Source organism: Nicotiana sylvestris, chromosome 10 (genome assembly GCF_000393655.2).
Source record: "Nicotiana sylvestris chromosome 10, ASM39365v2, whole genome shotgun sequence".
Taxonomy (NCBI): domain Eukaryota; kingdom Viridiplantae; phylum Streptophyta; class Magnoliopsida; order Solanales; family Solanaceae; genus Nicotiana; species Nicotiana sylvestris.
Window position 1 is genome coordinate 113736775 of NC_091066.1, and position 72089 is coordinate 113808863.

The window sequence follows — 72089 nt, forward strand, 5'->3', positions numbered from 1 at the left end:
TCAGAAATCTCTAACTTCTGAAGCAAATCACCAGATCTCTGATGCTCGTACATAACTTGCTGACAATTTAGACACCGAGCTACATATGTAACTATATCCTTCTTCATCCTTCTCCACCAATAATGTTGCAGCAAGTCATGATACAACTTGGCGGCACCCGGATGAATAAAATACCGGGAACTGTGGGCCTCCTCAAGAATCAACTCTCGAAGTCCAGCCACATTCGGCACACAAATACGACCCTGCATCCTCAAAACCCCATCATACCAAACAGTAACTTGCTTGGCACCGCCATGCCGCACTGTGTCCCTAAGGACAATCAAATGAGGGTCATCATACTGCCGCTCTCTAATGCGCTAATACAAGGAAGACTGTGCGAATGTGCAAGCTAAAAAATGACTGGGCTCTGAAACATCTAACCTCACAAACTGATTGGCCAGATCTGAACATCTGATGTAAGCGGTCTCTCACCAACTAGAATGTATGCAAGGCTATCAATACTCACTGCCTTTCTACTCAAGGCATCAACCACCATATTGGCCTTCCCGGGATGATACAAAATGATGATATCATAATCTTTTAACGGCTCCAACCACCTCCTCTGCCTCAAATTGAGATTCTTTTGTTTGAAACAAATATTGTAGACTCCGATGATCCGTGAATACCTCACACGACACGCCGTAAAGATAGTGCCTCCAAATCTTCAGTGCATGAACAATGGCTATCAACTCTAACTCATAAACATGGTAATTCTTCTCATGAACATACAACTGCCGTGACGCATATGCTATCACCCTGCCATCCTGCATCAATATTGCACCGAGACCAATACAAGATGCATCACAGTACACCGTGTATGATCTTGAACCTGTGGGCAACACCAATACTGGCACCGTAGTCAAAACAGTCTTGAACTTCTAAAAGCTCGACTCACACTCGTCTGACCATCTGAACGGGGAAACCTCTGGGTCAATATAGTCAATGGGGATACTATGGATGAAAACCCCTCCACTAACTGACGGTAGTATCCCGCCAAACCCAGGAAACTCCAGATCTCCGTAGCTAAAGCGGGTTTAGTCCAATTCTGACTGCCTCAATCTTCTTAGGATCCACATATATGCCATCTACCGATACGACGTGCCCCAAGAAAGAGACTGAGTCCAACCAAAACTCGCACTTTGAAAACATGGCATATAACTGGTTGTCTCTCAAAGCCTGAAGTACAATCCAAAGATGTTGTCTGTGCTCCTTTCGACTACGGGAGTAGATCAAGATATCATTGATAAATACAATAATGAAGGAATCCAAGTAAGGCATGAATACTCAGTTCACCAAATGCATGAATGCTGCTGGGGCATTTGTCAGCCCAAATGACATCACTAGAAACTCATAATGCACATACCAATTCCGAAAAGCTGTCTTAGGGACATTGAATGCCCTAATCTTCAACTGATGGTAGCCAGACCTCAAATCAATCTTCGAAAACACCTTGGCACCCTTAAGCTGATCAAATAAGTCATCAATCCTCGACAATAGATACTTGTTCTTGATGGTGACTTTGTTCAACTGCCGATAATCTATGAACATCCTCATCGATCCATCTTCTTCTTCACGAACAACACAGGCGCACTAGGTCTAATAAAGCCCTTATCAAGAAAATTTTGCAACTGCTCCTTCAATTCTTTCAACTCTGGCGAGGCCATACAGTATGGCGGAATAGAAATGGGCAGAGTGCCCGAAGCTAAATCAATACAGAAGTCAATATATCTATCGGGTGGCAACCCCGGCAGATCTGCAGGAAACACCTTTGGAAACTCACGAACAACTGGCATTGAATCCATAGACGGAACCTCTGCACTAGAATCGTGGACATAAACCAAATAAGCTAGACACCTCTTCTCGACCATATGCCGAGCCTTCACATAAGAGATAACCCTACTGGTAGAATGGCCAAAGGTCCCTCTCTACTCTAATCGAGGCAACCCTGGCAAGGTTAAGGTCATCGTCTTGGCATGACAATCCAATATAGCATGATAGGGTGACAACCAATCCATACTCAAGATGACATCAAAATCAACTATATCAAGAAGTAGGAGATATATGCTAGTCTCGAGACTCCCAATGGTAACCACACATACACGATCTATAATAATAGAACCCACCATAGGTGTAGACACATATATAGGAGCACTCAAAGAATCCCAAGGCACAACCAGATATGAAGAAAAATAGGATAACACCCAGGAATAAGTAGAGCCCGGATCAAATAGAACTAAAGCATCTCTATGGAAAACTGGAACATTACCTGTAATGACAGCGTCAGATGACTCAACCTCAGGCCTAACTAGAAAAACATAGAATTGGGGCGGGGCCCCACCACTCTGAACTACATCTCTAGAACGGGCCCTAACTGACTGGCCTCCACCTTTGGCTACCTTACCCCTATCTCTAGTTGGCTGAGCAGGCAGTGAAACAACCGGCGCTGGAACCATGGCACGAGAACTCTGCTGCTATGAGTTGCCAGGTGCCCAAGGGAAAAATCTAGAAATGTGTCTTGGATAACCACAAGTATAATAGGACATCGGCTATTGTGGCTGCTGACCCTGAAACTCACCTTGTTGGCCTGAGTCACCACTCTAAAAACTCTGGAGTGGAGGTGCACTAATAGGAGGTGGTGGTGCACTATAAGCTAGCTGGTGGGGATGAGACATATAAGGACCGCAACCACCTAAAGCAGTGTTAAATGCTTGTAGTGCTGAGTGAAATGGCCTGGGAGGATAGTACCTACCAAAAGTACCCCTACCTCTAGACGAGAAGCCACTGAATCTACTGAAATGGCGAGGCCTCTTATCAGACCCTTGCCCTCGCTCCTGTGCAAGAACTACCTCAATCTACCTAGCAACATTAGCAGCCGTCTAAAAGGAAATCTCACCTCCGGTCTCCTCATTTGTCTCACCCTCTGGTGCGACCTCGGCCTTGACCTCTGCCCCTCGTAGGAGATGCCACTGGGGGCTCCGGTTGTTGTCCAGCTAAAGATGCAGTATGTGTTCTCGCCATCTGCGAGAGAACAAAAATAAGAGAGTTCAATCAACAATGATAGAATAAAATCACACGACAGAGAAAAATAGAAGTGACATTATTTCTATACTCTATAGCCTAGTAAGTAAAACCAATTAAACAGAAATTAAACTAAAACGAAGTACTAAGTGGTATAATAATCCATAATATCTAAGTACAACCTGGATCTGGAGTTATAAGTGCATGAGCTTATAGAAGTTTTACAAATAAAGTCTGAAATAAGTACAACTGTCTCGAATGAAATGAACAGTAGCGAAAGATAAAGGGGACTTCAAGGTCTACGGATGCCAGTAGATCTACCTCGAGTCTCCAAATAAGCTAATCTGAGCAGATACACCTCACGGACAGCTGGGACAAGTATCAAAATCTGCACAAGAAGTGAAAAGTATAGTATGAGTACAACTGATCCAATGTACTCCGTAAGTGTCAAGCCTAACCTCGACAAGGTAGTGACGAGATTATCACAGGACACCCACGTAAATAAACATGTATATTTACGGGACTTGTATATTTAAACATGTTGCAACAGATAGAGATTAAACACGTATTAGTGGGAGGGACATGAAAATGGGGGTACAAGATACAGTAACTACAACAGGAAATGACAACATGAAATAGTAAATAAACCTTCAACCAATGAAAACGAGTAAACATAATGAATAATTACTGCACGGCATTATCCATCATGTTTTTACTTTCAACCTCACTATGAAATAATAATAATGGCACGACGTCACCCTTTGTGTTTTTACTCTCATTATCCCCATAAAATGATAAATACGATGCAGCATCACCCTTCGTCTTTTACTCTCAATCTCATCATGAAATAGTAAATACGGCACGACATCACCCTTCGTACTTTAACACTCTCCCTTACCACGTAAGCAATGAATATATAATATTTAGGAGATAGAATAAGCAAGAATAAATCTTACGTCAACAACGGTTCCACAATACCAAACCTCAACTTTCAAAAATTCTCACATATCACAAATAGTTCATAAATGCAGAAAAACGATCAATCAAGTAATAAACTAGTCTAAGCATGGATATCTTAATCAAAGAAGGAAATAATTTACAAGAAACAAGTCCCACCCGCATGCTTTAACCCAGCAACAACGCATAAGTACTTGTCACCTTACATATACATTGTACCCAATATTTAAACATATGAAAAATCAGAAAATAGGTCTTAATCCCTCAAGTTAAGGTTAACTACGATACTTACCTCACTCTGCAATCAACTCAGAGCTCTATCAGGGCATTTCCTCTAGAATCCGCCTCCAAACCATTCGTATCTAACCACAATCGATTCGATAACGTCAAATAATAGTAAGAAAATCAATTACAATACATAAAGATAAGATTTTTATACTTTTCCCAAAAAGTCAAAAAAGTCAACCTTGGGCTCGCTTGGTCAAAACCCAAGGTTAACCAAAACTCATTTACATGTTCACCCTCGAGCTCGATTATGTAATTAGTTTCAGAATCCGACCTTAAATTGAGGTCTAAGTCCCTAATTTTCTAAAACCCCCATTTCTTCCTAAATCCCTAGTTTTCTACCATGGAAGAGAAAAATTAAAGCTAGAAAATGAGTTAAAGTGTACAAACCTATGAATTAGTATTGAGTTTCTCTTCAAAATCGCCTTTAGACCGAACTCTAATGGAAGGTTTATGAGAAATGGGAGAAATCTCGTTTTTGAAACATTTAAATCACGTGGCGTCAGATCTTCTTCGCGTTCGTGAAGGGCCTGACGCGATAACGAAGAACAACAACCCATTGGCCTACCCGTTCGCTAGTTATTCCATAGTGTTCGCTCAGTCTTACACCCACATGCTCCTGCATTCACGAGCCTAGAGCCGCGTTCGCAAAGAATAACGGTCAGATTCCCCCTTCCCAGGCCCATACCCTTACATGTTAGCGAGAAGTTGGTCGCGTTCGTGAAGGGTAAAACCCCCAACACTCCGCGTTTGCGAACTAGCTATCGCGTTCGCGATGAAGAGAATCCTCCCCTATCCCAGACTCCCCTTCGCGATCACGAGAAAGGCTTCATGATCGCGAAGCACATGACACCAAATACAACAGAAGCTCAAGAAACCAAATATTTTCTAAGTTCAAATGGTCTGTAGCCTATCCGAAACTCACCCCGAGCCCTCTGGGCTCCAAATCAAATACGCACACAAGTCCAAAAATATTATACGAACTTGCTCGCGCGATCAAAATAGTAAAATAACACCTAGAACTACCAATCGGACACCAAAACGAATGAAATTTTCAATAAAACTTAAGGACTTTTATTTTAACAACTGGATGACCGAATCACGTCAAATCACTTCCGTTTTGCACTAAATTTTGCATACAAGTCATAAATATCATAATGGACCTATACCAAGTTTCAGAACTAAAATCCGGACCCGGTATCAACAAAGTCAAACATTAGTCAAATTTATAAAGTCTTTAAACCTTTAAACTTTAACTTTTTGACAAAATGCGATAGCTCAGGCTAGGGATTTTCGAATTTGATTACGGGCATGCTCCCAAGTCCCAAATAACGATACGGACCCACCGAAATGGTAAAAATACGGATCCGGGTCCGTTTACTCAAAACATTGATCGAAGTCAACTCAAATGGGTTTTTAAGGAACGAATTTACATTTTAGTTAATTTTTCACATAAAAGCTTTCTGGAAAAAGGTAGAGACTACGCATGCAAACTGAAGAAGGCTAAAATGAGCTATTTAAGGTTTCGAAACATAAAATTAAGGGTTAAAGCCCTAGATGACCTATCAAGTCATCACAGTTACAACTTACATAACGACCTACACCACGATGACTATTATCTAGAACTCTCAATATGATTTACCTTAAAACAACAATATATAACCCATTAACGGTACATTGGGAACTATCAACATAATTCACCTTACATGGGATACTCTAACCTCATAACGGTGAGCTATATCTTATCGGTATCATTCTTCTTAGCTAGGGAGTATAATCCATCGACAAACACTTAAAGCTATTGATATAATTCATCTTAAGTAACCTACTATAACTCCATATCGTTAATCTGAAATTCGAGCTTAGGAATGAAACAACTGTATACAAGTAGGTGACTCACAACCTTTCATTCTTAGGAAAGCAGGTAGAGAAAGCGACATATGCCAGAACTTCATGTCGGAGGAGATGGATACGATACAAACATATACACTTACTGTTCTATAACTCTCCTTTGGTACTCTCGCTGAACTCGTGCTCTAGTCCTCTGATTTCCTCTTAATTACTCGGAAAAGACCATGGATGTTTATGTCAACCTGATTCGTCTTAAGTGACGCTCTACAATCCAACAGCGGTAATATGGGTTCTATTGACACGATTCACCTTAAGTAGGAACTACAACCCCTCAATGAACACCCGAATGCTACCCTACAATATTTACCTTACATAATGATCTATAACCCCTCCATAATACCTTGGCAGCAACTTCCATCATTCTTCTTAAGTCACGATCTTTAACTCTTTTAACAGTACGTTGGAAACTCGACGTATGAAGTGTTGACTCGTACTTACACGACATGGTTCTTATTTGACTCATGAAACCGATAACATGGAATTGACATACTTTCATGATTCTCAACTTCATGGCTCATACTGTGACGACTCGATAGGTCGTTTTGAGTATTAACCCTATTTTCATGCTTTGAGATCTCTATTATTTCCATTTGATGTTTCTTGATTTGCATGCGCAGTCCGAGTCCTTTTCCGAAAAGTTTTTACGTAAAAATTTGAAGAAAATATAATTTTTGGCTTTAAAATAACTTGAGTTGACTACGGTCAATATTTTGTGTAAACGATCTCGAATTGATATTTTGACAATCTCGAAAGGTCCGTATCATGATCTTGGACGTGAGCGTATGCCCGAAATTGAATTCGGGGGTCCCTAGATTGATTTGACTTGTTTTGCCGAAAGCTGGTAATTTGAAGGTTTGAAATTTCCTAATTTAGTTTAAAATCTTTCAAACCTTATACATTATTTTTGGACAATTTGTATATTGTTATCTTGCAATGTTGTTTAAATCTGATTTGATACTCACCCAGATGCATTAATTTTTTATCTAGAAATTTATTTCAAAACAGATTTGATAAAATATAATTACTTCCAAGTTTCACACTATTGGGCCCGTGTTTGCGCCGGCCATCTTCGCCTAGTTATAGCTATAATTGCAAGTTGATTTATTGATTAAAGACTAAGTAACAAAGAATATGTTGATATTATGTAACAAGTGGGGTAGAGGGACTAAGGTTGTGATTCCCAAGTGAAGGTAATGCCAATGGGTACATGGTTTAGCAAATTTAATGAAGCGATAGTTATGCACAATGATGTCGAAGCTTCCATTAAAGATCTCTTGACTCATCTAATAGATGTCACTCTTAGATTCTCCTGAAGCTAAACTGTGTAAATATGAGCAATCATACATCCAAGTTAAACTCTCCTTATCTCTAGGTTAATTTATTAGATGAGATTTGAAGTCCCAAATCCTTTTTATTTTACTCTTTCCAAACCCTATCAAGTAAAGTTAAAGATAAAATGGTACTATTCAATATTTGCAACCATCAAATAAACAACAAAGCATAAAGAGTAAATAGAAAATACCAACTTTAATAAGCCCATGCTTTAATATTCAATGCTAACTAAATAACAAATGTTCTACAATCCTAACTAAAGTACTTAGCTAGACATTAAATAACAATGAATAAATACAAAAGTTAAGTGAGACATTAAATCTTACTAGCAATGAAGAATATGGAGACAAAAGGATGGTCTAAAAAGCCAAGGTCGTGGATGGCCAAGAGGGTCGACTTGGAGATTTGGGATCTCAGCAGGAAATGCGAAGGTTAACAAGTCGGACGGCCAAAGAGAATCAACTAGTTTAATTTTGATCTGAGTAGGTTCATAATAGGGAATACTCTAACCCTGGGAATCGGGGCCTGGCCATCCTTCGTTTGCGGTCGATTTTTGTCTTAAAAATTCCAACAACTAGAGAAAATATTTAATATTTTGCCTTTCAATTGGTATTATATGCTTATGATAGGGCAATCTCATACTTCAATTGAGTTAGAACAACATTGATCACTCCCAACTACGCCTTATAAAAAGGACTAAGCGGTCACTGCAAATATAATCCGGTTCAAGTCCGGAGTCGAATCCCACAGTGAAACTAACCTATTTACTACAACTTTTAATACTGCTAATGATAAGCTTAAACAATTCCCGAATGCAAGATTTTTAATGGATAATAAGTAGAATTTAGTTAACTAAAAAAAATGACAATAAAACTAGCAATAATCAAGAATAGAGTAGAATTCAATGGTAAACTAGGGTTATTGATTTCCCCAATTGTTGGATTAATTCCTGACACGTTAGCTATAATCTCGCTGCAACACTCTATAAGGAATATGAGTTCTGGGCTACCGCAATTATCTCTCGATCAATTATGATAATTTACTAAAAGCATTCTCTCGAACTGCTCTAATTAACAATTTATGCAACTCAGAATTATCCCACCAAAGCTTCGTTATCTCTAACCCTACTTTTAAATTCAAGTAATTAATCTCTTAACTTACCCGAAAGTGGTGGTGTTCAACAACAATCTAACCAAGTGTTCTTTCTCAAGCAACACAAGATAACTAGACACGATTAATCAAGGGTCCTTTCAATTAATCACAAGACAACCCGTAGTTGAACAATCATAGAGTAGAAACGGCTCAATTATATCAAAATAGAGTCAAGATTTCATCCAATAATTGGTTCCATCAATCATAGATGACGGATTTAGCTACTCATACTAATAGATAACAATTCACTATAGAAAGTCATAATCAACAATAGAATTAAAAAGAAGAAGATGAAAACTCTAAAGGAATTCTCTGTCTTTTTTCCGTGTTCTTGCCTTCAAAATCTCTCTAAAAATATCTCTCCCTCTCTTTTGGACGAATTAGGCTTTATATAGATTTAGGTTAGTCGCCCTAAAAATTACATAATTGACCCTGGGTTATTGGCTTCCGTCAGCTCGTCCGCGGTCGTGGATTGGATCGCGGATTTCGCCCATGGTTATGTCCGCGGCCGCGAATTGGACCGCGGATCTAACACTTGATTTTCTTTCTCCTTTTCGACCATGATATTCTCCGATTGGTCTTCCACACTCCATATTGACTCCAAAATACTTTTTAGCTTCCTCCTAGATCGGAGTGGCTCCTGTAAAACGTAAAACTCTTAATTAGAACATTTTATTATCTTTTAACATTCAAACATTGATAAAGCGCGGCCAAATTAGAGTGTAAATAGAATCTAAATTGCATAATTATCGTGTACTATCAACACCCCACACTTAAACCTTTGCTCGTCCTCGAGCAATCAAACCACACTCTACAGAGGCCTAACTTTCCCGAGCGACTTCCCTAACTCGTCACACCAAGAATATTCCACATAGATGGAATACATTAGTGTAACATCCACACCTCAAGAGTTGACTGCCGCGAGCCACGCAATATTCCTAACCGACTTACTTACTCTAACTCAGAGGTCCAAACTTACCTCTCCTTCATGAATCAAGTGCCTGCTCACAACAAAAGAGACTCATTCCACAATCAATAAAGTGCACACATACTGAGGAACTTCAATATAAATATAACTCACTCACCCTCAGAAATGACATTCATATGCCACAAAAGATGCACCATAGGCTTGCCCGTAGTGTACTGCTCTACTAATCGTGCTCATTAAGTCTAGGATCAAGTAGGACTTTATTTGGTTGTAATGTAGGCTGCAGGACGGGTAGGATACATTTAGATATAATAGTGACTACACCTCCCTAAGAACTTTAATACATATACTTTAACATTCAAAACTCCACACTTGTGTCAAACCATAACTCCACCTTCACATCACTATATATTAACTCCCTTCTTCTTTAAGCACAATTACATCAAGAGCCACCACTTAGCAAGGAATATTTTTCACCACAATCCAACTATTTATTTATTTATTTATTTATTTTATTCAATTCAAATGGCTCTTACTTTATCAAATCAGTGCACCTTACTCCTTATTTCATTAATTCCACTCAAAAGCCAAACCCACCCCACACTTTAACTTTTACAAGGTTCATAACTATTTAAGTGCTCATGAGAGGTTAAAAGGTTCAAATAGATGGTTAATTCAAACAAATGGGTAAGGCTTATAGTGTGGTTGCCAAAGAAACATGATTACAGGCTCAACAGGGTTAACTAAGATACATAACAAATGGGTGGATGAAGTATATATATGGTTCAACAAAGAAATGCCTATATCACTTCCCAGACCAAACAAGACTACTATTTCGCTTTGCAGACACACGGGATAAGTTCTAGGCATCAAATCTCGTGCACAGAATACAACAAGCCTCTCACACACATGGCACATGTCTCACTATAGATTGGGTCATCAAACACTCTGATCAGGGAACTTAAGCCAAATTAACAAGATACAGTTTAAGGCATTCTTACAAGAGTCGACAACTCAGCTTAAGCGTCACACTAAAGTACCCGTTATATTCAAGGTATTACGACGTTAAGAGATCCTATTTCTATTCCCGCCCATAGCCCACAAGTTCCTACTAACAATAGAAAAAAAACTAACTACACCCGGTTCAAATGAAAACCTTGGAAAAGAACCGTGGCTTAAAGAAAACCCAAGGGGAAATTGATACACTACTACAAAAGAAAATCTTTTTATGTTTTTTTCTCTTCGACTTTAGTCCCTCAAGAAACCCGTCGAATGATATCCACCGTCGGGATAAGTCGAAAATGATTTATGTAAATAAACTACAAAGCTATTCTACATACTACATACCACAAAGTTTCCCCCACCCCACATTTAAAATGATGGGATGTCCCCATGTCATACAAAATAATGTAATGCGAGGTAAAGGAACTTCCCTAGAAGATCAGTCTTGATTGGATATAGTGCTGGGGTCAAGATGACATGCCCTCCCCCAGCGCACGCAGCCAGCCTATGATTTTATTCTCCGACTTTGTATTTTGGGTGGCCAAGGCATCAACTCTCATCCCCAATTCTGTGACGGAAGTGCGCAACCCTGCCATTTCCTGTTCTAAGGCTGTCATCCGCATACTCTGTCTGACTGCAAATGATCCTCTAACCGCGTCTACTTGTTCCCATGGGGGTGAGGATAGCCCAACTTGTTCCTATGGGGTTGAAGAAGGCCTAACTTCCTCCTGCTCTTCATCGCTCTCCTCTGACGCCTCAGAATCATCACTATCAGCTGTACCGAGTACCACTATTTCTTCCCAATGGTCATTTTGTCTGCCCGAAACTTTGCTTCTTTCTTCACCTTGCCATCCATATTATGGGTTCTCTAGCACCCCTACGGCCCGACACAATCTAGTGACTAGAGATGGGAAAAAGAACTCATACCTCCTTAGTGTTGAACGGATGAACATCTCAGATTGAATAACCTTGGCCATATCAAAATCTTGTCCATTCACGAAGCACCAGATCAAAGCGGCTCTCGGACCATGTACCTCAGTGGTGTTGTGGGACGGCATCAGTCGACTATTAATGAGGTACAACCAACACTTTCCTTCAAAGGTGAGTGAGGCTAAGTGCAACTTCGATCCCGGTACAACCCACACTACCTCTTTGTCTGGTACACATATAGTTATAAAAAATATTTGCCAATTTGTTGGTTCTCATCGGTAAGTATCATAGTAATCCACCTCCACAGTGAATACAGGCAAGCGATACACTCTCCTGATGGCTTCTATCGAGGCATTCACCCTCTTTTGTTGCACGGTGCATATGTGATCCTCATGTTCATAGTAGTTGGCATAGAATTCCCTAACAAGCATCAAGTTGTCGTCCTTCGGCTTTTCGAAGAAGATGTCTAGCCTGTTCCTAATCAACTCCCTATACATATTGGGGCACTCAGCCTGGAGGGATCCCCTGTCAACTCTCCTTTCCGGTATAGGCTTTCTAAGCCTTCCAACTGAAATGGTCTTCGGCAACTCTAGAGATAAACTTGGTGTGATCAAACTGAGCTAAACTGGCTGGTGCCTGTGCCCGGGACGAGCCTCCATGACCATTTGATGAGGCATTGTTAGTGCGTATCTTCTTTGAAGATATCATGGTACTTGAAAATCTTGTGAGTAATGGAGCTTGGGTAGTTGTTGAGTAGAGAAGAGGGATAAGGGGAAGAGATTTTGTTAAGTTAAAAAAATTGGGGAGAAGAAGGGGGAGGGGTTAGTTGTTTTGTGATTTGGGGGAGTGGGAAGGGTTTTAGATTTGTTTTGTTAAGGGGGGTGTAAAAGAAGTGGGGGAATGGGCGGATAAGGGGGAAGTAATAAGTAAAAAAAACTAATCAAAAGGGAGAAGAGAAAAGAAAAGAAAAATATTCTAATTGAACCTGAACGGCGCAAGCTCTGTGGTCGAATCCCAATCACGTCCGCAGCTGCGGATAGAACCATGTGCAAAATCCGCGATTCATCCGCGGTCGCGGATTAGGCATCCAAATTTTTGCTTTTTTGCACTTTTGCCGATCTTCGGGATAATTTTGTCATCCCGAGTCCTTCCGCTGCGCATACTTTCGTTCCTGTACCTTAGTAGATCGATCAATATTGTCACCATTCAAAAACATTAATTAGAAAAATAAGAACAAAGAAAAATAATGGTTGCCTCTCAAAAAGTGCCTAATTTAACGCCACGGCACGACGATTTACAACAAACCATGGATTGCCTCCCAGGAAGCGCCTGATTTAATGTCGCGGCACGATGCAGGCTTTCATTATTACTCTTCGCTCGTGTATTGGGGCTCTTCCAAAGATATCACCACTCTATCCCCATTTTTCTTCGACCATTCCAAGGTAATATTTCAACCTTTGCCCATTCACCATGAACTTATTTGTTCCATCTTCAGATTCAATTTCTACAGCTCCACTTGAGAACACTTGCACCACTCTGAAGGGTCCTGACCATTGGGACTTCAGTTTACCCGGAAACAATCTTAGTCTCGAGTTGTATAACAATACTAGATCTCCTAGTTTGAAGTTCCGATCTAGAATATGCTTATCGTGCATCATTTTCATCTTTTCTTTGTACAATCTTGCATTCTCAAATGCATGGAACCTGAATTCCTCGAGTTCCTGTAACTCAGTGACTTTACTAGTGCTTGTGGTCTCCATATCCAAATTCAATTGCCGTAGTGCCCAAAGGGCTTTATGCTCAAGTTCCTCCGGAAGGTGGCATGTTTTTCCAAACAACAACTTGTTTGGTGACATACCAATTGGAGTTTTAAATGTTGTGCGGTACGCCCATAATGCATCATCCAGCTTCCTTGCCCAATCAGTCCTTGTCGCATTCACTGTCTTGTTTATAACACTTTTGATTTCCCGATTTGACACTTCAACGTGCCCGCTCGACTGTGGGTGATAAGGTGTGGTCACCTTATGGCGAACTCCATACTTTTCCAACAGCTGTGCGAACGCTCTATTGCAAAAATGGGTTCCACCATCACTGATTATAGCTCTCGGGGTGCCAAAATGCGTGAAGATGTTTTCTTTAGAAAGCCTGTCACACCTTTTGCATCATTGGTTGGGATAGCCATAACTTCAACCCATTTGGAGACATAGTCAACTGCCACCAGTATGTATTTGTTACCATACGAGCTGACGAATGGCCCAATAAAGTCAATCCCATATATGTCAAATACATCTACCTCTTGAGTAGTAGTTATCGGCATCTCGTGACATCGAGATATGTTGCCTGTCCTTTGGCACTCATCGCAACTTTTCACCCAAGCATGGGCATCCTTGAACAAAGTTGGCCAATACACACCCGATTCCAACACCTTAGCCGTTGTCTGAATTCCTCCAAAGTGTCCACCATATGGTGAAGCATTGCAGGTCTGCAAAACAGAATGTTGATCTTTCTCGGGGATACACCTTCGGATCATGTTATCTACACATATTTTAAAAAGTAGAGCTTCATCCCAATAATAAGACCATCAATCGCAGAAGAACTTTTTCTTTTGAATTGAAGAGAGTTCATAAGGTACAATACTACTTACTAAATAATTAGCAATATCAGCATACCATGGCATCTCCTCCATTGTCACTGCTAGTAACTGTACATCCGGGAATGTCTCTGTTATATCTTTAACCTCTACCTTCTTTTCAGCTCCTTCAACCTTGAGAGGTGGTGTGCTACCTGGTTCTCTGTCTCTTTTCTGTCACGGATCTCCAGATCAAATTCTTGTAGCAAAAAGAACCCAGCGGATCAAGCGTGCCTTTGATTCATTCTTTTCTATCAAGTACCTAATTGTTGCATAGTCAATATAAACAATAACTTTTGAACCAATCAAGTACGACCTGAATTTGTCAAATGCAAAAACTACAGCCAACATCTCCTTTTTTCGTCATAGTGTAATTGAGCTGGGCACCGCTTAGCGTTCTGCTTGCATAGTAAATTGGGCACATAATCACTTGCATCGCACATGAGCTCGAATGGTTGCTCCCAGTTGGGTGCAACAATAATGGGTGCAGTCACCAATATCTTCTTCAGCTCCTTGTAATCATTAGAAAACACAAAGGGCCAATCTTTTTCAAGGAGTTCACATAAAGGGTTAGCAATCTTAGAGAAATCTTTTATGAATCGCATGTAGAACCCGGCGTGCCCAAGGAAACTTCTCACTGCCTTGACCGAAGTGGGCGGTGGCAAATTCTCAATCACATCAACCTTAGCATGGTCAACATCAATTTCTTTACTGGACACTCAATGCCTCAAGACTATCCCTTCTTGTGCCATAAAATGACACTTTTCTTTATTCAGCACTAAATTTGTCTCCACACATCTTCTGAGCACTCTTCTTAAATTGTGAAGATAGTCCTCGAATGAATCCCCCACCACAGAGAAATCATCCATAAATACCTCCATAATGTCTTCAACCATGTCCATGAAAAGGGCTAACATACACCGCTGGAATGTACCCGGTACATTGCAAAGTCCAAAAAGCATTCTCCGAAAGACAAAGATGCCATACGGACAGGTGAAGGATGTTTTCTCTCTATCTTCGGGGGCTATTGAGATCTGATTGTACCCCGAATATCCATCCAAGAAACAGAAGTGAGATTGCCTAGCATTTGGTCAATGAATGACAGTGGAAAATGGTCCTTCCGGGTGGCTGTGTTCAATTTCTGATAATTCATGCAAATTTGCCACCCCGTGACTGTACGAGTCGAGATCAACTCATTATTCTCATTTTATACGACCGTCATTCCTCCCTTCTTTGGTATACACTAAACAGGGTTGACCCCATTGCTGTCAGAGATGGGGAAGATGATACCTTCATCTAACCACTTGATCACTTCTTTCTTCACCACTCCTTTCATATTCGGGATCAGCCTTCGTTGATGTTCTATGGAAGGTTTGTGCCCTTCTTCCAAGAGAATCCTGTGCATACAAAACGTTGTGCTGATACCCTTTATGTCTGCCATGGTTCAACCAGTAGCAGTCTTACATTCCTGTAACACCTATAGGAGTTGCTTTACCTGCACACCTAGTAAACCGGATGATATAATAACAGGTAAAGTAGAATTAGGTCCTAAGAAAGCATACCTGAGGTGAGATGAAAGCGGCTTCAGGTCCAACTGTGGTGGCTCCTCTATCGATGGTTTTGGGGTTGGTAGTGTTCTTTCTTCTAAGTGTAGGGGCTCGAATTGGGGTTCCCTTTTCCAGAACCCTTGACCTTCGAGATCTATGACCCCATCTACCAACTCCTCACTATCTACATTTTCTAGATTCATCAAGCAGGCTTCTAACGGATCCCTGACATTAATAGTCTCATCCTCCTCTTGTAGTATTGCATCTACGGCCTCCATCAGCGAGCAATTTGCAAATTTGTTGGGTCTCCTCATAGATTGTTGAACATGGTTTCTTCATTGTTCAACCTCATTTTCAATTCTCTAGTCTCACAATTAATCAATGCTCTCCCAGTGGCTAAAAATGGTCTGCCTAGAATGATTGGTATCTCTTCATCCACTTGATAGTCAAGAATGACGAAGTCTGCAGGGAATACAAATTTCCCCACTTGAACAAGCACATCATCAAGAATTTCTGTCATTCTTTTGACTGTGCAATCAGCCAGTTGCAGCAACATTGAGGTAGGTCTACCTCTGCTAATGCTCAGTTTAGTATAGATTGCCAAGGGCATCAAGTTTATATTGGCTCCCAAGTCGCACAATGCTTTAGCAAAAGCATAACTCCTAATGGTGCATGGGATAGTGAAACTACCTGGATCAGACACCTTTTGAGCCATAGACCTTGTCACTACTACACTGCAGGTCTACGTCAAAGTTATAGTGGACATGTCCTAGAAGTTAAATTTTCGCGACATCAGGTCTTTCATCATTTTTGCATACCCTGGAATTTCCCTCAAAGCATCCATCAATGGAATATTCAATTGAATTTGTCTGAGCATTTCCATGAATTTCATTTATTGATCATCTTTCTTTTGCTTTGCCAACCTTTGAGGGAATGGTGCAGGAATCAACCTCTGCCCAATTCTTTGTGTCTTTTCTTTGCTTGAAGTTTTTTCTACCACCTGTTCGGGGAGTTGTTCACCTTCCTTCTCCTTACGCTTGTCAACTTGTGCCTGTTCAATTATAACCTCAGTGAGCTCTGTTGTCTCATCTGTCTCTAATGTAACTGGAGTAGTTGGCGTTGTCTCTCTCCTGGATTGAGCAACTTCTTGCTCCCTGTCTAAATCCCTTCCATTCCTAAGACTCACTACCATGAGCTGATTTGGGTTTGGATTAATGTTTGTGTCTGCAGGCAATGTTCCTTGTGGGCAATTGTTCAAGGCCATAGATAGCTATCCCAATTGAGTTTCAATGCCTTTGATTGTTGAATCATGTACAGCTAACTTCTCTTGTATCTTTCCATTTGTCCCAATGAGTTGTTGTAGTATGCCCCTGATTTCGATCATGTTACTGCCCTGCTGTTATAGTAGGCCAATTGTTGTTAGTGCTACTGATTATAGCCCTGTTGCCTTTGATAAGGCACAACTTGGCCTTGTGGTCGTGCTCGTCCTGGATTGGGGTTGTGTAGTGGATGGTTTGGTCTGTACTGCTGGTTTGATGTTGGTCCCCATTGTTGCCCACCTTGTCTCTGACCTCCGAAATTATTGACATAATTCATGTCTTCTCTGAAACCCTGGTTGTCATTCTCTCCACTCCACGAGCACATATAAGACTGGTTTATACAAGGAGTGCATATGCCTCCATTTGTTGTATCAACAATGTGTGCCTGTTTCGTGCCCATCTCATCGATTTTCTTTGTCAGCAAGCTCATCTGAGTCATGAGAGTGGCTATGTTTTCCGCATTTGTGTTGTTTGGGTCAAGAGCGACAGAATGCACTATTGGAGTAAGTGTTGTGTCTGTCATCATCCAGCCTGAATTTTGAGACATCTTGTCAAGAAGAATCTTACACTCTATGAATTTTTTGCTCAAGAATGTACCCCCGACAGAAGCATCTACATCGGCCTTCAGACTTTCAACCAAACCCATATAGAATCTTTGTCCCAACATCTGATCTAGAATGCCATGGTGCAGACACTCCACCAACATACTCTTAAACCTCTCCCATGTTTCTTGCAATGTCTCAGTCAGTTTCTGCCTGAATTGCAATATCTCATCAATTCTCCTCGCAGTTTTGTTGGGTGGATAAAACTTGTTTAAGAACTGCTTGACTAGCTCCTCCCAAGTAGCAATGGAGTTTACTGGGAGCGAATTCAGCCAAGTCTGAGCCTCCCCAGTGACTGAGAATGGGAACAATAATAATTTGATTGCCTCAAGAGTCACATTCGGTTGTCTTTGAGTGACACAAATTGATAGAAAGTTCTTCAGATGTTGTTATTGGTCTTCAATGTATGACCCGGAGAATAGCCCTTTATTCTGCAATAGGTGCAACATGTTGTTCGTAATCTAGAATGTCTTCGCTTGTATCTAAGGAACTGCAATTGATGTGGCCAAGTTATCAGTAGTTAGTTGCGCCCAATCATAGAGAGCAGCTTCCGGCACAAGAGGTGCTACTACTCTGACATTTGGGACATCTCGATCATTCTTATTGTTCCCGTTGACGTTGTCTAAATCACCCATTTCATTTTCGAATTATTCATTTTGTTTTAGCCATTTGCGCTTCTTGTTATCCCAGTTCAATGTCCGGAATGCTTTCTCGGGATCTGAGAGCCCTTCAAAGAGATCACCAATTCTCAAGGAGATTCTATGCATACACCTGAGTCACAGAAGAGTTCAAACGTGAGAATTTCAATGGAAATATTTTTAACACGATAGAAAATTGATCTAAACTAATAATCCTAGCATTTCTTATAAGTTGCAATAAATAACACTGTTAGTTTCTCGGCAACGGCGCCAAAATTTGATCACGCCCAACTATGCTTTATAAAAAGGACTAAGCGGTCGCTACAAATATAATCTGGTTCAAGTCCGGAGTCGAATCCCATAGGGAACTAACCTATTTACTACAACTTTTAACACTGCTAATGATAAGCTCAAACAATTTTCGGATGCAAGATTTTTAATGGATAATGAGTAGAATTTAGTAAACTAAGAAAAAATGACAATAAAACTAACAATAATCAAGAATAGAGTTGAATTCAATGGTAAAATAGTCTAGGGTTATTGATTTCCCCAATTGTTGGATTAATTCCTGACACGTTAGTTATAATCTCGCCGTAACACTCTATAAGGAATATGAGTTCTGGGCTACGGTAATTATCTCTCGATCAATTACGATAGTTACTAGAAGCATTCTCCCGAACTACTCTAGTTAACAATTTATGCAACTCAGAATTATTCCACCAAAGGTTCGTTATCTCTAACCCTGCTTTTAAATTTAAGTAATTAATCTCTTAACTTACCCGAAAGTGGTGGTATTCAATAACAATCTAACCAAGTATTCTTTCTCAAGCAACAAAAGATAACTAGACACGATTAATCAAGGGCCCTTTCAATTAATCACAAGAATACCCGTAGTTGAACAATCATAGAGTAAAAACGGCTCAATTATATCAAAACAGAGTCAAGATTCCATCCAACAATTGGTTCCATCAACCCTAGATGATGGGTTTAGCTACTCATACTAATAGATAACAATTCACTATAGAAAGTCATAATCAACAATGGAATTAAAAAGAAGAAGATGAAAACTCTAAAGGAATTCTCTGTCTTTTTTCCATGTTCTTGCCTTCAAAATCTCTCTAAAAACAGCTCTCCCTCTCTTTTGGGCGAATTAGGCTTCATATAGGTTTAGGTTAGTCGCTCTGAAAATTACACAATTGACCCTTTGGCTTCCGTCAGCTCGTCTGCGGCCGCGAATTGGACCGCGGATCTGACTGTGGATTTCGCCCATAGTTCTGTTTGCGACTGCGAATTTGAATGCGGATCTGACACTTGCTTTTCTTTCTCCTTTTCGACCGTGCTATCCTCCGATTGGCCTTCCACGCTCCATATTGACTCCAAAACACTCTTTAGCTTCCTCCTAGCTCGGGGTGGCTCCTGCAAAACGTAAAACTCTTAATTAGAGCATTTTGTTATCTTTTAACATTCAAACATTGATAAAGTGTGGCCAAATTAGAGTGTAAATAGTATCTAAATTACATAATTATCGTCTACTATCAAACATCCACATCATTAAACATCAACCTTCCACTAATAGGGCGAACCTCAACCTTCAACTAAGTTAAGATCTAAGACAAACTACACCATCAAGATAGGTGATGGACCAGAGCTCATATTTGTTTGCGAGAACCTCACATCTTTAAAATGATGGTGAGTCATACCTCAATGATGATATTTTGAGTTTCTAAAAAGGGTATATGTTACACTATTGGCAAATTTGTATAAAAAAGCGAGCTTTACAGCCTAATAATATAATTTAAAACCTTGTAAGTGTAGTCCCAAATAAACAATATTATCAGTATGTAGTGGTTTAAAAGGCGGGAATGTGAGGCCGAACACTTTATTAATACATGACGAGGCGTAAGTACTAAGACATGGGGCGTAAGACCCATGGTTTTTTAATTTTTTAAACTATAAATTAATAAAATAATATAATAACAAAAATAAAATAAAATTATAGTAAAAGTTTAAGAAATTTAAAAATAGATTAAAGAAACTCCTTAAAAACAAAATATCTAGTATGTTTTTACAGGTATAAACAACGTAATAGTGTTAAAATTATTATGAGATACCAATCGACTTAACGTCTTAACTTTTAAACTATTAAGAGATCACCATTTCTTAATTTTTTTTTATCAAATTATACATTTACCTTCCTAAAAATCAACTTAACGTCTTAAATTTTATCAGTACTATAATATAAAATATTAGTCCTTTATGAATAATAATAATAATAATAATAATAATAATAATAATAATAATAATAATGCAAAAATTGCTTTCAAATAGTAAAATAATAAAAGGCTGATAATTTTGAGACATAGAACTAAGATATAAAAACTAGTAGCAAGCCATAAATTTTGGCTATCTATTTTTAGAAGAAATATTCATATGATATTCACCCTCACGAGTTCTTATTAGTAATTAAATATATAATACTATGGCTCGTTATTGAGTTACTCTTAATCATTAATTCATATTCTATAGATGAATAGAACTTTTATCATTCATTTTGTGACGGAATTTTGGGGATTAATGGTGCTAATTGGGGAGTTTGATACATAATTTGTGTAGAATTTATTGGGACAATCATGAAAGCGTTTTTAGGGCGCATAGTCGAGCGCTTTTAGGGCGCATAGTCGAGCGCTTTTAGGGCGCATAGTAGAACGCTTAAGACATAAGCATCACAAATTAGGGCCCACTCGTGAGTCTAAGGGTATTTTGCAAGTGCCCCACCGAGGGGCAAGTTTCAAAAATACCATTTAAAATACTACTAGTAAGTTGAACTGATACATGTTTTTTTAATAATCCACTATGCTTGTATTTGAGTATATTCGAGAACGGGAGGTACGAAGTGGGACAAGTTGGAAGGTGGGTTACACTTTTGTCGTTTATGCTCGGGCGTCGTCTTTGACAAACAACTCCGCATACCTCAAAAAATAAAAAAAGCCAAAATGTTATGATATATTATAATATAAAAGTAAACTAAATAAAGTGTGACATGTTTTTGAAAATGATTCTTGGAAATATTTTTTTAAATGATTTTTTGAAAATAGTTTGAAAATCTTTTTTGGAAGCTCGGATTGTAAATGTGATTCTGCCTATTACTAATTGTTAACACGTCTAGGTTCCGTCTGGTACAGTTGTTAGAAAAAGATGCAATTGTCAACATGTCTAAGCTTTTTTCTTATATTTGATTTCATATTTTCATGAAAAGAAGTTTTAATACACGTAATTGGGAGGAATTCTGGTCGTAACTAGTACACTAAGAATTTGCTATTGAAGATGGACTCAAGAAATGGTTAACAATGTTTATCTCAAAAAACGTAAGTAACAATTAAAGATAATTTGTGGTTTTAAAGATATGTGATATATTCTAATACTAATGATTAAACAAATAATATTGAGCTTAAGTGAGAAGAAATCATGAACCAAATCAATGTTGCTGAAACATTAGGGGCCTCGAGTTCGTTTATCCTGGGACCTCGAGGTCAGCTAAGACCCAAAAAGTAATAAAGTATGAACAATAAAGTAAAGACAATAAAACTGAAGAATAGTTAGAGAGCACGTTAAGAAGAATAAGAATGTTCTATTGCAATGAATGAGTTGATGTTTACAAAATGATTGGGGTCCCCTTTATATAGGAGGGGAAAACCCCAATATAGTACCTTGCTCATAAAGATAAAGAATCCTATTGGTACAGGTATATGACGGTCTAGTACGGACCTGTACTATTTTGTACAACCCTTATCTTATAATTAATGCCTAGATCCACGTGTCTTTGAGAAATTCCCGCTCTTTCTTGATTGATTTCGAGATTATACTGTCCTCGACGCAGGCCGTGCCAGGCCTTTGATCAGCTTCCTCGAGGTGGATGTCCCTTAGCCGGATCTGCCCCACGCCTCGAGTCTCTCGAACTCGAGCCTATACCATGATTTAAGACTCCAAAATCATACTCCTCGATTTTGACCGTATACAGATAGTCCCCACGTTTCTTAGAATGAAATGATATGAAACGATTCGAGCCTCAATTTTCCCAATCCCCTACCGATGATGTCATGCTCATGACGTAGGCGTTTGCAGAGATCGAAGTATCCCATCGGTTTGTCTCCCCAAAAGCATTGAATATACCACCGGTCCATTTTCCCAAAAGCGTTGATTACGCCGTCGGTCCGTTTCCCCAAAAGCATTGATTGCACCGTCGGTTACGTCATTGTCTCTCTATAAATAAGGGATTGTTTGAACCAAAACCTTACTCATTCTTTCTTCAACAGCCTTTAGCCCTTTCCCTTATCTATATCCTCTTCTAACCTTCTATTTTTATGGTTCAGACCTGTGACCGCACAGTGATACGGCAGCAACTTTGTCAGTTATGCCATGGATCTTTTTCAAAGATTTTCCCACTAAGTGGGATTATACTAAGTTGTTGTTATTGTTGTTGTTGTTGGCCCGAAACAATGAGAGAAGGGCACCAAAGTCTTTCCGTATCCAAAGATATGTGGTCCTTATACCGCAGCTCATCTCTCTAAACTTCAACCTGGTGTGGTGGCACTATATACTAACTTTTGCATCCCACACCGGTACAATGTATCAAGAAGTGGCTTCACAATAGTAGTGCTAACGATACCCATACTCACCAAGTCTTTCAGCAGGCCACAATTTTCTTCGCTTGTTAAAAACTTTTGCTCTTTGATAGGCTACATCTCTTTCTTCATCTATTGTTGTTTCGAAGGAGGTTCCCGAAGGCGCTGTTCTAAAGATCGAAATGGAGTCCCCGAGAAAAATGGTTCTCGAAAATGTCTCTCTTGAGGATATACCCTCGAAAGTAGATTAGGCATTTGGCTGTTGTTTTTGCTTCTTTGTTTCTGTGTAGGGGCCTTGTGGGTTTTGTAAACATCTTTTGTTAATATAAGCATTTCTCCATTTTGCCTTTGATTCGTGTTGAATGCCATTCTGCCTTTATTTGTGAAAAATCCAAGTGTATAACTCTAAGGATTAGTCCGAATACTGGACCCGGAACCCAATAAACCCTTAGGTTTTTAATTGATTAATATAGTACTTCTTACAGTTTTTCATTAATCCTCGGACTAAGCTTGGATTGATTTGATGCGAGCTCAGGTCACCCGGACTCCTGAGTCCGAGTAGAGTGAGAGCAGGGTTTCGATTTTTGAAATAAAGCTAGCCTTTTCAAGCTTCGTTGATAGATCCCAAGTGAGAATTTTCTCGAACTTGGGTAGCCTTTGGGCTTAGTAATTGGGTGAGTGCTTGCTCGAACTTCAAAATAGAGATAGCCCTTAGACTTTATAGATAGTGCCCGAGTAAGAATTTTCTTGAACTCGGGTAGCCCTTGGGCTTAGTAATTGAGTGAAAATTTGCTCGGACTCGAAATAAAGATAGCCCTTAGGTTGCACAGACAGTCCTTGAGTGAGAATTCTCTCGAGCCCGGGTAGCCTTTGGGCTTAATAATCGAACGAGTATTTGCTTGAACTCGAAATAAAGATAGTCCTTTGGCTTTATAAATAAACCCCGAATGAGAATTTGCTCTAACTCGGGTGGCCCTTGGGCTTAGTAATCGAGTGAATATTTGCTCAAACTCGAAATAAAGATAGCCCTTAGGCTTTATAGATAAACCCTGAATGAGAATTTGCTCGAACTCGGGTAACCCTCGGGCTCAATAATCGAGTGAGTTTCCCCTCAAACTCAACTTGTAGACGGCCCTTAATGATTTCCGACAAACTAATTCCCAATGCCTAGGTCCTGATGCCAACATCATGACATAAGCGGTTGAAGTGACCGAAGGGTTGCTTTTTGTACGATTCCCAAAACTATTAATTGTAGGCAGCTGACGGTTGGCCTTTTGGCTTCCTTAGCACGTTTAAACGATCCTTATAAATCGACAAACCCCATAACCTTACAAACTTTATTCCCTTAGTGCTTCCAAAGTTTTATTTATCCTTTTTTAATTTCCTTGAACTCTCCCTTCTCTTTTCTAATAACATTTTCCATCTTCTCGGATTTTTCGCTTTAGAGATGGATAAAACTTCTAAATATGTTCCTCAAAAGGAAAAAGCTTCATCATCTTCTCGATCGACCAAAGATAAACCGGTAGTGCCTCCTAGTATTGAGGAGTGTATTCCCCCGCCATATGAAATAACAGATGATTTTAAAATTGAGAGACCTGTCTCAACACCAGGCTGATGTGAGCCCATGTCTCGATATGTTTGTCTGGGATAATAAGAATATAGTGATTCCTTTCTCTGAGGAGGATATTACTACTTTTAAGGCGGGATACTTAAGCGTATATACTTACCCGTTTATGATGGGCCCTGCAATCCCAACTCAGGGTCCGATAGACCTAGTTATCCTCAATTTTTGCTAAAGATACCGAGTGATGCTCGGCCATATCTACCCCTCCTTCTAGCAAATTGTTTACTTAATCAGATTCTTTTCGAACCAAATCGAGGGGATGTCCTTCACCCTCGATCATGTGATCAGAATGTACAGTCCCCGACTTTATCGTGGGGGCTTGATAAAATTGCAACGCCGATCCTTAAAATCTCTGTTCGTTAGTATCAATGAGGACAAAAAATGTGCAGGATGAGCTGGTTTGTCCGAGTCAAGACCTCCGATCTTATTCATGCTGATTCGATGTCGTTCCCCGAGGAGTGGAACATGAAGCGTGAGTATACCCTGCTACCTTTTCATTTCTTGACTTTATATTTTCCTTTGTCCTAAACTCTTTATGTTGATGTAGCCGCTGCTTGGTTTCTCGGTGGGGTATCAAACCTCGAGGGCTAGGTCCGAAAGCTAGCCTCCACCTCCCCTTACTCGGAGCGTTGCTGGCGAGACTTGGACAAGGGTCGATAGGAGGCGAAAAACCATGGTGAGTTCTTCGTTAGTTTTCCAACACTTTCATTATAGGATACTTACCTCAGTTTCATATAGGTCTAAGAGACATCGTTGAGTTGAGGTCGGCCCCGGCTGATGAAGCGGAGGTTCCGAAGCCTCCTAAAGAAAGAAAAAGGAGAAGAGAGGCATCTGGAAATCCTCCGAAGCCGAAGAAAAGTTTGGCTCAAAAGCCTAAGGCTAATGCATCGGCCTTATCTCCGGAAATGGCCTAACGTCTTCGAGAATAGGAGGAAGAAGAAGATGATGACTACTTGTTGGTAAACCGTAAAAGAAATAATGTCGATGCGTCGAAGCCTATCAAGCCGGTAGCGAGCGATGAGGCCAACTCTAGAGCTGAAGAGATCTCCGAAAGGAGTTCGAACAAAGTCCCCGAACCATTGTCCAGAAAGAAGGCGCATTGTTTAGAGGATAATTTCGAGGGGGAGAGAGGCTGAACGTCCTAACCCCGAGTCTCTCCAAATGAAATAAAATGCCCCGAGTGGATCACTCCGGGTGATCAACGTGGACGATTCTCTCCTTGGCCCCGAGTTCTCCGAAGCGCAAATCTAGGAGGTTGTGAATATGAAATCTTCTGGAGTGCAAGTAAACCATGAAGAGCACGACATATTTCAAGAATGCCTCGCAGGGCTTGACGACGGCCCTGACCCAGATGCTTTCTTTATTTTTAAACAAGTAAGTTTTCTGTTTTTTATGCCTATGTCATTGTTTTAGTTGCTTTGAATGTCCCTTTCCCCTCTCTTTATGAAGGTCGCGGTGCTCAATAAAATGGCGTTCTCCAAGTTTCGAGATGAGCTTGCTTGCTGCGAGGCCGAGCTTAAGAAGACTTCGGAGGAGAGGGACGCCATCAAAACCTTATATGCTAAAAAAGAGTTGGAGATTCACCATCTTCAAGCTGAGTTGATGCGGGTATGGTAAGATCGAGCCGAGTTTGTTGAGAAGGCAAGATAGTTTCCGAGAGTTTGTTAGGCACTCATTTTGTTTTAGTAGATGACATCCTTAAATTTGCAGTTCAGCCAGAAAGTCGATGTGGAGGCACATCTTTGGGAGGAGCTTAAGATAAAAGAAGCTGACACCCTGGGGTTAAGGCGAGGTATGGATGATATCGTTTCTGAGAAGGAAACTTTAAAAGAGCAGTTAGCTTCATTTGAACGCCAGCTTCGTGCGAAGGAGGAGAGCCTAGCTCGAGGCCTTGAAATCGAGGAGCTTAAAATCAGATCTGCTTCTGAGCTGGCCAAGGCCAAATACGATATTGCGGAAATTATGGCTTCATATCGAGCCGATACCGAGGTAGCTAATTCTCGGGAAAGGGATATCTCTTCTACGATGGAAGTCAAATTAGCAAATGCTCTCGACGATGCTAGACGACAGTCCTGGAGGATGACCCTCGAGGAAATACATGTCCGCGGCTTCGACCTTTCGACCGATATTGAAGCAGAGAAAGCCTTGGAAGAAGAGGTGACCGCTCTACTTACCGATAGGATGATTCAGCCAGTGCCTCCGAAGGTGAAGGAGACGGGGATGAAGCCTACAAGGATGGGGCTCGCCAAGATGCGACTCCTGAAGATGCAACTACCAAGGGCGTGGCCCCGAAGTAGTTTTTAGGTTACTTTATTTTGTTTCCTTGTAAGCCTTCCTTGTGTAAATATCATCTTTTGGAAATGTGAGGAGGACTTTTATCTTATTTTTGGCTAGTGCTGGTTTTAACATGGCTTGTATTCGACATCGCCTTTATTTATGGAAAACTTCATTTGAATGACCGGTTCGAGGGTTGGTTCAGGGTATTACAAACCCTTAGATCTTTATAATAATTTTTTAGCCTAGTTTAAATCAACTCGTTGTTGGCTTGGGACTTTGTGAACCTCGAGTCCGAATCGAAAAGAAAGCGAAGTCTTCGAACTATAAGTTTTAGGCCCTTTAGCGTTTCGAGGTTGGCCCTTAGGCTCTTATATATCGGCCCTTAGGCTCTTATATATATCGTCCCTTAGGCTCTTATTTATCGGCCCTTAGACTCTTTAAGTTCGACCGATTTGGCCTCTTAGAAAGGCTATATAATTTTTCCCTCATTTCGTCTTAAAAGACTTGGTGAAAATTGGATTATGCCTGAGCATGTGTTTTTTGCACCCCATAGGTTTTTCGAAAGTTCAACATATCGGAACTTTATTAATGATTTGTTTGTGTAAACATAATCGAACACCTCTTGAGGTGTTTCCAAAGGCCGATGTTATCGAAACCCTGGGAATTTTTGAGGGCTGAATTTATCGAAGCCCTTTGTATTTTGCTTTTGCCGAGGGTAGCCTGATTTAACCGGTTTTTACAAAGTGTTTGAAGGCCTTTTAATTTATAGCGGAAGTCGGACGTCTCCGAGCCGTATTATTTGGCCGTAGCCTTTATATGACCATAATCTTTTGTATGGTCGTAGCCTTTGGGTATGTCACTTGGACTTGTTCGCCGATAACTTCCCGAATTTGTTCAAGAAGTTAAAACCCCAAGAATATTGGCTTTGGCCTTTGTTTCGAAGGGGTGCCTCTATGAGGTCTTGTTAATTCGAATTTCGATGGCAATCCCCGAGTATTCAAGGTGCTTCTATATTTTGGGTTTTAAGCCATTTCCCTTGTAAGTATAGAGCTTGTATGAGACACAAAGTATTTTTGATATAACCTGAATGTTTCTTCAAATAGTTGATACATGCGTACATGTTTAGTTGCAGGGGCTCGACTATTCTATATGGACACGGCTCGTTTGACCGTTTAGCCCATTACAAAGTTTTCCTATCAAGGCACATTTAGGCGTGAAATATTTTTCCCAAACATGTGACCTCCGAGGGTGATGCCCCCCAGTATTCGAGGTTAATTGAAAAGAATCCTTGAATACTTGTTGGCCCTTCTTCGAGTAGCATATAGGTGTTGCATCGTTAAAAACCTTGATGGTAAAACCCATTTGAGACAAAATCTGAGCTAAGGGAAAAAGAGTGTAACGTATGCTCTATAACCTACAGCCTATCTTCTTCCCACAAGCATAGAAAGAAGATCATCAAAGGGGCAAAGGGAAAAATGCTGAACAAATATAGTCATTTTGTTTTTACATTTTTTGCAATATTTTTGGTCTTGCCCCTTAGTTTTTTCTCCAGTGTAAATGCCCATAAACCCTTGAGGCGACATATTTTGAGCCATGAATCAGAGAGTTATGCAGTTATATTTGATGCTGGAAGTACAGGCAGCAGAGTTCATGTCTTTCGTTTTAATGAGAATTTGGAACTTCTTCCCATTGGCAACGATATTGAGTTTTTTATGGCGACAAATCCAGGTCTAAGTTCATATGCAGATGATCCTAAGGCTACAACCAACTCTCTAGAGCCCTTCTAGAGGGAGCTGAAGGTGTTGTTCCTAAAGAGCTACAATCTGAAACTCCCCTCGAACTTGGGGCAACAGCAGGTTTGAGGATGTTAAAAGGGGATGCCACTGAAAAGATTTTACAAGCGGTGAGAGACTTAGTCAAGAATGAAAGCACCTTCCATACAAAAGATCAATGGGTCAGTATTCTTGATGGAACTTAAGAGGGCTCTTATATGTGGGTGGCAATAAATTATCTATTGGAAAATTTGGGTAAAAACTATAAAAGTATCACAGCAACAATTGACCTTGGAGGTGGATCAGTCCAAATTGCATATGCCATATCAAAAGAACAATTTGCAAATGCTCCTCAAAATGAGGATGGAGAACCCTATGTTCAAGAAAAACATCTTATGTCAAAATATTATGACCTCTATGTTCACAGTTATTTGAACTATGGACAACTAGCTGGTCGTGCTGAGATTTTCAAGGCTTCAAGAAACCATAGTAATCCTTGCGCTTTGGAAGGATATGATGGGTACTACTCATATGGAGGAGTGGACTACAAAGCAAAAGCTCCACCAAGTGGTACTAGCTTGAAGAAATGCAGAGCATTAACTAGGAAGGCACTTAAAATTAGAGCACCATGTAATTACAAGAACTGCACATTCAATGGAGTTTGGAATGGTGGAGGTGGTGCTGGAACCAAGACTGTGCATGCTTCATCATTTTTCTATGATATTGGTGCTCAGGTTGGCATTGTGGATAGCAAATTTCCATCAGCAATAGCAAAGCCAATTCAGTACCTAAATGCAGCTAAAGTTGCTTGCAAGACAAAAGCAGCAGATGTTAAATCAGTATTTCCAAACACTCAAGAAAGAAATATCCCATACTTATGCATTGACTTGGTATATGAGTATACTTTGCTTGTCGATGGATTCCGATTAAATCCGTACAAAGATATTACAGTGATGCATGATGTGAAATACAAAAATTATCTTGTTGGAGCAGCTTGGCCTTTGGGATGTGCCATTGATTTAGTTTCTTCATCTTCAAAGAAGACTAGAATATCATCACATTAGTTTTCTGCTAGTCAATTGCAATAATAATTATCTTGCACAATAATAGTATGTCATGCCCTTTTCTTTGTTTTTTTGTCTTGTACTTTTAGTTACCTTATATTAATGAGCATTACCTGACGGTTTTGATCTTCTTAAAAAAAACCTACAGCCTTCACATAGGAAGGGGCGTTCTCAAGAGCACGAGCCTTTGAGAGACTTCACTGTGTCGGGCTTGTAAGTTCCTTTACCAGCGACTCTGAGGTCTTGTTGTTATTGACCATGATATCTCCGTGGACCTTGACCTGATCAGGAATGACTTCGGTGCCTTGTTTTGACGCCACGAAGCTCAGTCACCCCAGCTCTGAGGGAACACCTTTCTAGAATGAGTTTTATGTCGTATTGCCCCCAAACGTTGATTGTTTCCTACAAATGAATTAGAGTGGTCCTCTGTGCACTGGGACTTAACTAGTCATATCATCAATATAAGATTTAATTATTTTACCTATTTATCCATCGAGCGGAATCCCTGTCATATCGAAGCGATGTGATCTATATCGTTAATCAAGAAACTAAATGAGTTTTTTCCTGAGAGCGGGGACTACTTCCCGTTCTCAAGTGTACGTTTCCTTTCAGCGGTTGGCTTGGTATCATCGGGCTTTCCAGGAACAATGATGGTTCGAGGATCTGGAGAATTCCTTTTTGGAATTGTGACTACTACTTTGCCACCTACTTACCTTTGGAGGCCGATGTCTTTGAAGTCAAGGGTTCCGGTATCGGCACCACTTCCTCGATTGCGAACATCTCTTTTGCAGCATGCTGTTCTCTGTGGACTGTTTTCACTCCTTCCTTTGTCAGGAACTTCATCATCTGATGGAGAGTCAAAGGCACTGCCCTCATATTGTGTATCCACAGCCTCCCGATGAGTGCGTTATACCTCATGTCACCTTAGATGAGATGGAATCTGGTGTATTGTATGGTCCCGGCTACGTTTATAGGCAAGATAATTTCTCCCTTCGTCGTTTCACTTGCCATATTGAAGCCATTCATCACCCGAGTGCAGGTACAATCTGATCTTGCAAACTGAGTTGTTTCACGACCCTCGATCTGATTATGTTCGCCGAGCTACCTGGATCCACTAAAACACATTTAACCTGAATTTTATTAAAAAGGATCGAAATTACCATGGCGTCGTTGTGAGGATGGGATATGTCTTCTGCTTCCTTATTGCAAAATGACAGGGCATCCTCGGGCACATAACTTTGAGTCCGTTTTTCCTTTGTGATGGACAATTTAGTGCGTTTGAATGTAGGTCCCTGTGGGACGTCGGTTCCTCCGATGATCATGTGAATAACATGCTGGGGTTTTTCAGGCTCATTTTTCCTATTTGCATCTCTTTCTCAGAAATGGTTTTTGGCCCGGTCACTGAGAAACGCATGAAGGTGCCCCTTGTTGAATAGTCGAGCTACCTCCTCTCTGAGCTATCTGCAATCCTCGGTCCTATGCCCGTGAGTTCCATGGTACTTACACATTAAGTTGGGGTTTCTCTGAGAAGGATCTGTCTGTATGGGCTTAGGCCATCTAGTATCTTTAATTTTGCCAATGGTTGAGACGATATTTGAGGCGCCGACACTTAAGTTGTATTCAGATAACTTGGGGGCCTCCACTGGCCCGGGCGCCTGTCGGACCCGATTTTGCCCACGAATCCCCAGGAGCTATGGCCTCGATCTATTCTACGATCATTCCGGGGTGCATTGTGCCTTGAAAAGTTCCTTATGTCTTCGACGTACGGTTGATATCTTTCCTTGTTGAATATTGATCCCTGGTCTGTGTCCCTTGGGGGTTGACTGCGAATTTGTTCGGGTGAACTAAGCCCCAGGGGGCTCCCAACTGGTCATCCTCGACACTAATTTTCGACTAATACCAATTGTGCACATCCGACCATGTCACAGCTAGATACTCGATCTAGTTCTATTTTAGCTATCGAGATGCTATCGAATTCCTTTCATTCAAACCTTGTATGAAGCCCTGAACCACCCAGTCATCGGAGATCGGGGTTAATTCCATCCTTTCCATCTGAAACTAGGACACGAACTCCCTTAGCATTTCGTCGTCCCTCTACCTTATCTTGAATACGTCTAATTATCTTGTGGCCACCTTTATGGCCCCAGCGTGTGCTTTTATGAAGGAATCCGACAACATAGCAAATAAATTAATAGAGTTAGAGATAAGTTGTGATACTAGACCATAGCTTCTTTTGATAATGTTTCCCCGAACTTCTTTAACAATATCGATTTGATTTCGGCGTCGTTCAAGTCATTTCCTTTGATTCCACAAGTGTACGACATAATATGCTCATTAGGGTCCGTTGTCCCATTGTACTTTGGTATATCGTGTATGCGAAACTTCTTGGGAATGGGCATCGAAGCCGCACTCGAGGGGAAAGGTTTCTATGTGAATTTTTTGGCATCTAGTCCCTTCAAAACTGGAGGTGCTCCCGGTATTTGGTCTACCCAGGAGTCGTAAGTTTCCACCTTTTTATCGTTGTCTTCTATCCTCTTTTCTCCTGACTCAATTCTTTTAGTCAGTTCCTCGAGCATTTTCATGATTATGGGGTCAGTCCCCGTGCCGCTTTCATCGAGCCTTTTGAGCACAGGTTCGTGTTGTGTGTTTATCGATTCGGCGATGTTAGGAGTCCTGTTCTGACTTTGAAGTTGAGTGATGCGACTTGTTGAGCTTGCATCATCTCGAGTATCACCTGGAGACTGACTCTTCCTTCTTCCAGTCCTCGTGTTTCCTGACCTCCAGCCTGGGCTTCCCTGCGTCCATTCCTTACGGGGTTTGCGCCTGCTTCCGGGTTTAGAGCGTTGTGGGAGCTGATATCAACTGGCTCCATGTTCGGCACTCCCTCAGGGTTTACAGGTGGTACATTGAGCCCTATTCCGCTGTTTTCTCCATCTCCTTCACCGTCATAAATAGGTGCATTTTGTGTGCTAGACATATTTTAACCTAAAATCAAAGAATCTTTGACAAGAAAAAGTGTAAAGAATAACGTGTGTTATCAGAAAACTAGTACTAAAATAATCACTATTATTTTTAGCCCCACAGTGGGCGCCAAACTTTTTACCTCAAAAAATGTGAGAAATAATTAAAGATAATTTGTGGCTTTAAAGATACGTGATATATTCCAATACTAATGATTAAACGAGTAATATTGAGCTTAAGTGAGAAGAAATCATGAACCAAATCGATGTTGCTGAAACAGTATGGGCCTCTAGTTCATTTATCCAAGGATCTCGAGGTCAGTTAAGACCCAAAAAGTAATAAAGTATGAACAATGAAGTAAAGGCAATAAAACTGAAGAATAGTTAGAGAGCATGTTAAGAAGAATAAGAATGTTCTATTGCAATGAATGAGTTGATGCTTACAAAATGATTGGGGTCCCCTTTATATAGGAGGGGAAAACCCCAATATAGTACCTTGCTCATAAAGATAAAGAATCCTATTGGTACAGGTGTATAACGGTCTAGTACGGACCTGTACTATTTTGTACAATCCTTATCCTATAATTAATGCCTAGATCCACGTGTCCTTGAGAAATTCCCGTTATTTCTTGATTGATTTCGAGATTATACTGTCCTTGACACAGGCCGTGTCAGGCCTTTGATCAGCTTCCTCAAAGTGGATGTCCGTTAGACGAATCTGCTCCATGCCTCGAGTCTCTCGGACTCGAGCCTATACCCCAATTTTAGACTCCAAAATCATACTCCTCGATTTTAACCATATACAAACAGAAAAGAGTAAGTTGGGTACAAATTTAGCTATTTTATGTCAAAATAGGATTAGCATCTTAAGTTATTTGAGAAAAGTTCACATTATTCTGAAAAGATAGTCAGTAGCAAACCGTAATATTTTTAATTTTCTCTCAAACTCTCATAAATAGGTTATTACTTCAAAATTAGGAATTTGTTGTGAAATATTATAATTATATTACTGGATGTCTATAACTCCTAAAGAAGTTACTCCCACTACTCTTTTCCATTATCTCTATAACTCCCACTACTCCAATACTTATGGTTGTAACTCCCATGCTTCCATAACATCCCCATGATCTTCCTCCAAGATCTCAAATTTTAATGTTATGTTTATGGCATTCTTTTGTATACCTCTATGTAATCCTATAAATAGAGGGTTTTGGCACCACATTGTACATACTTGGAACACATACAAGAAATAAGAAAGTTCCATCTTCCTCTCTACATCTTTTGTCTATTATATTATTTTATATTATTACTTTGAGCTTATTTTCTTAACACGTTATCAGCATGTGGTTCTTTTTCATCCCACGTTTTAAATTCATCTCATTACGAGAATCGAGAAAAAAAAATGACTGGTGGAACCAAGAAAAAAAGGTATAATCAGGTATGCTTCTGCTAGGATTTATTTATGTTGGAAATAAGTTTCAACCAATTTTCAACTAAACTATTTTGATTCACAAATACAAAATCAATTCATTCGTACTCTTTTTAGATTCTAAAGTAGTGTAATCTAACCACTACATAAGTTAGACATTACTGGGACGAAAGATTTTGCATGTAAGTCAAAATTTGAGAATCAAAAGGCTAATTAATTATTCTTTCGTAATAGCCTTTGTATATCCAAAGTAATTTTGTTTTATAAAGCCTATGAGGCGTTATTCCCTCTAATGGAATAAAACTTAATTAATTTTTAAGTTTACTACACGTACTCTTTATATAAGTGACCATTATTGAATATAATTTTTTTGGGAAGTAATTCTTTCTAGTCTCAAATTTGACTTTGAATGGGATTCAGAGGTATAAATTTATATCTAGAGAGTTTCACCTAACTGTTAGTTGTTATTTTAAATGTTCAAGGGTGAGCCTTAGCACTCTTAGCCTATTATGCCATTGGTTATGCGTAAGACCGTGGGTTCAAGTCCCAACGCACCATGAAGGTAAGACTTCGAATTTTGAGTCCTGATGCTCTATGATTATAAGTGTTGGGTTCGAGTCCCAACTCATTATGGCCAAACATGACTTCATATGGGTAAGGCATTGATTTTGAGTTCCAATGCATCATATTGATGATATAATAATGACTAAAAAATAATATATTTTTCATGAAAAAGTATGAAGCTTGTCCCACTTGATTTACTTCATTCTTGAAATGAATGTGATTGTCACGCCCCAAACTTGAAGAGGCGTGGCGGGCACCCGGTGCCGTACTCGGCCCAAGTGTACCACTCTATAACTGTGGAATATGGAGGGGTAACCCTGAACATAGGCCGATGAGGCCATATTCTGAATCATCTGAAAATAACGTCTCTCTCATCTATGAGGCAAACATACCCAAATATATATATATATATATATATATATATATATATATATAATTGTGGAGGCTGACGAGGCCGCCACGAATATCTACTGATATACAAACTATGCAGGACTCGTCTACAAGCCTCTAGAGATAACTGAACTGTACCATGGTCGGGATAGGGCCTCGACCTACCCATGAAATCTGTATATATAAAATAGACCCCAAGGTATAGACCTAGCAACTCCGAGGAAGTGGAGCTTACCAACCAAGCTGATGTTTGACTTTGTCTGCTGGGAGGGTCTGTCCAACTGTCAACGAGGACCTGCAGGCATGAAATGAAGCGTCTCCAGCAAAAGGGACGTCAATACAAAATAATGTACTGAGTATGTAAGGCAACAGGATAATTGAAAGCTGAAACTGAAATGATAATATAATAACCGAAAGTAACTGGTAGTCAAAAATACCTGCTGATACTGGCTCAACTCTCTCAATATAGTAATTAAAATAGATGGTCGGCCCTATAAGGCTCGGTATATATATATATATATATATATATATATATATATATATATATATATAACTGTTTTGCCGTAGTAGGCTCGCTCATAGGTGCTCGGCCATACTAGGCTCTGTATCTTGGCCATTCTAGGCTTGTTCATAGGTGCTCGACCACAGTAGGCTCGGTATATAACTCACCATTTAATCAGAGGTTGCCGAATAGGGACCTGCCCATCGATTATAGCTCGATGGTGGTAAAAATACTGTAATACTGTATATATATAAACTCTCTGCTCTCTTAGATAACAGAAGACAAAACTAAATTGAATATGAAGTCCTGATAAGGGAGAATGTTGTAAGTTATGAGACTAGGATAGTGTATATAAATTCGGGAGTATGAACTTCTCTTTATGTCTTGTTGTCAAACACATGTAGTTACTGAATCATGCCAAATAAAAGAAAGGTTTAGCGTTAACATACCGTATCACAATCTTTCAAATCACAAATTTGAACTCACCTCTTCGCACCTTAATCTACAACAATGACAATAATACTATCCTTAAGTTACGAAAGGTACAACTATCGCACAACGAACGATAAGTTTATTTTGTATAAAAATGGGCAGCATATCGCCTATAATCTTTACTTCCTCCAAATTCAATATAACACCAACGACACAAGAACACAACAATATCAATATATATACATTATTTTCCAATCTTATATAAACCACAAAATACTACAAAATAGCCCAACACACCCCAATTTCTTCATACACAAAGCGACCACCGTAGTAGTGTCAAATAACCCGAAAATCTTATAACGAATGACCAACCCTCCACCCTACATATATGTGGTATTTATCCACACCCTTCCTCCTCCAAAACTCTAGAAAACAGTAGTAAAACACGCAGCCCAATAGCAACACAAAATAGTCCACAAAACAGTTCGCTACAAGTTAATAACTCGAACTCACGGCTTCCGATCACCGTCCCGTGAGTTCTTACAACTATAGAACGACTAACCATGAATTTACATCAGAAAAATAGATGAAAAAGAGCAGTAAACATACCTTATTTGTTAGATAACTCAGCTTCTATCTTGGTTCTTCAAACTCTAGGTTTTACCCACAATTAGAAATTGAAAGGGAGAGAAAATCAATTAGGGTTTGTGGGTAATTTTTGGGAGCAAGTTTGCAGTGGCTTAGGTCTGGTTATTTGTGATATATAATGAGGTTTATATTGCAGGAGATAACCCCTTAAATAGTCTCTTTGGATGACCTGAAATTGCCTCTTTTTGGGCTCTCATTTAACCAAGTAGGTGACACACCTACTTGTCACCTAGCAGCTGCGCAGTCTCGCTAAAATACATATATCTCTCTACTTCGATGTCGTATTGATAAAAGGTTTAATGCGTTAGAAAATAGACTCATTGTTAAATTAGATAAGTGGAACACCCCATAAATCTAAGTATATTGGGAGAAAATCGCAGTTACATTTGACCTAAGTTTCAACACATTTATGAATGTAACTTGTGATGACCTTTTTCAACTTTTGTTCTACAATTCGCTTGACTTCAAATCATAATACACGTCTATCATACGACTAATATAACTCATAAGATCATCTCCTTATAATTTTAAACACCCTATTCTCTCCCCAAAAGTACATGTTACAACATTCCCAACATGTCGACTTTCGACGAAACTTATTTTCTTCAATTCATTTAGCTTCGAAGCCTTCAAACCCTCTTGGTACTTGGTATTCATGATCTTAAATATTTGTAACCTCCATTGTTTTATGATTAACTTACTTTATGTACTTTCAAAGTTAACCTTATTTCTGAGCTTACATCAACTGACTTACGAATACTCTCGTATACAAAAACATGGGGTGTAACATCATTCCCCCCTTTGGAACATTCATCCTCGAATGTTGATTGATGCGCCTATTAGTCTCATACCCCGTATCTCTTACAAATATTTTAATATTATCCTTGCCATCTAGGCAACTATTTTGTGTATAAATTCGAAGGTTAGGGCATTCCCCCCTTTAGGTCTCTTTCTCACACCATGACTTGTTGTCAGAATTCTTCAAATCTTGTAGCTATTGTGACCTTCTATCATGCAGCATGTATATGTGACTATGCGACTCTTCTCTCCTACTTCCTTTGGCTTTTAGCCAATCTCTAGGCCTCACTTTGTGAATATATACAGAACTATGGCAGGTTGTCCCTCTAGGCATCTATAGGTGTACTGAAGTCCTTCACTTGGTACTTTGTCAAACGTACGACTATTGTTATATCTTGTTTCATAGCCTTGTATATCTATCCTTATGGCTTTACTACATCTAGGTAGGTTATACTATACCATAACAGTTACTTCGGTTTATTATTACCGAGGCTTGCTACCCAGCTCTAGGTTACTCTCTAGCTGCTTATCCTATATAATAAATCTAAGACCTTTAGGGCTTTCTCATTACTATTCATCATAAGAATAACAAACAAATCTCATCTCGTACTTTGGAACTTGTACCCATCTATTGTTGATTCACCTTAACGTTGATCTATAATCTATCATTGATCACTTGAAACCTCTTTTGTAATACATGTCATTAGGGCTCATGTTGCATCGAGGAACATCTGAAGTTATTTGCCTGATCCACCTAGGGACGATACAATACTTCATTAACCGTATTTCATAGCATCCTAACGTGATTCAACTTATGAGGGTATTTTAATCCTGTACAATTCATGAAATCCCTTTTCTTTGAATCATTACCCAATCAAAGGTCTAAACATCATCCTCTTATCTATCACAATTACACCCTTATTCTACCATTAGGGTAGCATTCCATCTTTTCTAAATTCTCCTAGTCTTAAACTCATCTGAGTTCATTCATGCTATACTGAGCTTTTTATGACTTTATGGAAACCATCAGCTCCCTTGTTGTGATGGGTTTAATCCCGAGGACTTACCTATTCTCGTCACCTTCTCACTCACATTTTCTTATCCTTACTCCTGTCTAGCTAAAACCTTGTCACTATACCATAATTTAGCTTACGACCTACATATATCTATTTATACTACTCACAACCTTCCTTTAACTTGCTAGCACCATAGATTTTCTTATGTTATTCTAGAACCTCAAGAGAGACATCATATCGTCTCTAACTCTTCTTTACTCTCTTAACTAGTCCTCTCTTTATCTGGAAACCACATGCTGGAAAATATACCACTAACGGCATCACTATCATTTCTTGATATAGAATTACGATGCTTCCAACCCTCTATCTGATATCTAGATTATTCGTAACCTTATGTAGTTGGGCATCTCGTACCTTCTTCACATGTACCTTACTTATCTTTAAATCTTGCATCATATATTTTGTCTCTTTCATAACCTCCCTTCCACATAGGTGGAATTCACATCCACAATTTGAAGTTCTACTATAATACTTGCACCTCTAGTGCATACATGATCTGGTGGGAGCTTCGTATTGACTTCTTATCTGGCTGGAACACTCCTACCTGGCTTTATCATAAAGCCATTATAGAATATAGCTAATGTACTATCTCTTTTGTACCTCTGATATTTGGAGTGATTCTACAATGTTCTGAATCACAATTTCTATACGCATCGTGGTCTAATAATCAGACTCCTAATTTACTTAGCTGATGTAAATCTTTAGTTTCCTCTTCTATCTCAGCCTTTAAATAGGCTTACTTTATCTTCTGTTCTGTGGCTCATGGTATTAGTTATTACTTTAGCCCCTCGTGGACGCTATGGAATATCCACGATACAACCTTCTAGCAATTCAAGATTTTGTCTATAACGTGGACTCAATTCTTTCTTTTAACTTATACTGGAGTATCCTATGGCTGTATCATTGACAACATATATGTTGCATGGATAACACTCTAAAATTTTAAGCATATTCATAATGTAACTACCTTCGAGTCATAGATCGAACAATTTCTTTCGTGCCTTCTCAGCTTTTGTTAAAAGTAAGCAATTACTTTTATTGGTTGTTCTGCCACTTGTTGCATAAATACTTGGCTTATCTTAGTGCCCACATATATTGGAACTTTGTTCAGCTCATATGATCTCGAATATTACTTTGGATTTTTACTTCTCGTTCCTTAGTCACGATAGGTGCCACTTTCTTATGACGTGCATACAATATTGTAGTTAGACTGTTGTTACAAGATCATTTCTTCTTTAGGTCACTATGCTTATGTTGAAGCCTTCTTCTTTATTTCCTCAGCTAGTTTTTCGTTGCAGTGCTTAGGTAAGACCCTCTGACTCTTGTAAAGCTGCGAGCTTATTACATTGTATACCTGATGGAATTTTTGATGTACTTACTCGCCTATAATTATCCTTACTTACTTACCTCTGTGCCCTTATGCTCGTAGGGTTACTTCTGAACTAAAATTTTGACTATCTCCCTAGTGACACACTTTTTTATTTCTATAATACTTATATGGTATCTTTAACTACCTCAACTCGTATCTGAATATTCCTTAAGGATTACGATGTCATATCTGTGAGACTAAATTTCTTGTGCTGGGTTTCACTACGTTTATCTTGCATGATCTGTTGATTTATCTGAGACCTCTTGTCTAGCCATAATTAGGCTCTTCCTGAATCAACTACAAGTACTTGCCAATCCATGCTCATATCTATATTTTGTATACTCTCTCTCAAGTTATGTCCTTTGTCTTAACTTACCACTTGCACTAACTCGTTAATATCAAGTGTACATTCGTACTTATTTATCAATAACATCCTAGGAGGGAACCCTTACTGCATCTCCCCCGCATCATTCTTGCATAATGTTCTGGAGTCATAACATATCTGTAGGATCTAATAAATGCAATCTCATCCCTTTCGCCTTTTTACCGCATTCTTCCTTTACTATTCCATAGTTACCTCTTCATCTTTGGCATCTTTTCATATCTTCATTGACTCCTACTCGCCTTGCAGTAATCCTTCTATACCAAGGATAACTGAATTCCTTACGCACAAGGGTTACACCTAGTGTAACTGGCACACTTATTCCCTTAAGTTTAACTTTGCTCACAGTGCTCGCTTTAGGGAAGCGTCTTCCTAAATGTCCTTTAAAAGTTATTCTTTTGTTGTCCATTCCATTATTGCCGGAATTCAATCTCTGAAATTATCACGATGTCGACTATTATCAAATCCTTCGGTTCCTAACTCAAGTTCAATTATGTCTTGTTTACTAGCCCATAATAATTTCTATTACTTAGAGGGTCTAACTTAGCCTTCTAGTAATCATGTTGGAGTCACCGACTCATTTCTCAAAATAAGGATACAACTTTGTGGCATATGCTCTTTTATTGTCTCAAGGCTTATAACCTCTTGTCTTTTCCTTCATTTGACTATAGACTATGTCATCTTGTCATATTCTGATTTACCGTTATCACTCATTTATCATACCTTACTCATAATGCTTCATTTACTCTCTTCTTATTCTCCTACTAATATTTCTGTCTATCACATTATTCTGAAAACCTCAACAAAATATTGTTTCACTTTTAGCTCCCCTGGCTTAATCTACTATTTTGGGTTACTCTAACCCAAGTTGGATCCTGATATTCTATCCTCCTTTTAAACTATATATTATAGCTCTCATAGGGCATAACTGAGATGGGTGTGACCAATTGTACGTACCTTTATTACGTTTGAAAGTAAACTCAGAGTACATGTATTTCTCTGCCTGAATTGTAAATCTTGATAATCTCCACTAACTGGGTACCTCGTACCCTCCTTCACCTTGCTTCAATTACATGTTGAAACTTAAACTTTTATCGTATGATACTCCCATGGCTTGCTATTCACAGGGTATATTTCATATTCCCATCTTAGGTCTTAAGCTTGAAATTTCCACATTTGGTATGCACGATATGATGGGGCCTCAAACAAGGACACGTCATCAAAAACTCTCTTCTATTAGTGCCCTTACTTGTTGCTATATTAGCCCTCTGGTTAGCTGTAATTTTTTCTAGTTGAAAGAATCTTTATATTTTTAGCAAACATAAGTCTTGGCTTGAACTCTTATAACTCAGCTCTATATCACAATTTGGATTTGAAAGAAGGGTAACCGACTCCTAAATGCCTTGTAGTTTCCTGTTTATATAATGTAGTGCACAACACATCTATAAACAAGGCTCTACTAGACACGGCTTGTAGACTTCCTAGGACAAAACTGCTATAATACCAAGTTTGTCACGCCCCAAACATGAATAGGCGTGGCCGACACCCGGTGCCGTACTCGGCCCAAGCGTACCACTCTGTAAGTGTGGACTCTGGAGGGGTAACCCTCAACTTAGGCCAATGAGGCCATATTCTGAATCGTCTGAAAATAACGCATCTCTCATTTGTGGGGTAAACATACCCAAAAGCTCATATATATATATATATATATATATAACTGTGGAGGCTGACGAGGCCGCCATGAATATCTACTGATATACAAACTATACAGGACTCGTCTACAAGCCTCTAGAGATAACTGAACTGTACCATGGTCGGGACAGGGCCTCGACCTACCAATCAAATATGTATATATAAAATGGACTCCAAGGTCTAGACCTGGCAACTCCGAGGAAGTAGAGCTTACCAACCAAGCTGATGTTTGAATCTGTTTGCTGGGAGGGTCTGTCCAACTGTCAATGAGGACCTGCAGGCATGAAATGCAGCATCCCCGACAAAAGGGACGTTAGTACGAAATAATGTACTGAGTATGTAAGGCAACAGGATAACTGAAAGCTGAAACTGAAATGATAATATAATAACTTAAAGTAACTAGGAGTCAAAGATAATCTGAAGATATGCTTACCTGTTGATACTGGCTCAACTCTCCCAATATAGTAAGTAAAATAGATGGCCGGCCCTATAAGGCTCGGTATATATATATATATATATAACTACTCTGCCATAGTAGGCTCGCTCATAGGCGCTCGACCATACTAGGCTTTGTATCTCGGTCATTCTGGGCTCGCTCATAGGTGCTCGACCATAGTAGGCTCGGTATATAACTTACCATCTGATAAGAGGTTGCCCAATAGGGGTCTTCCCATCGATTATAGCTCGATGGTGGTAAAAATACTGGAATACTGTATATATATAGACTCCCTACTTTTTTGGTTTACAGAAGACAAAACTAAACTAAATAGGAAGTCCCGATAGGGGAGAATACGGTAATTTATGAGACTAGGATAGTGTATATAAATTCGGGAGTATGAACTCCTATTTATGTCTTGTTATCAAACACATGAACGACAAGTTTATTTTGTATAAAAACGGGCAGCATGTCCCGTATAATCCTTACTTCCTTCAAATTCAAGATAACACCGACATAAGAACACAACAATATCAACATATATACATTATTTTCCAACCTTATATACACCACAAAATACTACAAAACAGCCCAACACACCCCAATATCTTCGTAAACAAAACGACCACCGTAGTAGTGTCAAACAGCCTGAAAATGTTATAATGAATGACCAGCCCTCCACCCTGCATATATATGGTGTTTATCCACACCCTTCCTACTCCAAAACTCCAAAAAACAGTAGTAAAACACGCAGCCCAACAGCAACACAAAACAGTCCACGAAACAATTCGCTACAAGTGAATAACTCGAACTCACGGCTTCCGATCACCGTCCCGTGAGTTCTTACAATTGTAGAACGACTTACCATGAATTTACAGTAGAAAAATTGATGAAAGACAGCAGTAAATATACCTTATTTGTTGGATAACTCAGCTCCTATCTTGGTTCTTCAAACTCTAGGTTTTACCCCCAATTAGAACTCGAAAGGGAGAGAAAATCAATTAGGGTTTGTGGGTAATTTTTAGGAGGAAGTTTGCAGGGGTTTAGGTCTGGTTATTTGTGATATATAATGAAGTTTATATTTCAGGAGATAATCCCTTAAATGGGCTCTTTGGCTGACCCGAAATTGCCTCTTTTTGGGCTCTCATTTAACCAAGTAAGTGACACACCTACTTGTCACCTAATAGCATGTGCAGTCTCGCAAAAATGCATATATCTCTCTACTCTGATGTCGTATTTATAAAAGGTTTAATGAATTATAAAATAGACTCATAGATGTTCAATGTTATGGGTGGAACACCCCATAACTCTAAGTATATTGGGAGAAAATCGCAGTTACATTTGACCTAAGTTTCAACACATTTATGAATGTAACTTGTGATGACTTTTTCCAACTTTTGTTCCACAACTCACTTGACTTCAAATCATAACACACATCTATCATACGACTAAAATAACTCATAACATAATCTCCTTATAATATTAAACACCCTATTCTCGCCCCAAAAGTACATGTTACAATATTCAACTTGTCGACTTTCGACGAAACTTATTTTCTTCAATTCATCTAGCTCGAAGCCTTCAAACCCTCTTGGTACTTGGTATTCAGGATCTTAAATATTTATAACCTCCATTGTAACATAATTAACTTACTTTATGTACTTTCAAAGTTTATCTCATTTCTGAGCTTACATCAACTGACTTACGAATACTCTCACGTACAAAAATATGGGGTGTAACAGTGATAGCGGTGCATAATAAGTCTAAATGAAGAAAAGTAGTTGACAAATGAGCGTGGGTGTGCCAAAGATCAAAATATAATAGTCATCATTATGGTAATTGTAAAAAGTATAACAATAAGGGTTCTCGTAGTAATCCTTCAAAAGGTGAAGGAAATATTTACCATCAGATTGGTATGGAAAATTTATAAAGCACGTTGCGATAATTATACTCCATTCTTTTAAGAGAATGTGACTTGTGATAAGCATTGAGAATGCAGATTCATTCCTGAATGTGAATATAATCATATGTGATAAAAGTAATGAATAAAGACGTACGATGCATGATTGGATACACACCACAACTCACCTCTACGGGAGGTTTGAGTGAAATAAAAAAGAATGAACATTTGGTTATATGAATATGTCATTGGTTGTGTACATTTGGTACGCAAAAATATATTGTCATGCTTTATAAAAAGTTGTTAAAGGCAAACTAAAGGAAGAAATGATTTTGCTTATGATTATTTTGACCATGACAATTATTATGATATGATTTTCTCCGTGAAGGAGACATTCACCATATGGATGATGAAAAAAAGTATTGCAGTACAAAATTAATTAAGATCTCCGGAAGAGCTAATTTGTTACTACTCGGATAAATGAAATTATTCATGATATTGATATTGTAGTAAGTCTCAAAAGAAACTTTTTGAGTTTCAAATATAATAGCTAAAGTGGTTGGCATTTGCGACTATAAATGAAAAGAAGATTGAACATCTTCATATTACTATAATCATACCGAGTAATTATGAAAGGTTACCCGACTTTTCTTCTATTTGTACTACACATGTATAAGCATGATGATAGAATCACATGTTATAGTAAATTAGATGTTTACTGAAATAAGTATCAGTTGGCATGATCAGTCGGCCACCCCGGTTCAATTATGATGCGAAAAATTGATTGAGAATTCATATTGACATATATTGAAGAAATAGAAGGTTCTTAAAAAATTATCTTGTGCTGTTATTCTCATGATATACCAGTGAAGATTGGGATTGAATCCCTTGATTTCTGGAATGAATAGAAGGTGATATATATATGGGCCCAGTCACCTGTCATGTGGACCGTTTACTTATGATTTTAATAAATGCATCTATTGTATGGTCACATGTGCGTTTGTTATCAACTTACAGTTTGGATTTTGCAAGATTGATTGCTCAAATTATTAGAGCAGAGTTCAGAATATAAATTTATCTTGATAATGCTGGTTTAAATCCAAGTTGGTTTAGCAGAGATTGTATGCTTCCAATTATAGCTAAACCATTGGTTATGAAAACAAAATTAAAAAAAAAAATTGGTATGAGATGTATTATTTAATATAGAGTAGCACTTGTACGCATCTAGCCAAGTTATGATAAACTCTCCCCGTCACAATTGGTTCAGGGTCAGGAACTAAATAATTTTCATCTTGAAATATAGATGTGCTATATGATTTAATTGTGACACCACAATGCACAAAGATGGCTTCCCAAAAAAGGTTGAGAAATGTGTTGGTGATCCTAATATTAGGGGGAGAAAATGGGCAGCTGAAACAGTGATACGTGGAATGAATTATTATGAATACATCTAGATCCTCATGCAAGAAAATGTGAACTGATGTGAACTTGAAGTTCAAGTGATAATTCATTTCCAAAATATTGTCAGGAGCATTTGCTGACCCAAAGCTAAATGTCATATTTCAGCTGTTAATGCTCCAAATAGAATAAAGTTCATGATGGGCAGAGTTTATGACACGCATGAAGCGTAATAGACTAATTGGTTCCAAAGATAAAACTCCTTGAAGAAGGAGAGGAGCAAATGTTCAAGATGGTCACAATAAGGAGGCAAGTGCTTTATAAGAGCACCCTGACATAACACTTTATAAGACCTCATGGGAGAGGCTTAGGTACCTGAAAATAATAAGATAAAGAGATCTCAATAAGTTATGTCTTTAGTGGGTAACGACGGAACCGATATAAAATGATCGTTGACGATATTGTTAATATAATGTAGCGCTCAATATTATTAATATTGACGAGGATCTTGAGCTTAAATCTGTCATGGAATTTGGACAGATAAATGATTGGCCAAATGAAAAAATACACAATGAAATTTGATTTCACCTGAAAAATGTGAAGTTGGACAAATAGTCCCAACACCTGAAAGTGAAATATAATATCAAGTCGATAGACATAAAAACGACTTGTGGCATATGATTTTTCATAAATATCCTGGCATTAGTTATATGGAGACAATTTCGCCTATAGTGGATGAAATTGTTTTCAAGTTTTAATATGACAATATATGAAAAACTTGATATGCGTATAATGAAAATCCTTGAAGTATTTAAACTGTTCTGAAGCATATAGAGGTTCCCAAAAATTTTGTTAAATAAAGCTTCAACAAATCCTTATGTGGATTAGAGAAAGCATGGCGTGCATGATTTATTTTTGTGTCTGTTGCAATTAGTGCACTATGTATCTTGCTAAAATCATGAGTATAACAATTACTAGCGAGATCTAATTTTATTCCTATATGGAGATATTGGAGTACTATTAATACTATACTGCAAAAGGAATCCTTGATATAGATTTGTTTATTCTAACAAATATTGTCATGGTTTTGTTGGTTATGCAAATGCAGGCATTTTTTGAAGTCTGTTCTTCAAACAGTCTATTTGTATGTGATGGTGCCATATTATCATTTCACAAGGTTGTCAATTGTTGATAATTATTCAAGTCATGTCAATATACTAGCAACTGATGAAGCAAGTGACTCGACACACTACAGATGTGTGACTTTTCTTTAAAGAGAAGATTCCAATTAATAATGAAGATATTGATGTTTGTTTATCTCAATTGAAAGAAGGATATATTGAAGGAGACAAAACAAATCCTATATTTCATCAAAGTTCTTTGTTAGACACAATCTTCAACAGAATGATGAAATAGATGTTCAAGAAATTCATTCAAGTGATAATTTGACGGAATAATTCACCAAGGCATTGTCGGTCTCAAGATTAGAGAAGTTGTTATACAAGTTTGGAATTTTTTGTCTCCGAGAAATAAAGTGATGTTTTCATCAGGGGGAGGCACATAAGCGCTGTACTCTTTTTCCCTTAGCTAAGGTTTTATCCCACTGAATTTTCCTGGCAAGGTTTTTAATGAGGCAGCAAGTAATGCGTATTACAATATATGTGTACTCTTTTTCCTTTATTAGGATTTTTCCCACTAGGTTTTTTTTTTCCTGTAAGGTTTTAACGAAGCACATTATCTATAGATATCCAAGGGGGAGTGTTGTGAAATATTATAATTATATTAGTAGATGTCTATAACTCCTAAAGAAGTTACTCCCACTACTCTTTTCCATTATCTTCATAACTCACACCTACTCCAATACTTATGGTTGTAACTCCCATACTTCCATAATATCTCTCATGATCTTCCTCCATGATCTCAAATGTTTAAAGCCATGTTTATGGCATTCTTTTGTATACCTCTATGTAATCCTATAAATAGAGGGTTTTGGCATCATATTGTACACACTTAGAATACATAGAAGAAATAAAAAAGTTTCCTCTTCCTCTCTACATCTTTTGTCTATTATATTGTTCCATATTATTACTTTGAGCTTAGTTTCTTAACAGAATTCCATTTGTCATTAATTAGCATATTCCTTTTAGTTGTGATGCATTTTTCTAGTTTTCCCCGCCTTGCTTGTTTGATTTTAGTAAGGTAGTTAGTACAGTAATTTATGTTTTTTAATTGTCAATTTGATAGAAGTAAATGCTTTTGAAACTTTTGTAACAGATTTAGTTATGGACGGTGCTAATGCATGCAATACCTACGTTTCAATTTCAGGTAAGTTAGAATCGTAATTAAAATATTACTGATCATATTTATCATTTAACATCTTAAACTAATATTATGTAAAGTAATAAATACTAGAAGTTTTCCATATTTTCTACTTATAGATAAAATTAAGACGCATTTGTACTTTGCCAAGACATTCGATCTAGTGATTGCGAACTCAAGTTTTCCGAAGCGGGAAGAGCATTTGGTTACTTACAAAAGTTTGGTGGCGAAGACTCAGATTGACTATCTCCTCCTCAAGAGATGCGACAGAAGGTTGTGCGAGGATTGCAAAGTTATCCCAGGTGAGACCCTTGCAACGCAACATAAGCTTTTGATGATGGACATTGGTATTATGATAAGGAGGAAGAAGAGGTCAGTACGAGGCCGTCCGAGGATTAGGTGGGACGCCTTGACTAAGGATAAAGCTCAAGAGTTGGAAGGAAAGTTATCGGCAATGGGAGCTTGGAGAAGTAGTGGGAAACGCAAACACTATGTAGTCGACGATGGCTGACTGTGTAAGGAAGGCGGCGAGAGAGGTGTTAGGGATATCTTCGGGCCGCACCGGTGGCCACAAAGGAGACTGGTGGTAGAATGCAGTTGTCCGAAGTAAAGTGGAAGCGAAGAAGGCGGCGTACCTGTGGTTCGTAGGGAGCACTGGAGAGGAGGAGAAGAGAGCGAACGGTGAGAGGTATAAGGTAGCTAGGAAGGAGGCGAAGATGGCAGTAACGGAGGCTAAGATGGCAGCTTTCTCGTCTGTATGAGGAACTAGGGAACAAAGAAGGGGAGAAGAAGTTATTCCGACTCGCTAAGGCGAGAGAGAGGATGGTTCGGGATCTGGACCAAGTGAGGTGCATAAAAGATGATGAAGGCAAAGGTTTGATGGGGGATGACCACATTAAGAGGAGATGGCAGATCTACTTTCATAAACTTCTAAATGAAGAAGGGGATCAGGATATTGTACTAGGTGAATTGAGGAATGCCGACAACCCCTATGAATTGAGTTATTGTAGGGACATTGAGGTCTATGAGGTCATGGAGGCAATGCGTAAGATGAGAAGGGGCAGAGCTACCGGGCCAGACAAAATTCCGGTTGAACTTTGGAGGTGTGTGGGTAGAGCAGGCTTGGAATGGCTTACTGGGTTGTTTAATGTTATATTCAAGACTAATAGGATACCTGAAGAGTGGAGGTGGAGTACAATGGTTCCATTGTATAAGAACAAAGGCGATATCCAGAGCTGTAACAACTATAGGGGTATCAAATTACTGAGTCATACCATGAAAGTTTGGGAGAGAGTGGTAGAAATGAGAGTGCGAAGGACGATATCTATTTCAGATAACCAGTTCGGGTTCATGCCGGGGTGATCTACCACAGAAGCTATCCACCTTATTAGGAGGATGGTGGAACAATACAGGGATAAGAAGAAGGATCTCCACATGTTGTTTATCGATCTAGAGAAAGCGTACGATAGAGTTCCTAGGGAGGTCTTATGGAGATGCTTAGAGGTTAAAGGGGTCCCGGTTGCCTACATTAGGGTGATTAAAGACATGTATGATGGAGCTAAGACTCAGGTTAGGACAGTAGGAGGCAACTCCAAGCATTTTTCGGTTGTTACGGGGTTGCACCAAGGGTCTGCGTTCAGCCTTTTCCTATTTGCCCTGGTGATGGATGCCATAACGCATCATATTCTAGGAGAGGTGCGATGGTGCATGCTATTTGCTGATGACATAGTCCTAATTGACGAGACACGACGCGGCGTCAACGAGAGGCTAGAGGTTTGGAGACATGCCCTTGAGTCTAAAGATTTCAGGTTGAGCAGGAGGAGACAGAATACCTCGAGTGCAAATTTGGGTCCGAGCCGACGGAAGCATGAGTGGAAGTGAGGCTTGACTCTTAAGTCATCCCTAAGAGGGGTAGTTTCAAGTACCTTGGGTCAGTTATTCAGGGGATCGGGGAGATCGACGAGGATGTCACATACCGTATAGGGGTGGGGTGGATGAAGTGGAGGTTAGCGACGGGAGTCTTGTGTGACAGGAAAGTGCCACCGTTACTAAAAAGTAAGTTTTATAGAGCAGTGGTTAGGCTTGCTATGTTGTATGGGACCGAGTGTTGGCCGGTTAAAAATGCACACATCTAGAAGATGAAAGTAGCAGAGATGAGGATGTTGAGGTGGATGTGTGGGCATACAAGGATGGATAAGATTAGGAATGAAGATATTCGAGAGAAGGTAGGCGTGGCCCCCATGGAGGACAAGATGCGGGAAGCAAGACTCAGATGGTTCAGGCATATTCTGAGGAGGAGCACCGATGCACCAGTGAGGAGTTGTGAGCTACTGGCTGTGGTGGGCACGAGGAGAGGTAGAGGGAGACCTAAGAAGTATTGGGGAGAGATGATCAGGCAAGACATGGCACGACATAGGATTACTGAGGATATGGCCCTTGACAGGGAATTGTGGAGGTCGAGCATTAAGGTTGTAGGTTAGGGGGAAGTTGTAAATATTTCTACAGCGCACTAGAGCAAGACTAGCCAGTTAGGAGTGAGTCTTAGGATGCTACTAATGCAGGGCTTTATCTGTTGGATATTAGTATACCTTCCATCTTTTTCGTATTTCCTATTTCTTATATTGCTGTTATTTTGTTATTTTATGTTATTTTATTATGAGTCTATTGATAATACTAATATATCGTCTCTTGTTGCTTTCTTGAGTCGGGGTCTCCTGGAAATAGCCTCTCTGCCCCTCGGGGTAGGGGTAAGGTTTACGTACATACTACCCTCCTCAGACCCCACTTGTGGGATTATACTGGGATGTTGTTGTTGTTGTTGTTGTAGATTGCCTTTTAATTTTCGATATAAGTAATACTAGTGTAATTTAAGACTGAAATGTTAGTGTACATGCAACAACAATAACAACCCAATATAATTTCACAAGTGGGGTTTGGGTGAACACAGACTTTACCCCTACCCTAAGATAAAGAGACTGTTTCCAATAGACCCTCGACATCCTAAGGACTCTACATCTTGTTCTTGGGATCACTCAAACTCCCCACCTTGCAATGTGAGAAAACAATCTAAGAATTAGTAACAAAAAAATAAAAAAAATCTAAGAATTAGCGATACTTAATAAAAACAACTCATGACTAAATTGCAGAGATTATGGATCCTAATATTACCGCGCCTCTTTTAGTGCTGAATGCGTAACAGAAAAAAGACATGAGAGAGAGAGAGCGCAACAGCACCTTTGACACTTGCCGCTTCCTCCGACAAACAGCAATTCCCAATCATACTTTTTCAGACATCACCTTTTACACCTTACTTCCTTTTCAGGCCCCGTGTAATTAATATTTAAATTCTTTCATTTTTATCATATAAATCTTCAAACCCCCATAACTCAAAAATCACTTTAATTTTAACACTTTTATCTGCTTAGCACTTAATTCATAGTACTCCGAAAAGGGATGATCTTGAAAGCTTCTTTTTTCATCGTCTTCTTCACTCTTTTTCTTCACTGGTAACTTTTCTATACTACTTTCTGCTATTATTTAATTTTCACCATTTGCTTTGGATGTTGTCATTTTACACAAATTTCGTGCTATAATTAATTTGTATTGGAGGAAAATTAAAAGGCTGAAATTCTGATGCATGATATTCATTGCCCAAGATTTGCTTATATGATGTACAAGTTTTAATCTTTTGAGTATTTACAGCTCCAATTGTGTTAATTCAAATGGTTTTCTTGGAATTTTTCTATGCTAGTTTCTGGTAATTGTTTTCTAGCATTATCTTGTACTATGACACATACAGTTCATAGAATTTCAGCACATTTTTCTATGTCTATCAATCTACTTGAGTATATTTCAAATAAAATGGTATCGATGTTATTGTTTTAATTAATAAGTTCGGTACTGGAGAAATAAAACCCAAATCTATTTTTGATAATACGAAAAATCCTGATGTATTTGGCCAATATTTGCTCAAAGGATGCAAGTTTTAATCTTTTGGGTATTATCAGCATCGTGGCATCTGTTGGGCTGTTTGGGTGGTACAAGAACTTTTTTACTTATGAGTTTGTATTACACTGCTATTATTGATTTTCAATAGTTTCCCCTTATTGAATACTTAATAAATTGCATGTGTTCTTGAAATTTTGATCAAATTGTAATATGTGGAGTCTTATTTGGGTCATAACCACAGGGAAGCCTCAGAAACTAAATCTCAGGGTGAAATTGGACAAGCCAGCTTACCACCAAGAGGTTGGAATTCCTATGACTCGTTTTGTTGGACAATATCTGAGGAAGAGTTTCTTAAGAATGCAGAACTTGTAGCACTGCGACTAAAAGCTCATGGTTATCAGGTAGTATTATTTTCACAATCACCATAAAAATAGGTTTCGAGGGTGTGTTTGGTATGAAGGAAAATATTCCATCATAATCATTTTTTAGTGTTTAGTTAACAGAAAAATGGATTTCGAGATCATTTTCTTTACAACTATTTTAACTTCAAATTATTTGTTCCAACAAACATTTACACATTGTTATTAGTTTTTGGTGCTTAAAAGTTTCATCAAAACACTCCTATGATTTACTTTTTTTTTTTTTTTGTTATTATTATTATTATTATTAATAATCTTTAATTCACATTTTTCCGCAAAATATTTTCAAGTCACCACCAAACACCGGAAAACATTTCCATAGAAAATGACTTCCATCACAATGAGAATGCCTAGAATTAATTAGATTCTTTTACCCTTCCAACATGTTTTTTGCTTTCATCTCTAAATTTATGTCTGCTTTTGGATTCTATGCAGTATGTTGTGGTGGACTTTCTTTGGTATAGGAAGAAAATAGAAGGTGCTTATACCGATTCTTATGGTTATGACGTCATTGATGAGTGGGGAAGGATGCTTCCTGACCCTGGTAGATGGCCTTCCTCTCGAGGTGGAAAAGGATTTTCTGAAGTGGCCCAAAAAGTTCATAGCATGGGCCTGAAATTTGGGATTCATGTCATGAGAGGTTTAAGTAAACAAGCATTCAATGCTAACACTCTCATACTGGATACCACTACGGTATTGCTCTTTACCCAGATGCAAATTCAACTTTGTGCTTTCATTTATAGATTTAAATATTGGTATATCCAGTCCAATTCGTTGTACTGGAAAATGCAGCTTCTTAGGCAAGTTCATACCTTTTACGAATTGTGTTGATGATAGCTGATAAAGTTCATCTTAATTCATATTAGTAGCTATGATAAATGCTTGACTTCTTAGGTGATACATCCAACAGGGCAAAGCTTATGAAGAGGCTGGTCGACAATGGCATGCACAAGATATAGGAATTAAGGAGAGGGCTTGTGCGTGGATGACAAATGGTTTCATGAGTGTGAATACCAAGTTGGGAGCTGGAAGAGCATTTCTTAGGTCACTCTATCAACAATACGCTGACTGGGGTGTTGATTTTGGTAAGACATGCTCATTAACTCAAGACTATTATTGGAGCATCTATTTCGGTGGGTTATGATGAATTAATGCTGATGAGTCAATGTGTTCAAAAGTCTGATTTTCACGTGAAACCACGTAGACTTTGATGTCATAAAACCATTGATTCTGCTTTCTAGGGAAACGTCTTTGAGAAGCAGGACTAATCCTTGTTTGTGGTCATCCAAGCTAAAGGATCCCAGATCACTGTTTAACTGTTGAGTTTTCTGTGCTTTATATTAAAAGAACTTTCTGTTTTTTCTTCTTCAGTGAAGCATGACTGTGTATTCGGTGATGACTTGGATTTAGATGAGATAACTGTTGTTTCAGAGGTAAGATTGCTAACTTTCTTCTCCTTAACCCACTTCATCTTGATCCTTCTATTGGTGCTACGAAATGATTTTACTTGCTGAAAACCACCATCCTACTAGAAAGGGGAAAGGAAGAAAAGCTGATAAAAAGAAAACGGAAAGAAAGAAATCAAGCAAACATAATGGCTGAAACATTTGTCTTTTAATTGATACATTTTTCTGATAATGGCAAGTTAGAATGTTTACCTGTCTGTAGGTATTGAATGGACTTAAACGGCCTATCGTATATTCCTTGTCCCCGGGAACTAATGCAAAACCAACAATGGCAAAGGATATAAGTGGTTTGGTCAACATGTATCGAGTAACCGGTGATGACTGGGATGATTGGAATGATGTCTCTGCGCACTTCAATGTTGCTAGGTAATCGTGCTATCTGTTCTACTAATTTGTCAGGATTTTCTCATTTTTTCCTAGGCTTGCTGACAAATGTTTCTTGTCACATTGTGATTTGGGATTGCTTATCTAACATTCAAATTGTGTCTCGGCTCAAGTTTTATTTTTCTGGTTTGTTATTTGGCTGTGACACTACTTTCTTATTTAACTGTTGACATTGGTTTCTCCTTATGCTTGTGGCAGGGACTTTTCTGCTGCTAACTTAGTAGGAGTCAAGGGCCTGAAGGGGAAGTCGTGGCCGGACTTAGATATGCTACCACTTGGATGGCTAACAGACGCAGGTGAAGGATAATACTTTTCCATTTATTTTTATTCTTCGTCTTTGTTAAACTGTTAAATATATCATCATTTCAGAAAGGATTCTGTATCAGTTCGCTGCAAAGCACATTGTTGATTGATGCACATTCATTCTCATGAGGCTCCGTTGGTTTATGTTTATTAGCGCAAGGTTCTCCATCTATTATATAGGTTAAGGAGATGAATACAGATTATTGCTCCAACATATTCCAACTAGAGACATCTTTTGCAGCTAAAATTAAATGTTAAACAGGACAAAGTCCATCCTATAATAAAGAAACGACTTCTCCAACAATTTCTTGTGCTTAGCTTACTTGGTGAGGATTTTGATATGAACCAATTTAGTTACTGCGTTCTCCAGTTACCTCTTCTACTATATTTTTGCATTCCTATTGGTCGAAACAAGGAGGAAAATATGGCATCGGAAGATTATTTAGTACTCCATTTTGCTGCAGGTTCAAATCTTGGTCCACACAGAAATTGCAGGCTTAATCTGGATGAGCAACGGACTCAGGTACTTTTGCTGCAGCCCTTCTCCAAATATGACATAGCTCATGTGACCGGCTTGTATTCAATGGACTTTTCCTTTCCTGGTAGGTGACTCTATGGTCGATGGTCAGGTCCCCTTTCATCTTTGGTGGAGATATGAGAAAGCTTGATGATACTACATTCAATCTTCTTACAAATCCTACTCTGTTGGAGATTAACTGGTTTAGCTCAAACAACATGGAGGCATGTGAATAAATTGATTCGACTTTTGGCTTCACTAAGGCATATAATTCAATCCTAAGCTGATGTTTTAAATGCAGTTTCGTTATGTAACAGGTTCATTAAGTTCACCTGGAAAGCATGGCTTGACCCACAATTCCAAGAATGAAGGAAAGACGAGTGTGTTGGAGACGAGAGTTTTGGCTCTCAGGAGCTGCAAAGATGTGAAGGCAAATGAATGGTCCACTAAAGTTCTTGACAATGATGTAGCGCAATTGTGCTGGGAAGAGAACTCAAATAATCGCACCTCACCTTTTTGTCTATACAAGAGAAAAGCACCTTCAATGTCGTAAATATCTTCAACTTCCTCTGATTCATCTGTTTCAATCATGTTTTTGTTGATGCTATCTTTGTCAATCATCCTAATTGTTGTTCATGCAGAGAGGGGGTAATGGTATATAATCACCAAAGTCACGGAAAGCTTCACTTATTGGTAACAGAGAGAACAGAACTTTGTTTTAGTGCATCTTCAAATAGAAAGCTTACATCCAAAGAGTCGAGCAGAGGTTCATTTTCACGATGCAGATCCCATGCCAACCAGGTAATTTAGTTTGAATAATCAGACTTTCCATGAACAATTCTGTTAGCAGCACTTCATGCGACAAGTTCTGTGCATTCTTTGAATAAAAAGTAGAAACTCTTGAAGTTTCATTCAGTCCACGGTGTCTGCTAATCACTGGCCGACTTTATTGCTAATATTTTCATAACAGATGTGGGAGTTGAACAACAATGGAACACTCAAGAATAGTTATTCTGGTCTTTGTGCTTCCTTGGATATTGTCAAAGGTCATTTTGTTTTCATCTGAAAAACTTGCCTACACTCTACTTGCTTTTCTGTAATCTAGAGATCGCTTATTTAGTGATTCTTCTTTCGTGCAGCTTCGTCTGGTGGAGTTAGGTCTTGGCTTGCAACTGGAAGGAGAGGTATGATTTCTCTAACCAAAACTCAATCCAACATAGAGGAGACAGATATCTCAGTAGCATAGAAGGAGAATACGTCTTCAATGGATGGTAGTGAAATATAAAGTCTTAATTTGTTAAATATTGAAAGAGTGAATGAAAAGGGATATAAATATGGAAATTACAGTAAATTAATCTAAGTTAAAGAGATGCAAGCAATCTTCTACACTTGTAACTTAAAAGAGTACCTAAGGTTAAACTAAAAGAGTCTAGTCCTGATCGATAAGACTATAATAGGGATTGAGGGACTAAGCAAATTTGAAACAAGACTATTGTTGTGTGTTAATAGATACGAGCCTATTGGCTGAACGTTGGTGTATGGTATAAATAAAGCTATAAAATGGAAGCCTACATGTGTTACAGATCCTTGCAAATGTCTCAACTCCCATTTCATCCACTTCAATTAGAGCTTGCAAATCAACTATTAGATGGGTATAAATTATATATTATTGTAGCTCAATTTAACTTGATGGTGTAAAAAGACTTGCACACTGTCGGTGCATAGAAATTAACTACTATTTAGTAGTAGATTATTGCAATCTGACATTGCTCCATACATACATTTCAGGAGAAATCTACTTGGCTTTCTTCAATTTGAACAACCAGGTGACGGATATGTCAGCAAAGATATCAGACATAGCCAAGGTAATTCCTAGAAGAAGAAGTTCAAATGTTGCAACGTGCACAGCCAGGGAAGTATGGAGCGCCACAAATCTTGGAGCCCTAAAGGATTCAGTATCTATGTCAGTAAAAGCTCACGGTTGTGCGCTCTTCGTCTTGCACTGCAACTAATGCACCAAAGGAAGTTCTGCCTCAAGTCCACGTTGTATCCATCTACTTCTGTTAGGTCTTACTGATATGAAATATTACTAGATATCCTTGTGTATATTTCTTTTTGTGTATCATTATCCTTAGAAGTATGTCGAGGGGATGCGTCATCACTTGATTTACGAGTTAATTATGTGTTCCGGGGCCTTAAAAGCCTCCTTTTATCTCACATCGATTTGCGTGCGCGTTCCGGGCGTATATTCGGAACGCTTTTATGTGAAAATTTGATGAAAATGCTAATTAGGACTTTAAAATTGAATTTAAGTTGATTTCGGTCAATATTTTGGGTAAACGGATCCGGACTCGTAATTTGACGATCCCGTAAGGTCCGTAGAAAAATATGGGAATTAGGTGTATGTCCGGAATTGAATTCTGAGGTCCCAAGCCCGAGAAATGAATTTTTGAAGAAAATTGTTTAACTGAAATTATAAGAGTTTTTGGAAATTTAAATGTGTTTGAATTTAATGGTATTGGGCCCGTATTTTGGTTCGGAGTTCGGTACAGGTCTTATATGGTATTTAAGTTGAGCCTGTAAAATTTGGTAAGAAACGGACTTGATATGACGTGAATTGGACCCTCGGTTGTTAAAATTTGAACTTAAGAGTTCTTGAGATTTTTTTTTTTTGATTTTGATGCTAAATTCGTTGTTAAAGATGTTAATTTGCCGATTTCATCGCACGAGCAAGTCCATATGATGTTTTTGAGTTAGTATGCATGTTTGGTTTGGAGCCTTGAGGGCTCGGGTGAGTTTCGGATAGGTTTCGGGATGTTTTTACACTTAGAAAAGTTGCAGGTTCTGCTGTTTCAGGTGCACAGTGATTTTGTTCTTCGCGTTCGCGTGGCTTCACTTGCGAACGCGTAAGGCAAATTCCCTCAGGTGTCAGTTTGTTCTTTGCGAACGCGGAGCTCAGAACGCGAACGCGAAGCTTTGTTGGGGGGGGGGGGGTACCCTTCGCGAACGCGTTCAGGCTCACGCGAACGCATAGGTTTAGTGGGCCTGGGGGAAGGAGTTCAATTTGTTCTACATGAACACGGCCCTTTGACCATGAACGCATGCCACCCAACGCGAACGCGAAGGCCATTTGGGCCTGAACCATCGCGAACGCGGCAGGCCCATCGGTTCGCGATGGGTATGCCTAGTCTTTTTAAAACAGATTTCAAAACGGACATAACCCATTTCTTCATATTTTCGAACTCCCAAGACCTAGAGGTGATTTTCTTCACACAAATTCATCTCCAAAGTGTTGGTAATCAATTCTAAACTCTACTCTTTCAAATACCCAACGTTTTTCATCACTTTTTATTCAAAAACCAAGAATTTTTATGGTAGAAATTGGGAATTTGGGTTGAGTTATGGCTTTTTGAATAATTGGAACTTAGACCTCATTTTGGGGTCGGATTTCGAAACTAATTGCATATTCGGGCTTGTGGGTGAATGGATGATCGGGTTTTGGTCCAAACCTCGAGTTTTGACCAAGCGGGCCCGGGGTCGATTTTTGACTTTTTGGGAAAAATGATAAAAAAAAAACTTATAATTAAGCATTGGGTATGAATTCTTTAGCATTTATTGATCTTGTTAAATTAATTTGGGCTAGATACAAGTAACTTGGAGGCGAATTCTAAAGGAAAAGCGGTGTTTGAGGCTTGAGTTGGCCGTGAAAGTTTGAGGTAAGTGTTTGGCCTAATCTTAGCTTGAGGGAATATGTGTTGTGTCTTATTTGCAATGTGTTGGTGTCGAGTACGACGTATATGTGATGTGATGAGTATCTATACGTTGGTGTCAAGCATGCCCGTGAGTCTTATATTCGGATTTGTTGTGATTTTACTATATATTGATCATGTTTAACTTGATGGTTAGCAACCGTGGTACAAGAATTATGATTATCTTTGTGGTATTTGTTTATCGTTGAGCATTGGCTCCAGTTGAGGTTTCATTTGTGAAGTTAATTGTTGGTACAAGTGGTTATAGTTGATTCCCTTGTCGGGACGTATTTAATTCTTATTGTTGGTTCCCTTGTCGGGATGTGTTCATTCATGTTGTTAGTTCCCTTGCCGGGATATTGTTGTTTCCTTATTGTTCCTTTGCAGGGATTCATTGATGATTGGTGTTGCTTTGTATATTGTGATCGGGTTGCATGCCGCAACAAGGAGTAATAAGGGAGGACAGGAGAGGTCGGGTTGCACGCCGCAACAGTGCTATATGATTTGGATCGGGTTGCACGCTGCAACAGTGTTATATGACTTGAATCGGGTTGCGCGCCGTAACAATTAAGAATAAAAGTGGATATTGATTCGTTACTGTTTCCTTATTCTTAGTGATGCAAATTTTAAGATGTTCTTTATGCTTTTCTCCTGAGATACTGTTGGTACTTGATATTCCCCGCAGCATGTTCCCCTTCCCATTTTTAACTGCTAGTTTTCGTTATTATTACTTGCCGTATATACTTTAACTGCACATGTTTATTTGGTAGTCTTGTCCTAGTCTCATCACTATTTCGCCAAGGTTAGGCTCGACACTTACCAGCACATGGGGTCGGTTGTGCTGATACTACAGTCTGCATTGTGTACAGATCTCGGTACGGAGCTTTTGGACAATAGCGAGGTTGCTGCCTTCAGTCCAGCGGAGACCTGAGGTAGTCCTGCAGACGACCGCAGGCCTTGGAGTCCCCTTCTATCTTTTATATTCTGTTTTCATTTACTTCAGAGACAGACTTGTATCTTTCTTTTCAGACCACTGTTTGTAGTATTCGTAGATGGTCCGTGATATTGTGACACCAGTTCTGGGTAGAGTTGTATTTTGGATTTTCGCACTAGCCTTTGGTTAAATTATCAGACTTCGCTTCCGCATTTCTTTTATTATTATTATTATTCCGTTGTTGATCACCTATTGATTTAAAATTGTTAAAAGGTTAAGAAAAAGGATAATAAAATATATGTTGCTCGGCTTGCCTAACTTTCACGAGTAGGCGCCATCACGACTCCCGAGGGTGGGAAGTCCCGGTCATGATAAGTTGGTATCAGAGCTCTAGGTTGCTTAGGTATCACAATTCACGGACAAGCTTGGTAGAGTCTGAGGAATCAGTACTGAGACGTCTATGCTTATCCCCTAGAGGCTATAGAGTTAGGAACAGTTTCACTTCTATTTATCTCTGTCATGCAGTTTGATTTCTCAATGTTAATTGAATTTCTACTCTGTTCTTTCGCAGATGGCGAGAACACGTGCTTCTTCATCCGCTGACCAGCAGCCTGAGCCCCCAGCAACAGTTCTCACAAGGGGCAGAAAATGAGGTCGAGGCCATGCTAGGGGTTGAGGCAGGGGCAGAGCTCAGCCCAGAGCAGCAGCACTAGCGGCAGACCCTCAGGTAGAGTTTGATGATGAGGTTCCGGCCCAGATAGTTTCGGTGGTCCCAGCTCAGGTTCCAGAGGGGTTCATTGCTACCCCAGTACTCCAGGATGCTCTGGTCCGTCTAGTGGGCCTTATGGAGAGTGTCACCAGCGTCGGCTTACTTCCTATAGCACAACCGTCTCTCAGGCTGGGGGAGGAGCACAGACTCCCGCCACCCGCACTCCAGAGCAGATGGCTCCCTAGTTTCAGACTCCAATATTTCTGGAGAAGTACTCCACCGTCTCTCAGCTATTTCTGGAGAAGTTTCTTCCGATCACTCATAGGGAGGACTATCGTAGGCAGTTTGAGCGTCTCCAGCAGGGTTCTATGACCGTCACTCAGTACGAGACCAGATTCATTGCTTTAGCCCGTCATGCTCTTATTATACTTCCCACCGAGAAAGAGAGGGTGAGGAGGTTCATTGAGGGACTCACTCAGCCGATTTGATTGCGGATGGCTAAGGAGATTGGGAGCGAGATTTCTTTTCAGGATGCGGCCAATATGGCCAGGAGAGTTGAGATGGTTCCATCACAGGAGAGTGGTCAGGGGTCTGACAAGAGGCCCCATCATTTAGGCAGGTTCAGCGATTCCTCGTTTGGAGGTAGTGATTCTTTTGGTAGGGGTCATTCCCCCAGGCCATTTTATTTAGCACTTCAGACTTCTTATGGTGCTCCAGGTGGTCGTGGTTCTCATGTGCAGTATTCTGATTAACAGTCCTACCGTGCACTATCAGCTCCTATCAGAGCACCTCCTCTTCAAAGCTATTCTCATGGTCAGCCGACCCGCTAGTGTCAGTCTCAGTTTCCTCAGCCGCAGCACTCAGGTGGATTCTTTGAGTGCGGTGAGTATGGTCATATTCGGAGGGCTTGTCCGAGATTAGTGGGTGTTCAGTCACAGCAGCATGGTTCCTGTGCCATGGTTCAGGCACCGGGTGTTCCACCGCCCGCTCATCTAGCTAGGGGTGGGGGTAGAGATGCTATAGGTGGAGGTAGAGGTATTAGAGGTGGATGCCAGGACGCTAGAGGTGGAGGCCAGCCAGCAGGAGGTCGTCCCAGGTATGTAGCTCAAAGTGGTGGGGCCCAGCCCTGATGTTATGCTCTTCTGGCCAGGCCTGAGGCTGAGGCCTCCGATGAAGTTATCACAGGTACCGTTCTGGTCTGTAGTAGAGATGCTTCAGTTCTATTTGATCCAGGGTTTACATAATCCTATATGTCATCTTATTTTGCCCCGTATCTGGTCATGCCTAGTGATTCTTTGAGTGCTCCTGTATATATGTCTACATCGGTGGATGATTCTATTATGGTGGATCGTGTCCATCATTCTTATATAGTTGTGATTGGGGGTATTGAGACTCGTGTAGATCTGTTACTTTTGGATATGGTCGATTTTGATGTCATATTGGGGATGAACTGGTTATCACCTTACCACGCTATCTTGGACTGTCATGCCAAGACTGTAACCTTAGCTTTGCCGGGTTTACCTCGTTTAGAGTGGAGGGGGACTCCTAGTTATTCCACCCCTAGATTTATCTCATATATGAAGGCTCGGCGTATGGTTGAGAAGGAATGTTTGGCCTATTTGGCGTATGTTCGTGATTCTAGTGCCGATGTTCCTTCTATGGATTCTGTGTCTTCTATAGTTCCGCACTCCACCGTCTCTCAGCTATTTCCTGAGAAGTTTCTTCCTATCACTCACAGGGAGGAGTATCGTAGGCAGTTTGAGCGTCTCCAGCAGGGTTCTATGACCGTCACTCAGTACTAGACCAGATTCATTGCTTTAGCCTGTCATGCTCTTATTATACTTCCCACCGAGAAAAAGAGGGTGAAGAGGTTCATTGAGGGACTCACTCAGCCGATTTGATTGCGGATGGCTAAGGAGACTGGGAGCGAGATTTCTTTTCAGGATGCGGCCAATATGGCCAGGAGAGTTGAGATGGTTCCATCACAGGGGAGTGGTCAGGGGTCTGACAAGAGGCCCCGTTTTTTAGGCAGGTTTAGCGATTCCTCATATGGAGGTAGTGATTCTTTTGGTAGGGGCCATTCTCCCAGACCATTTTATTCAGCACTTCAGACTTCTTATGGTGCTATAGGTGGTCGTGGTTCTCATGTGCAGTATTCTGAGCAGTAGTCCTACCGTGCACTATCAGCTCCTATCAGAGCACCTCCTCTTCAAAGCTATTCTCATGGTCAGTCTCCCCGCTACTGTCAGTCTCAGTTTCCTCAGCCGCAGCACTTAGGTGGATGCTTTGAATGCGGTGAGTATGGTCATATTCGGAGGGCTTGTCCGAGATTAGTGGGTTTTGGAAATTTAAGTGTGTTTGAATTTGATGGTATTGGGCCTGTATTTTGGTTCGGAGCCCGGTACAGGTCTTATATGGTATTTATGTTGAGCTTGTAAAATTTGGTAAGAAACAGACTTGATATGACGTGAATCGGACCCTCGGTTGATAAAATTTGAACTTAAGAGTTCTTGAGATTTTTCTTTGATTTTGATGCTAAATTTGTTGATAAAGATGTTAATTTGGCGATTTGATCACACGAGTAAGTCCATATGATATTTTTGATTTAGTATGCATGTTTGGTTTGGAGCCCCGAGGGCTCGGATGAGTTTCAGATAGGTTTCGGGATGTTTTAACACTTAGAAAAGTTGTAGGTTTTGTTGTTTCAGGTGCACAATGATTTTGTTCTTCGCGTTCGCATGGCTTCACTCGCGAACGCGTAAGGCAAATTCCCTCAGGTGTCAGTTTGTTCTTCGCGAACGCGGAGCTCAGGACACGAACGCGAAGCTTTGGGGGGTGGGGGATTACCCTTCGCGAACACATTCAGGCTCACTCGAACACATAGGGTTAGTGGGCCTTGGGGAGGGAGTTCAATTTTTTCTACGCAAACGCGGCCCTTTGACCGCGAACACGAAGGCCTGAGGAGCTAAAGCTTCGTGAACACTGGCCACCCAACACAAACGCAAAGGCCATTTGGGCCTGACCCATTGCGAACGCGGCAGGACCATCGCGAACGCGATGATGGCCTGCCTAGTCTTTTTAAAACAGATTTCAAAACGGGCAGAACCCATTTCTTCATATTTTCGAACTCCCAAGACCTAGAGGCGATTTTCTTCACACAAATTCATCCCCAAAGTGTTGGTAATCAATTCTAAACTCTACTCTTTCAATTACCCAACGTTTTTCATCATTTTTTAATCACAAATCAAGAATTTTCATGGTAGAAATTGGGAATTTGGGTAGAGTTAGGGCTTTTTGAATAATTGAAATTTAGACCTCGTTTTGGGGTCAGATTTCGAAACTAATTGCATATTCGGGCTCGTGGATGAATGGGTGATCGGGTTTTGGTCCGAACATCGAGTTTTGACTAAGTAGGCCCGGGGTCGATTTTTGACTTTTTGGGGAAAATGATAGGAAATCTATAATTAAGCATTGGGTATGAATTCTTTAACATTTATTGATGATGTTAAATTAATTTGGGCTAGATACAAGTAACTTGGAGGCGAATTCTAAAGGAAAAGCGGTGTTTGAGGCTTGAGTTGGCCATGGAAGTTCGAGGTAAGTGTTTGGCCTAACCTTAGCTTGAGGGAATATGTGTTGTGTCTTATTTGTTATGTGTTGGTGTCGAGTACGACGTATAGGTGAGGTGATGAGTATCTATACGTTGGTGTCAAGCATGCCCGTGAGTCTTATATTCGAATTTGTTGTGATTTTACTATATAGTGATCATGCTTAACTTGATGGTTAACAACTGTGGTACAAGAATTATGATTATCTTTGTGGTATTTGTTTATAGTTGATCATTGGCTCCAGTTGAGGTTTCATTTGTGAAGTTAATTGTTGGTACAAGTGTTATAGCTGATTCCTTTGCTGGGACGTATTTAATTCTTACTGTTGGTTCCCTTGTCGGGATGTGTTTATTCTTGTTGTTGGTTCTCTTGCGAGGATATTGTTGTTTACTTATTGTTCCCTTACCTGGATTCGTTGGTGATTGGTGTTGATTTGTATATTGGGATTGGGTTGCAGCCACAACAAGGAGTAATAAGGGAGGACAGGAGGGGTCGGGTTGCACGCCGCAACAGTGATATATGATTTGGATCGGGTTGCACGCCACAAACATTATTCTATGATTTGGATCGGGTTGCACGCCACAACAGTGTTATATGTCTTGGATCGGGTTGCGCACCGCAACAATAAAGAATAAAGTGGATATTGATTCGTTATTGTTTCCTTATTCTTACTGATGCGAATTTTAAGATGTTCTTTATGCTTTTCTCCTGGGATACTGTTGGTACTTTATATTCCCCGCAGTATGTTCCCCTTCCCATCTTTAACTACTAGTTCCCGTTATTATTACTTGTCATATATGCTTTAACTGCACAGGTTTATTTGGTAGTCTTGTCCTAGCCTCGTCACTAATTCGCCGAGGTTAGGCTCGACACTTACCAGCACATGCGGTCAGTTGTGCTGATACTACACTCTGCACTATATGCAGATCTCGGTACCGGAGCTTTTGGACCATAGCGAGGTTGCTGCCTTCAGTCCAGTGGAGACCCGAGGTAGTCCTGCAGACGTCCCAGGCCTTGGTGTCCCTTTCTATATTTTATATTATGTTTTCATTTACTTCAGAGATAGACTTGTATTTTTCTTTTCAGACCATTGTTTGTAGTATTCATAGATGGTTCGTTATATTGTGACACCAGTTCTGGGTAGAGTTGTATTTTGGATTTTCGCACTAGCCTTTGGTTAAATTATCAGTTTTTGTCTTCCGCATTTCTTTTATTATTATTATTATTATTATTATTATTATTATTATTATTATTATTATTATTATTATTATTATTATTATTCAGCTGTTGATCGCATGTTAATTTAAAATTGTTAAAAGGTTAAGAAAAAAGATAATAAAATCTATAACGTTCGGCTTGTCTAACTTTCACGAGTAGGCGCCATCATGATTTTCGATGGTGGGAAGTCCGGATCGTGACAGGATGGAGCAGTCTTTTTCATTCGGGTCATCTCTAAGTCCTCGTAGAGAGGGTCATAAACCCAACCCACCTGACTTAGAGTGGCGCCAAGATTCCCAAGTTGTCTCATCACATCCACTTTTGGAGCCCTCTGCCTTTGAGTATAGACAGATTTTCTGGTATATAAAGAAAGAGATTATTGAAGGTAGTAGACTTATCTATTCATTAGTATGACATTTGTGCTTTTTCTACCAGAAAGTTAAATCTAACAAAATCCAGATTAGTTTAGACTAGACCTTTCGGATTTTCCTGCAAGTTCATTTGTTTGAAAATACATACAAAGATAAAAAGGAAGGTAAGAAAGATGGTGCAAGGTAAGGTAATAATTAATGTAATATATCTATGCATGTTTGGTGGGTATTTGTGTTTAGCCTGATTGATACGAAAAGTATGTATTGATTTTATTAGTTTTGACTGACCAAAGACAAACGTAGTTGTTTTATGTTCTTTTACGGAGAATGTTAGTTTGTATGAGTCCACCAAATAGTAGAGTACCTGGTCCTCTACGAGTTTCTGTTGAGAATGCTAATAAACTGTAAGTAAATGAGATAAGAAATTTTTACGTGGAAAAATCCCACACAAGGGGACTAAAAACCACGACCTATACATGTAGGCTTTCAACTTCACTAACTTGTAAAAACTTATTACAAGCCACTTTGTAATGACTCCATTACAAAGAACTCAACTTAACTAACTTGTGGTACTCTTACCACAAGCCACTTTGTGACTCCCTAGTTACAAAGACTTTCACTAACTTGTGATTCTTTCACCACAAGCCACTTTGTCACTCTACAGTTACAAAGGCTTTTGCTTATGACTAAACCTAGTCACAACATAAACTCAAAGAGTTTACGGATTTTTCAAGAAGATTCTTAATCAACGCTTCTAGCTAAGCAATTTAGGAAATACAATAAGTACAATAACAAAGTTATAACTCAACTAAGGACAACAAAATACTGACTTTAGGAACTGGTCCGTAATAGCGTTCAACTTTGTTCTTCAAGCTCGTGAGGATTGATTTCTCTGTTTTGCAAAAGGCTTGAATGAGAAACTGAACCATTCAAGTGATGTTTTAATATCAACTCATTATTGGTACACCTTGATCACATCACTTGAAATGATGTGAGCACTTTAGTTGGTCAAGGAATGAGTGGGTACTGGAAATAGTGCAGGCGGTCACTTCGTTTCCAGCTGTGTCCAATTGACTTTGTACTGCTATGAGGGAGGGTATCAGGTCCTTGTTTGGTTTTCTAGCTCCTGAAGCTGTAGCAGCTCACATTTAGCTGGAATCCGTTAAACTTGCAGTATAGTCCAAGTGGGTCAGGTTCCTTATCTGGTTCTTAACAGTAAGTTAGTTAGATCATCAAAACATAAGGCAATGACATTTAAAACCTATCAATTTCCCCCTTTTTGATGATGACAAACTTAACATCGAAAACGTGGATTTAGAGCAGTGCGAACCAGATTAAGTAACAGGAGAACACAAATTTCACAATTAGTCCCCCCTGACTTTATGCCTTCCTTATTTCTCCTTTTTAACTACTACACATTTTTGAGAACCAGATTAAGTAAAAGTTTCACAATTAGTTCCCCTGACTTAATTCCCCATATTGGCATAATTAAAAAGGCACAAGCAGATAAATAGCATAAAGAAGTCGAGCCGAGCTAACTCATGCCACATATGTGCACACAACATGATAGAGAAGAGAAACATAGAAATTAAGCATTGAGATAATAAAAGAGGATAGTTTTGATAATGATGAAAATTTTTATATGCCTTTGCTTAAAAAGCAAGGGCAACATTAGACTGTTAAGACGGGAGCAGCACTATTTCATCCCAACCACATCAAAAAAAGAAAACAAACATCTGCCAAACAAGAAAAACTTTAAAAAAACATTTCCAAAATCTGGTCACTGAAAGGGTACTTAGGGGGCACTAGAAGTAAAGGACTTGGAAGTTGCAGCAAGTGTTTGGAGAACAAGGTCTATTCGGGCATTGGCCGACTTTTGCCTATTTAGCAGTTCTGCTTTCAGGTTCTCTACTTGCGCCCTGAGATCAGTATTCTCCTTTGTCAAATGAGCTACTTTATCATTTAACGTCGGAACCTCTTAGGCTTGCTGACCTTCTAGGATAGCATTCCTGGCCTTCAACTGACAAATTCCCTCAGTTGCACTGTTCTGAGCATTAATAAGCTGTGAGATGGTTGATGTACTTTCTACCCCCTATTTTTTCTATGCACTTGAATTCCTCTAAAGTGGTATGTTAGAAAGTCTGCTTCTTAGTCCCGACCTTGCCTGGCCCCAGTGGCACTTCAAAGAATTTAAACACTTGCGAAAGCAAGAACCCATAGGGAAGGCCATGATTACCATCATTGAAGGTGGCAACCTTTTGCATGTGTTCAATCATAATAGCAGGCAGACTCACAGGAGTAAAGCTATCCAGTTGCTCCATCAAGAACAGGTCAGACTTAGAAGTCACTGACCTCCTCTCAGCTCGAGGCAATAGAACTTTGTTTACCAATTCAAACAGCAGCTGATAGACAGGGAGTAGCGCTTTCTTATGGATCTGGTCCCCCTTCTGGTTTGCATAGTCTTTTACCAAGACATTTCTAAAGTTAAACTGACACACATCTTTTACACTGGACACACCAGTTGTAGGAACTTTAAGAATCTCTCAAAGAAACTTTACATCGAACACTATGTCTACTCCATTCACCACAGCATAGATATGGTCTATCTCAACGGGAAAGAGGCTAGCAAAGAAGCTTTGTACCTCATCCTCATAAACCTTAGGTGCATCTATTTAGAATAGATGCGCCCATCGTTGAAATTCGACCATTTCAAGAATTTTTCACATATCAGCCATCTCAGAGATTGCCGGGTCAAAAGTACGACCCATCAGAACTTTTTGGTGTCTCTGGCGTTCTCAGCCAAGGCTGACTTCACTTCTCATCCTCTTGACAGAACCAGGTTCCTAAACAATTTCAGACTTGCATTTGCCGGACTTCTCACCACTTAATTTCCATTTTCCTTTGGATTTGACTAACACATCCTCATCAGACATCAAGAACTCACTTACCACCTTCTGCAACTTGGAGCTAGAGCTTGACCCCTTCTCTATTGAAGTAGGGTGCTTCTTTTTCTGAGACCGTTTAACCAGTGAACCAGGTTCATCTAGGGTTTCCTCTTCCACCTCTACCACAGGAATCCCTTTATCACTTACAGGCACACTATCTTTCACTAGCTTTCTCCTTTGCTTTTTACTACTTTTTCTACTCTTTTGAAGGGCAGAGTCGTAGGCCTCCTTAGCTTGCAACCTGGTAGTAGGTTGTTTGGTAGAGGACTCAGGAGTGGATACAACTCTCCGCTTAACTATGAGCGCATCATAAGCCACGTTATCTAGGTCCTCCTCATCATTGGGTCCTCATGCGATGGCCCAGTAGCTTCTGCTAGTGCAGCACCTTCAGCAGTTACAATAGACCCTTCGTCCCCCACACCTTGTACCTCATTTTTCTGAGAGATGATCTCATGCAATACACCATCAGTAGACACCACAAAGACGGTTACAATATTCGCTTCCTCAATTGGCACTACTGCCACCACGGAATCGGTAGCAACAATGGCAACCCTCTGTGACCTCAGGATTTTGACCTTATTCTCCACTTGGTCTTTGACTAGTGGGATTCTCAGAAGATGGAGAGTACGGATCAACAATTTTAGGGGTTTCTAAAATATAGAGAGACGGAGAATCTGGGTGAGGTGTGATTTCAGCGAGAAGGGTAAGAGTGGGTAAGGAAGGCTCAGTAGAGACGAAAGTCTCCATGGGTTTATCAGTAGCAGGTAAGACTGAGGTAGGGAGGTCGGAGTTTATCTCAACCATTGAAAAAATGGTGTGAAAATTCTTTGGGAAGTTCTAATGGAGGACTTATGGATAGGGAGAACAGAGAAGAGTTTTTTTATGAGGAGAGGATAATTATGAAGAGAGAGGAATATGCACCTGTTCTGAAACAGCGGTTGGGCGTGGAGAAGTGCAACATTTTAGAAAGAGATGGAACGATTTGAAGTGAAAAGACATGACAGCAGGATCTAAAAAGGTGAACGACATGGCAGTTGAGTTTTGTACCTTTATAAGACGTGTATTAAAGGTTGCACATAACTACTAACCTTTGGTACAAGAACCAGGATCTTGACCTGTTATTTGAAAATATTAATCCTCGTTTATCATCTATGCACTACATCTACAGCTTCTATACTCATCATGCGTGTTTACCTGCAACGGTATTGAAGTGAGTTAGACAGGGTCAGAAAACACTTTTAGCCAATTTTTCTTGAAGATGATTTTCATAGACAAATAATGGGGAATCGGGTTCTCAATTGGGCTTTAAAAGCCCCAACTTTACTCTGTTTCTTTCAAAGTGTTCCCTACTTAATGTCTTGGTAAAGATGTTTGTAATTTGATCTTCTGTGCTACAGAACTTCATACATATCAATCCTTTCTCCACATTGTCCCTCAGAAAGTGATGCCTCACATCAATATGTTTGGTCCTTTTGTATTGAACTGGATTCTTGGCCATGTTGAGTGCACTTGTGTTATCACATATAAGGGACACACTCTCAGTGAGTACACCAAAGTCCTCCAGTTGCTTCTTGATCCACAAAAGTTGTGCACAACAAAAGGCTGCCGCTACATATTCTACCTCAATTGTTGAAAGAGCCGCTGAGTTTTGCTTCCGTGTTCCCCAAGAGATGAGAAATGAACCTAGGAAATGAGCCATTCCAGAAGTGCTCTTCCTGTCTACAAGATAACCTACATAGTCTGCATCAGCATATCCAATGAGGTTAAAACTATCACATGTGAGATAATAAAGGACCAGGTCCTGTGTTCCTTTAAGATATCTCAGAATTCTTTTGGCTGCCTTCAAATGAGATTCCTTTCAAACTGATGTAACTCATCTTGCATGGCTGTAATCCAATCTGCATCTTTCAAGGCTTCCTTGATATTCTTGAGTTCTATTTGGGAGAGAAAAGCTGAGAAGGCAAGTGAATTTCTGGCTTTTGACCTGGTTTGTACTCCGAATCTAGAGGAGTAACTATGTTGTCAAGAGGATGAGAGCTTTTATGTCTCCAGTTAGACGTCTGAGGTTTATTTAGAGAGAACGGGGGTACATTTGACTGGTTTTCCTGTGTTCTCTCAGGTGCTAGTGGAGTACCCTAAACTGCATCAACCATGCTTTCTTCAGTTTCAGTGATTGTAATTGAAGTACCTGGTTCCATTGAAGATGAGGCAGTGTTGTCTTCACTCAGGTCTTTTACTTGGCTCATCATATCTGCCTTTTCATTTGTCATGTCAATGACTTCACTGGGAACTAGTAAGGGTTCTCCATCTTGATCTTCTTCAACACTCTTCTCACAGGATGAATAAGACTCATCAAAAATAACATGAACACTTTCCTCAACGCATTGAGTCCGCTTATTATATGTCTTGTACGCTGTGCTTTGAGAAGAGTAGCCCTAAAATATTCCTTCATCACTCTTGGCATCGAATTTACCAAGCTGATCCTTTCCATTATTGAGAACATAACATTACCACCCAAATGTTCTTAGGTGAGTCAACTTGGGTTTCCTTCCATTCAGCAACTCATATGGGGTTTTGTTTAGGAGGGATCTGATCATACACCTGTTCACCAAGTAGCAGGCAGTGTTCACTACTTTAGCTCAGAAGTTCTTTACAATTCCACTGTCGATTAGCATTGTTCTTGCCATCTTTTGCAGAGTTCTGTTCTTCCTTTCCACTACTCCATTTTGCTGTGGAGTTCTGGGAGCTGAGAAGTTGTGGGTAATGCCATTTTCATTGCAGAACTCATCAAATTTAGCCTTTTCAAATTCTGTTCCATGATCTGACCTAATACATGCGACTTTAGACTCTATTCTCACCTGAATTTTCTTCACAAAGGCCAGAAATACTTCAAAGGTTTCATCTTTAGTTCTAAAAAATAGAGTCTAGTAGTCATCCACTATCATAAAGATGTATCTTTTTCCTCCTCTACTTTGCACTCTCATGGGACCACACAGGTCCATATGCAAAAGCTCTAGTGACTTTGAAGTGCTCACATCCCTTTTAGACTTAAAAGAGGACTTCACATGTTTTTCCTTAGTACATGCATCACAAATATTTTGCACCTTGAATTTTGACATGGCCAGACCATGGATCAGGTCCTTCTAAATTATTTTGTTCAAAAGAGAAAAGCTTGTGTGCCCCAGTCTTCTATGCCACAGTTCAACATCATCATCAACTGCTTTTAGACAACTCAGATCACCACTTTGTAAGGACTCAAAATCAGCAACATAGATATTCTTGTATCTCTTGGCCACAAGTACCACTTCACCAGTTACCAGATCAGTAATTGTACATATCTTGGACAAGAATTCCACCTTGTTTCCCTTATCGCAGATCTGAGAGACACTCAAAAGACTGTACTTAAGGCAATTGACATAGTACACATTTTCAATGGAATGAGTGAGTGACTTTCCAACTTTTTCAACTCCAAAAATGTATCCCTTTTTCCCATTGCCAAAGGATACACTCCCTCCTTGTAGGGATTTTAGTGAAAGAAAGTCCATGGTGTTCACACCCACTATCCATGAACTATT

The 72089-nt window shown here is 39.5% G+C and overlaps 3 protein-coding genes and 1 pseudogene across 4 annotated transcripts; 3 read left to right on the plus strand and 1 right to left on the minus strand.

The window, feature by feature from the left end:
• Nucleotides 1-16040: 16040 nt before the first annotated feature.
• On the minus strand, nt 16041-16622 carry LOC104217543 (uncharacterized). Its single transcript, XM_009767822.2, has 2 exons — nt 16549-16622; nt 16041-16464 (listed from the first exon to the last, which is right to left on the minus strand). The coding sequence occupies exons 1-2, from the start codon at nt 16620-16622 to the stop codon at nt 16041-16043; spliced, it is 498 nt and encodes a 165-aa protein (XP_009766124.2).
• A 9176-nt stretch (nt 16623-25798) lies between these two features.
• On the plus strand, nt 25799-26839 carry LOC138879826 (uncharacterized). Its single transcript, XM_070159464.1, has 3 exons — nt 25799-25909; nt 25985-26143; nt 26246-26839. Exons 1-3 carry the CDS (start codon nt 25799-25801, stop codon nt 26837-26839), a joined length of 864 nt encoding a protein of 287 aa, XP_070015565.1.
• Nucleotides 26840-28276: 1437 nt separating this feature from the next.
• On the plus strand, nt 28277-29721 carry LOC104217539 (apyrase-like; annotated as a pseudogene).
• A 21417-nt stretch (nt 29722-51138) lies between these two features.
• Nucleotides 51139-57197, plus strand: LOC104217540 (uncharacterized). 2 transcript variants are annotated; one of them, XM_009767819.2, is made up of 14 exons: nt 51139-51449; nt 52133-52292; nt 52746-53003; nt 53221-53395; nt 53682-53743; nt 53979-54142; nt 54359-54456; nt 54928-54986; nt 55070-55204; nt 55282-55526; nt 55622-55781; nt 55951-56026; nt 56120-56164; nt 56769-57197. In XM_009767819.2, the coding sequence occupies exons 1-14, from the start codon at nt 51397-51399 to the stop codon at nt 56990-56992; spliced, it is 1914 nt and encodes a 637-aa protein (XP_009766121.1). In that variant the 5' UTR covers nt 51139-51396; the 3' UTR covers nt 56993-57197. The 2 variants fall into 2 exon arrangements, with proteins under 2 accessions (XP_009766121.1, XP_009766120.1); XM_009767818.2 differs by having other exon boundaries at nt 51140-51449; nt 55282-55529.
• The last annotated feature ends 14892 nt before the right edge of the window (nt 57198-72089 follow it).

What these genes read in the sequence shown, in the direction of transcription:
- LOC138879826 (XM_070159464.1), top strand. Translation starts at nt 25,799, where the DNA reads ATGAAATCTTCTGGAGTGCAAGTAAACCATGAAGAGCACGACATATTT. An exon ending in CTTTCTTTATTTTTAAACAA is followed by an intron (nt 25,910 to 25,984) that starts GTAAGTTTTCTG and finishes CTCTTTATGAAG; the next exon opens with GTCGCGGTGCTCAATAAAAT. An exon ending in TTCAAGCTGAGTTGATGCGG is followed by an intron (nt 26,144 to 26,245) that starts GTATGGTAAGAT and finishes TTAAATTTGCAG; the next exon opens with TTCAGCCAGAAAGTCGATGT.
- LOC104217543 (XM_009767822.2), bottom strand. Translation starts at nt 16,622, where the DNA reads ATGAAATTCATGGAAATGCTCAGACAAATTCAATTGAATATTCCATTG. An exon ending in GCTTTGAGGGAAATTCCAGG is followed by an intron (nt 16,465 to 16,548) that starts GTATGCAAAAAT and finishes GTAGACCTGCAG; the next exon opens with TGTAGTAGTGACAAGGTCTA.
- LOC104217540 (XM_009767818.2), top strand. Translation starts at nt 51,397, where the DNA reads ATGATCTTGAAAGCTTCTTTTTTCATCGTCTTCTTCACTCTTTTTCTT. An exon ending in AGATAACTGTTGTTTCAGAG is followed by an intron (nt 53,744 to 53,978) that starts GTAAGATTGCTA and finishes ACCTGTCTGTAG; the next exon opens with GTATTGAATGGACTTAAACG. An exon ending in TGGATGAGCAACGGACTCAG is followed by an intron (nt 54,987 to 55,069) that starts GTACTTTTGCTG and finishes CTTTCCTGGTAG; the next exon opens with GTGACTCTATGGTCGATGGT.